The 71,142-nt window shown below is 48.6% G+C and overlaps 1 protein-coding gene across 3 annotated transcripts; it reads left to right on the plus strand.

Moving 5' to 3' along the window:
- The first annotated feature begins 29,278 nt into the window (after positions 1-29,278).
- On the plus strand, positions 29,279-53,754 carry Rhcg (Rh family C glycoprotein). 3 transcript variants are annotated; one of them, XM_021167695.3, is made up of 11 exons: positions 29,279-29,538; positions 39,587-39,773; positions 43,402-43,552; positions 45,675-45,822; positions 46,753-46,919; positions 47,609-47,746; positions 47,935-48,071; positions 48,320-48,444; positions 48,794-48,867; positions 52,287-52,482; positions 53,330-53,754. In XM_021167695.3, exons 1-10 carry the CDS (start codon positions 29,352-29,354, stop codon positions 52,467-52,469), a joined length of 1,497 nt encoding a protein of 498 aa, XP_021023354.1. In that variant the 5' UTR covers positions 29,279-29,351; the 3' UTR covers positions 52,470-52,482; positions 53,330-53,754. The 3 variants fall into 3 exon arrangements, with proteins under 3 accessions (XP_021023354.1, XP_021023355.1, XP_021023353.1); XM_021167696.3 differs by having other exon boundaries at positions 53,453-53,754; XM_021167694.3 differs by having other exon boundaries at positions 29,309-29,538; positions 52,287-52,493.
- The last annotated feature ends 17,388 nt before the right edge of the window (positions 53,755-71,142 follow it).

The raw sequence follows: 71,142 nt of genomic DNA on the forward strand, positions 1-71,142 counted from the left end.
AGTAATGGGATGAGGAACTGTCGGAGGGCCGACCAGGAGGGGGATAACAGCTGGACTATAAAAAAAGATAAAGAAGCGGGGCGTGGTGGTGCACGCCTTTAATCCCAGCACTTGGGAGGCAGAGGCAGGCAGATTTCTGAGTTCGAGGCCAGCCTGGTCTACAAAGTGAGTTCCAGGACAGCCAGGGCTACATAGAGAAACCCTGTCTTGAAAAAACCAAAAAAAAAAAAAAAAAAAAAAACCAAAAAAAAAAAAAAAAGATAAAGATAATAAAATGAAAGAAATATAAATGCACACTTTATCAGTCATAGACACATATGTATCTGTATAATTGACATTTCAAAAATGTGGTGCCCTGAGTATGATTCTCAGAATTTGGAAAGTAGGAGGGAGGAGGGGAGAAGGAGGTGGGAAGAGGATGGGTGAGGGAAGGGAAGGAGAGAGGGAGGGACAGCATTCAAGATACACAAACAATCTCATAGGGTTTAGAGACTGACAGTGTGGGTGGGGGCTGGTGGGGATCCTTGAAAACCTAGAAGAGGAAATGTGAAGGGGGCTGCTTCCAGCCGTAGGGAGGCTCAGAGCAGGCTGTGGGCTCTGGCCAGGCAGATGCATGCAGGCAGGGGAGTGGGGAGATTGTCTTCTCAAGTCCCTGGCTGGGCATCCAACTCCCCCTCTCCTTCTCTAGTTTGGACAGGTGAATCATATTTGGACAAGGTCCTTTCAGAAGTGCTCTCCATAACCAGAAAAACAAGGAGGCAAAATTTAGACAGGAACAAAGATCTCATTGATAAGGATTGGAGGTTCTAGCTGGACATGGTGGCACACACCTTTAATCCCAGCACTTGGGGGGCAGAGGCAGGCAGATTTCTGAGTTCGAGGCTAGCCTGGTCTACAAAGTTAGTTCCAGGACAGCCAGAGCTATACAAAGAAACCCTGTCTTGAAAAACAAACAAACAAACAAAAGAATTGGAGGTTCTTTTAATCACTCAGAGCATCTACATTAAACTTTTTAAACATTTTTATTTGGATCCAAAAAATACATGTTGTCTCTACTCTTGTCCAGCTGAAGGGTTCATGCCAAAACTAGTTTAAGTGATGTTTTATGAAAGGAAAGATATCTTAATGTCTGTTTGATGAATTTCAAAATGCCAATTATTTTATTTTATTTTTAGTGAGTGTGTGTGTTGTGTGTCCAGTCCCACAAATCATTTTTAAAACCATGAAGAAATAAATGAACTAAACACTGTTATTTAAAAGTTCAGATTTTAGTGTTATCAATGACTACAGTTCTGCCATTGACATGTTGATATGTGTATTTTTTTAAGACTTATTTATTTTATGTATGTGAGTACACTATAGCTGTCTTCAGACACACCAGAAGAGGGCGTCAGATCCCATTACAGATGGTTGTGAGTCAGCATGTGGTTGCTTGGGATTGAACTCAGGACCTCTAGAAGAGCAGCCAGTGCTCTTAACCACTGAGCCATCTTTCCAACCCGCATATCTGTTTATATAGCTTTTTTTTATTTAAAAGGCAGGGTGGGAGCTGAAAATATGATTAAGAGCACTGACTACTCTTCCAGAGATGCGGATTTGATTCCCAGCCCTCACATAGTGTCTCACAACCACCTGTAATTCCAGTTCCAGGGAATCCTGCACCCTTTTCTGGCCTCCACAGGCACCAGGCACACACATACATGCAGGCACAAACACCTAAACAAATAAAATGTAAAAATAAGTCATAATATATCTACTAATTTTATACCTTGGAATTTTAAATTTAAAAGCATTAGGGGCCAGGCACAGTGGCTCATTTATAGCTCATAATCCTAGCAATTAGGAAACAGAGTCAGGAAGATCAACACCAGTTTGAGATTGACACAGTAAGCTTCAGGATAGCCTAGGCTACCGAGTGAGACTTGCCCCCCCCCCAAAAAAAAAAACAATACCAACAACAAAAAAACCCAAAATTGTTATGATGAAACTGGGCTTTAAGGTTCATGTATGCAGCAGGCCAGTACTCAGAAGGCTGAGGCAAGACATTTGCCGTGAGTTACAGGTTGGATTATCTTAGACTGCAATGTGCTCTGTCTCACTTTAAATCTAAGCAAAACTTTAAAAGTTTTACCTACTCTACTGGCTGATTTTGGGTGTCAACTTGACACAGGCTGGAGTTATCACAGAGAAAGGAGCTTCAGTTGGGGAAATGCCTCCATGAGATACAACTGTAAGGCATTTTCTCAATTAGTGATCAAGGGGGAAAGGCCCCTTGTGGGTGGGACCATCTCTGGGCTGGTAGTCTTGGGTTCTATAAGAGAGCAGGCTGAGCAAGCCAGGGGAAGCAAGCCAGTAAGGAACATCCCTCCATGGCCTCTGCATCAGCTCCTGTTCCCTGACCTGCTTGAGTTCCAGTCCTGACTTCCTTGGTGATGAACAACAGTATGGAAGTGTAAGCCGAATAAACCCTTCCCCCCCCCCCAACTTGTTTCTGGATCATGATGTTTGTGCAGGAATAGAAACCCTGACTAAGACACCTACCAATAAACAATTCCTCTTCATGCTTTTTTAAAAAATGAAAAGGAAGCTGGATATGGGTGTGCATACCTTTAATCCCAGCATTCCAATGATAGAGGCAGGCTGATCTCTGTAAATTTGAGGCTAGACTGGTCTGCATAGCTAGTTCCAAAACAGCCAGGGCTACTTTAAGAGACCCTGTCTCATGAAAGAAAAAGATCAAGCTAGATGTAGACAGACAGACAGACAGATAGAAATAAACAGTCAGACTGGCAGACTGCTTGGAGATAAGTTCCTCCCGGGCAGCAGGCTCAGGTTCACCTCAGAGCTGCCTTCATCTTTAGCCCCAGCTTCTTCACCGTCTTTCCTTTCCACCCTGCCTTTCCCACCCAGCCAGCCTTTGTGCCCTTTTACTCACTCTGACTTGGGTAAGAATTCCCCTGCTTCTCTCCTCTCATAGTCTGGTTTGAGACCTTGTTTCAAAAATAGATAGGTCTATAACTCAGTGATAGAGTGTCACCTAGCATGCACCAGGCCTGCATTCCATCCTCAGCACTGCCCACAGGAAAAACATTGTTTCTTTTTTCAGTTTTCTTTTTTGTTGGTTTTATTTTCTTCCCTTTTTTTTTGGGGGGGGGAGATGTCTCAGTTACATGGACCCCAGGCTTCCTTCCAATTCCCTATTGAATAAAAAAAGAGAATGAAATAAAAGGAGGATGCCACGACTATTCCTAAAGTGTGGAGAAGGTTCTTATTGTAGGTATAAGAGAGAAATTTGGCAGAGGGAGGCGTCAAGGTTAAACATGGCTGGCAGACTAAACCTGACCATGAGAGGAGAGAGGAGGAGGGAGAGCAAGAATGGAGCTGACAACCAAGAGAGGTGGCCCTGGCCAAGAGATCTGCATAGTCCAAATGGCTGAGGTACATGGGTAAACCTAGGGGAAGGGAAGCAGAAGCCCAGTCCCTGGGAGGGAGAGGCCAGGGTAAGGAGCAGGGGCAAGAAGTGCTGGGAGGAGCCATGGGCACTGAGTGTGACTTGTCCTGAGTTTGAAACCTAACATTCCAGCCTTTTGTTGATGATAAGGGCTGATGTAAACTTTTCTGTAACTGCTTCCTACTGAAATTGGGGCAGCATTATAAGGGTCCAGAAAAGCTGGAATGATGGTCAAAAAAATGGGAATTGCGGTGGTTTGAATACGCTTGGCCCATGGCAAGTGGCACGTTAGGAGGTGTGGCCTTTTGGAATAGATGTGGCTTTGTTGGAGGAAGTGTACCACTGTGTAGGTGGAGGTGTCTTACTGCTCAAGCTCTGTGTAGAGCAGAAGAGAGGTCCCTTCTGGCTGCCTTCAGATCAAGATCTAGAAATGTTGGCTCCTTCAAAATCATGTCTGCCTGCACGTCCAGCCATGATGATAATGGACTGAAGCTCTGAAACTATAAGCCAGTCCCAATTAAATGTTGTCCTTTGTAAGAGTTGCCTTGGTCATGGTGTGTCTTCACAGCAATGGAACCCGAAGTGAGACGGGAAGCGAGTCAGGAACACAGGCTGGGGATATCTGCTTACTCACTGCTCAGCTTCTGCAGAGCCACCTAGGGCGAGTGAAGCACAGGCCGCTTTGGAGCAGCCTAGGATGCAGGAACACCTGTGGCTAGTTGCTGTGGAGGCATCTAGGATATAGATTCTGAAGCAACACCTGGTACTGGCATGTCCTAGGCAGCCATGAAGCAGTCTGCAGTTGACTTGAAACCTGGGACAGATAGACTAGGGAGAAAAGGTAAAGTTAACTAGTTTAGGTTAAAAAAAAAAAAAGAAAAAATTATCTTTGGTGCACATCTGAAACTTTTAGTCCCATGGTCCAATCGAGACCCAAAAGCAGGGAGAAAGATGCCACCCTCAGGAACAGACAGGTGGGGAAACTTCGGAGTACTTATCTGGAGTCCATTTAACCTGGGAGAGGTGGATCCAAGTTGACTCCCTGAAGTTACACAAAGTTTGTTTTTTTTTTTTGTTTTTTTTTTTTTTGGTTTTTTGAGACAGGGTTTCTCTGTATAGCTCTGGCTGTCCTGGAACTCACTTTGTAGACCAGGCTGGCCTCGAACTCAGAAATCCGCCTGCCTCTGCCTCCCGAGTGCTGGGATTAAAGGCGTGCGCCACCACGCCCGGCGCAAGTTTTTTTATTACACACTTTAAATGCCATATTCAGCAGATCTCTGAAGAGTTTGAGAAACATTATCTATTAAGTATACAAGATTGTAAACAAACCTTATTTGTTTTTAGTTACTTGCTTTAGGCTTAACCTTGAAAACATTAAGAAGGTTATCAAAGACAAAGAGGCTAGACATAGATCTTCAAGTCAGTTACTGTTAACCTGAGTAGACCTTAGGAATTTATAAACCTTTTGGTTTTAAATCAAATATATATTATTTATCAAACATACGTTGTTTCTTATCTAAAACTTCTTAAAGCCTGGTGTTGAGCACAGTTGGCATCAGCAGTGGTGGCAGCGTTCACAGCAAATGCTACGAATTAAGTCTTGGCTTCTTTGTTTCTTCATTGGCTGGGTTGAGTGACAGTCAAACAGTAATCATGCAAATCCAGTTTAAAGTTGTGCTGCTCTGTAGCAATAGCTTCGTGACCAGTCACACGGGATGGTCCAGTGTTCTTCCCATCAGAGGTCACTCTCTGATTCGGCAAAGGTGTGTCTTCCTTTTTAGCTAATGAAGCTCTAACCAGTCCAGTTGTCTCATTTCCTCTTTCCCCAAAACATAAAAGTGTCAATCAATGTTTGTGTGAGAATGAAGGTGAGTAACCAGGGGTTGGTCGCAGGTACAAGAGTTGGGCAATAAATAAATAAATAAATAATAATAAAAGTGTATTTGTAATAATCAGTTTTCCATATATTTTATTAGTATTATTTGCAAATGTCAAATGGCTTTATATCTATAAGATTGGTATGCACATAGGCACATACCCACCCAAGGCATTCATAAAAATACAAGTTCAAGGTCTCCAGCATTCTGTCAATTCCTTAGATGACTGGCTAGATTTAGGGCTCCTTTGCCCCAAATTATGAAATCAGTGGATGACACACTTCTGTGTCATTTAAAAATGTAGCTTTAGCTGGAGAGATGGCTCAGTGGTTAAGAGCACTGACTGCTCTTCCAGAGGTCCTGAGTTCAATTCCCACCAACCACATGGTGGCTCACAACCATCTGTAATGGGATCCGATGCTGTCTTCTGGAGTGTCTGAAGACAGCTACAGTGTACTCATTCATATACATAAATAAATTGTTAAAATGTAGATTTCCAGCTGGATGGGGTGGCACACACCTTATAGCACTGAGAGGGCAGAGGCAGGAGGATGTCTGTGAGTTCAAGGGCATTGTGGTCTACACAGAAAGTTCCAGGACAGCCAGGGCTACAAGACTAGAGAGATGGCTGGTACAGGGAGTTGGAGCTCTTTCTGCCATTCCGAAGGCCTGGGGTTCAGTTCCCAACACCCACGTGTAGTAACTCACAACCTGTCTGCAACTCAAGCTCTAGGGCACCTACACACGTGGCACACACACACACACACACACACACACACACACACACACACAAGAATCAGTATTAACATAGAACACACAGTTTTTTCAGGGTGGGAGAAATGGATCAGAGGTTAAGAGCACTTCCTGCTGTGCCAGAGGACCTGAGCTTGGTTCCTAGCACCTACAATGGGCTCTGTAACTCCAGCTTTAGAGGACCCAGCTTCTGGCCAACAAGGGCAACTGTACCCATATGGCATGTGTTCATGCACACACATTCATATGAAAAATTTAAAAATAAATCATACATATATATATATATATATATATATATATATACACACACACACACATACAATTTGCTTAATGTTTTATTTGTGCTGGGATTAAAGGAGTGTACCACCATGCCCAGCTCTCCAGACCCTTAATAGACTTTTCTTTAAAATTATGTATGTGAGTACATTGTAGCTATCTTTAGACACACCAGAAGAGGGCTTTGGAGCCCATTACAGATGGTTGTGGGACACCATGTGGTAGAATAGCCAGTGCTCTTAACTACTGAGCCATCTCTCCAGCCCCTAAATAAATAAACGTTTTATTGGAGAGAAATAGAACCACCATTTCTTATTGCACAGGAAAAAGAACACAGAACTTCAGCTGATATACAGTAACTAACATTCATAATTATTCAGAGTAGTTTGTCATGACTTTTTAGTTTCTTAATAAGCTTCTCTTCACAGTGTGGCTAATATTTTGGCTGAAACAGCATCAAGTTTTCAAAGAATTAAGACCCTTTAGGAAAGAGACCCTCTTTCAAGAGGAGGATGGTACCAAGAGCCTCCTAGTAGGAACAACTCTACCTAAAAATTCCTTGAGAGCAACTAGTGAGTGATGAAATAATCTCCATATCCCAGAGACCAAGAGGGATGGGCTAGAGCTGATGCTGATGGTCCAGTAAGCATGGCAGCCATGTTTCCTTCTCAGAAGAACTCCTATGAGGAAATCAGGGGGAGCTGGAAAAAATATCAAAAAACCACACAACTCTTACCATTACACTGCTTCATTTGGCCATGGAAAGCAGAAATGAAGTCAGATGAACTTCAACAAGTTAGATTTATCCACTGGCTATGGCATGTGACAACAGATGTTCCAGGGCCAATGGCTAACGTTCTCCGCAGTCACTGGTTTGTGTTTTCCTTATCTCTTTCCACGTAGCCTCAGTCAATTAGGGACCTGTTCTCTTCTTTAGATCTACCTGACTCTGCCTGCAGAGTGCTGGGACTAAAGGTGTGCACCACCACCACATGGCTGGTCAACTTTGTCTTTAAAATCCAACCACATTTGAGCCATGGTTTTATTTTTTTCAGGATTAATAGCAATAGACTTTACAAGACCTTGATAGAGTCAACCCACTGCTGCAAGAGAACCTGAACCCCCGCCCCCAAACTCTACTGAAGAGCTGACAGACAAGAGACAAAGCTTGGATTTTGTCTTGGTCAAGGTTATTTAACCCTTTCTAAAGAATTGCCGTTAAATGTCCACCTAAAAGTTGCTTTTCAGCAGAAGCTATTTGTGACTTCTGGGTGATCTGATCTAAGTAGGAAGTCTGCGTCTGCTTCTGCTAGGTGTGTATGAACATGTCGAAGCTACTCGGGATCCTCTTTCTTTCATTCACGGCTGACCTTAAGCTGCATAGATCCAGTTAGTTTCTTCCAAAAAAATCATTGTTCAAAAGACTCTTTGTAAGTCTGTAAATCAGGTGGTATGCTTAAAAGGCGTCAAAGCAAACTTCTATCAATTGCTTCGAAATTCTGGTCTCTCTGAATCAAGAGAAGGACGCCATGAATTTTCATCTTGACTTTTTGATCACTTAGAATATAAGCCCAAAGCTGGGCATGGTGGCGCACGCCTTTAATCCCAGCACTCAGGAGGCAGAGGCAGGCGAATTTCTGAGTTCGAGGCCAGCCTGGTCTACAAAGTGAGTTCCAGGACAGCCTGGAAAAAAAAAAAAAAAAAAAAGAATATGAGCCCTAAATTGTGGCCTCCCTTCCCCCAGCCTGGAACCTGCTTGCTCAAGGGTGGAGCTACCGGCTCATTCGTCCTGTCACGCCTACCTACTGCTGGAACCTGCCTTTGCTACCTGGAGGCACACACGTGTTCGTCCTGCTACTGGACCCTGAGTTACTTGGCGGGATATTGGGTTCCCTCCCCCTTCCTTTATAACTGAGTGTCTGGAATTAGTAAAATTGAGCCTTGAACAGAATGTATGTTGTCTTGGCTCCATTCTTTTCTTCTGCCCCGTCTAGATTCCTCTCTTTTCAGCGAACTGCCATTCTCAGTTGAACCGTTCGTGTTGTGGACTGCGGGCAGGCCACAACAGTTGGCGCCAGAATTGGGACCTGAAGAATGGCAGAGGGATGCTAAGAGAAACGACTGCTGTGTGGAGCTCCACAAGAAAGGAAAGGATCTTCGTATCGGAGGAGCATCGGAGCAACGGACAGGTACACATGCTAGCGCTAGCCTAAAAAATTTCAGTTTTGTAAAGTGTTGCTGAGGATGCGGTAGGATACGAATCAAGTTTGAATCAGTGCTGACCCAACACTGTTTCTGCTTGGGGTCAGTAGTTCGTTAATCGGAACTAGATACGGAGACAGGCGGTGTGCTGCAGCTTTTTAGAAAGCTGCTTAGGTGGAAGAAGGAAGGGTTCAAAGTCAGAAATTTTTTAGATAAGATAGATAGCTGTTGTCCATGGTTCAAAGAAGAAGAAACGATAGATTGTGGAACCTGGGAAAAAGTTGGTGAGGCCCTGAAGCGAGTTAGAGTTTGAGATTAAGCTTCAGAGGCTGAGTCTCTTAAGATATTTCTAGTTTAGATAATGATTAATGTGGTTCCTATCCTAAATAGTAAAATTTAAGGTAAGATATAAAGCAATGCCTCTTTATTAAAGCGTTAAAGCTTGCTTTAATAGGTATTCATAGGTATTAATTGATATCCAAACTTCGTAATATGATAGTAATGCTTCTAATATTGATTTTAACAGTGATAAATTGTTTTAAACATAGGTTTTGCTTTCCCAAAGTTGTAGGTATTATCCTAACCTTGCACAAAAACTCTAAAATTATGGTTAAAACTGCCATTGTTCCATTGACTGCAGCTTGCAGTTTGATTGCAAATTTAAGATTAATGCTCAGATTAAAAAGTATTTTACCTTTGAGTCAATACAGGGCTCTGGGCAGTCCCAGAGCGGCTTGTGGCCCTTTCTTTTGTTTTGCAAACAATGCCTAAAAAAGTTTTTCCCTGTGTTCAAGAAAATTTCTTTTTAACAGTGTTACAGATCTATTCAGATGTTTAAAATAATGCTTAAATTCAAAGATTTTTGCTTCTAGTAAACTGGTAATCACTAGAAAATTTTGCCTCTACGTATGGCTAATATAGCTTTACATTATGTAAGAAAAACGTTTATTGTTTCTGCTTCTTTACAAGAAGCCAAAAGTTTTAATCTTTCAGTATATATTGTTTCCTAAGTGGAAAGTATTTTATTAACTAATGCTTCTCAAGGGAAGTTTACCTTAAATCCTTGCTTGTCATTTTTCCAGTTTAGACTAGCTTCTAGCCTTTTAACTTTATGGCAATAGTACATCAGAGACTGTATATTCAGACTTAGTAAAATTAGTCATTTAATAGAGTCATAATGATTTTTCACTCTTCTTCAGTGTGACCAGCCATTCTAACTCAATCTTAGACTGGTCTAATATTCAGTTCAATTATTAGAGATTCCTATATTCTAAATTACCTAGCAAAGTTAATTCAGAGCATTTCCCCCAAGGTCACCAAAGGCTCATCTTGCCTTCACCTTATTTGTCCTAAACTTTTTGCAAACTGACATTAAAGGTCAGTCTGCAGCGAAACGCTGCTGGCACCCAGTTACTTCTAATTTGAAACTAACTTTAGTTTTACAATTTGCATCTAAATAAAGTACCTTGACTTCTCCAAACAGAAAATTTACATTGCTACACTCTCATTGTTTAGAATTCTTCCTTTTCTCAAGCAGGTCAATCTACATTCTCCGGTTCTCCGCCCCTAAGAGCAAACAGGTGGTACTGCTAATCTCCCTTCCAAGGACATCCCAGCATGTGGCTTTTCAGTCTAAGATAAGATTTAGATTTACCAGGAGAGCTAGGGAAGTAGAAATTTCATATATATTTACAGAGATTGGTTCTTATTTTGATAGAGATGGGCTTAGTCCCTTAGCTGGCCTCTGGCTTTTCACCCTTGCTGTTACTGCAAGGTGTCCTTAGTTCCTCAGGCTACTGGGAATAACAGAGATGAAGAGGAAAGACTTTCAGCTCCTATTTTAACCAAAATTAATGGTGTTAATACTGACATAATTCTTGTCTAGGCCTTGCTAAATCTGAGGTTGACAAGTCTCATATAGAGACCGCGCATAAACTCAGAACTGCGCTACTGATTCATAATCATATGAATACAGTATGGGTACCGCTTGGCGCAGGAGATTACTGTGGAGGGAAGGTCCAGCTTGACCGTTTCTGAGTTCCCTGTGCGACACACCTGATTTGTAAGAGGTTGGTATCTGACTCCAGCTAAAAACCAAAAATACTTAAGGCTCTGCCTCCCCTCCCCAAAAGATACCAAGAGCCACAGATGTGAGTTGTTATAATGCTCACGGGAGGAATCAGGTCAATGTCCACCCAAGTCAAGGTTAAAGGCCCACTCATCTATGGATGAAAAGAATCATTTGATCACCTCTGTTAAGCATTGCCTATTTAAACTTAATTAATGGGGGGAGAGAGGTTGGAGACCTTGCTGTCGTAAGGGCAAGCCCTTCACTGCCTCCCACCCAAAACATAAAAAAGCCAACTGGCCTTGTACTAGGAGCCAGCCAGTCTTACCCCCTTCTCCCTGTTCCCCTGCCTTTCACCCAAAATTGTGGATAATTATCAGCTCAGTGTTATTCTAAAATTGTTTAGTTAAACTCAGCCAGGGTTCCAACGCCCTACTTAAAATGCAAACAGGTAGCTACCTATTCAGCACTAATTAGCATTATAAAGTCAGAGCCTACAGCCCAGCGCTGCTATTCCGTCAGTGCTTTAAAGACAGTCTTAGCCAGATACAGTTTACCATTAGAAAAGTTAGGGAATCCCACGGAAACAGGTTTTTTCTTTAGCCCTAAAAAAAACTCAGGCAGAACTATTGAACATAGATAATTTTTCTGCCTCAGGCCACCCCCTTTTTTATTTTTGTTTTGTTAACTAATGGGAGGAAATGTGGCCTCCCTTCCCCCAGCCTGGAACCTGCTTGCTCAAGGGTGGAGCTACCGGCTCATTCGTCCTGTCACGCCTACCTACTGCTGGAACCTGCCTTTGCTACCTGGAGGCACACACGTGTTCGTCCTGCTACTGGACCCTGAGTTACTTGGCGGGATATTGGGTTCCCTCCCCCTTCCTTTATAACTGAGTGTCTGGAATTAGTAAAATTGAGCCTTGAACAGAATGTATGTTGTCTTGGCTCCATTCTTTTCTTCCGCCCCGTCTAGATTCCTCTCTTTTCAGCGAACTGCCATTCTCAGTTGAACCGTTCGTGTTGTGGACTGCGGGCAGGCCGCAACACTAAATAACTCCAATCTCATGTTCCAAATAGAGAGTAGCACTGAATTCTAAAGAACATAAGTTCTACCAGAAACAACCACAAAATGCTCCCAATTATTATCACTGACCTACAAGGATATTTTCCCAGCATCGGTTAATTGTTTTCAGAAAAAGAACCCCATCCAATGAATACCCCCGTAAACTGATAAAGCTATGCTTGGATGTGATCTTCACCGATCTGTCTCAGTTTCCTATATACATTTGCAGAAATCTTGTGGGAACAAAGATTTTCTACAGCCTGGTTGAGTTCTAAATTGTGCTTAGTTGAAGTACTATTCTGAACAGCTTCCTCTGCTTCTTTTGGTTGCTGATTTTTGTCATCAGCATAGTTGAAGGCTTGTCTTTAGGGTTCTGCATCACTGACTTTTAGCAGAGCCAGGTTTGCTGTCAAAACTGGAGACTATGGTAGAGGATTCAGCCAAGCCATTTGTATTACTTACTGAAGTCACAAAAGAAATTAATATTCTCTCCTCTCTTCTCTTCTCTTCTCTTCTCTTCTCTTCTCTTCTCTTCTCTTCTCTTCTCTTCTCTTCTCTTCTCTTCTCCTCTCCTCTCCTCTCCTCTCCTCTCCTCTCCTCTCCTCTCCTCTCCTCTCCTCTCCTCTCCTCTCCTCTCCTCTCCTCTCCTCTCCTCTTCTCCTTCTCCTCCTCCCTCTCCCCCTCCCCCTCCTCCTCCCTCCCCCTCCCCCCCCTCCTCCTCCTTCTCCTTCTCCGTCAGTGTTTCTATGTAGAACTTGCTTTGTAGACCAGGCTGTCCTCTAATTCAGAGATCTACCTGCTTCTGCCTCCCAAGTGCTGGGATTACACACTCAACTTCTGTGTTTTTTTTTAAAGATTTATGGGTATGGGTATTTTGCCTGCATGTATATACATGTGCACCAAGTACATACCTGGTGCCATGGACCCCCTAGAACTTGAGTTGTAAGCTGCCATGTGGGTGCTGGGAATTATATCCAGTGCTCCTAGCCACTTAGCCATTTCTTCAGCCCCAACATTCAGCTTTTCTATTAAGAGCCTTTCACATAGTCCTGTTTGCTATGGACCACCAGCTATGAGGGGCTTGACTAAGCCTTAGGGGCCAGGGATTCATAGACTAATTACACGTTCCCAAGGATGCAGCCTCACCAAGTTAGCAACAAGCTAGCGGACAGGTCCTGTTGTGCAACTCTCTTCTCATGAGAAGTGTTTAGACTGTGGGTGTGAGGTCTGGGGCGGCTCCATCATTCTAAGTATCTTTTATTGTGTTTTTGTTTTATTACTGTTGCCAGCAGCCTTGGCTACCGTGAGTGAAAGAAAAGCCATAAGAACTTTGATGGCAATAATGATGGCTTTTCTGGTTATCCCCTAGTCCTGACAGTTTGAGCAGATCAACAATCCACAGAAAGAGATTCGTTCATTTGGTCAGCATCTCTGGCCATTAAGCAGCTGGGTTTTGTCTCAGTCTCCTCTAGTGACCATAGTAAAATACTGCCTACTGGGTGGTTTAAGCCACACCCATGTATTCCTTATAGCTGGTGTCAGCCCGTCCAGTTCCTCCATGAGGGCTTTCCTCCTGACTTCCATTGTAGTAGTTGGTCTCCCACAATTGTGAGTGAGGCAGCCAGTTCTCTGGCATCTCCTCTTATAAAGACGCTGATTCTGTCAGATGAGAGCTTCATCCTTTGGGCCTCCTCTAACCTTAATGACTTCCTTACTCCAAATGCAGCCTCACTGGTTTTAAAGCTTTCATATATGGATGTGTTTAACATAGCAGGTCCTCTGTTTGAGCCAACAGACCCCATAACCCACTCCTCAGTACCCAGCCTGGCCTTCTTGCCCCATGTCTGGATGATGCTTGTGTGGGAAACCTTTGCCAGGCTAGTGACAGCCAGGAGTGGGTGGGTGGATCCAAGAGTTCAAGACTTTCCAACTTTCTTTCTTCCTTTCTTTCTTCCTTCCTTCCTTCCTTCCTTCCTTCCTTCCTTCCTTTCTTTCTTTCTTTCTTTCTTTCTTTCTTTCTTTCTTTCTTTCTTTCTTTCTTTCTTCCTTTCCTAGGTAGGGTCTCACTAGGTAGCCCTGACTGTGGACCTCCTTCTTGGCCCTGGCTCCTGACCTCAAGTGAAGTATGGCTACACATCCAATGTAGCCCAGAGAATTGGCCAGGTACCTGTATCCCACCTCAGGCAGCATATTCCCTAAAGGCAGGAAATTCTGTCCCATGTTTCAAGTGAAGACCCTTTTTCCTTTGGGGACCCTTAACAAGTTGAGTGTGGTCCAGAGATGCTCTAGGGAGTCTGGCTTGTTCTTACTTCAGGTAATGGGCACACTCTCTCTTTACCCATGGCTTTCTCATCTCTTTCTCTCGGTCCTCTGTGCAAAGTACCCATTTCATCTTTACAGGTTTTATCAGCACTTCTTTCTAAGTGGCAAATAAAGCAGGCAGTGTAGAGGAAAACTGTCCCCTTCAGTCACCAGCCAGTACAGCACCTTGCCGTACAACTGTGAGCCCATTTAGACCTGGTTGTGAGAGTGACTAAGAGGCCTGCTCAGAGCTGTACAATTTTAAGGATTTGTTGATTGATTGATTGATTGATTGATTGGGGCACCACTGCTCTCCCACTTAGATTTATTTTTATTATTATTTTTTTTTTTTTTGGTTTTTCGAGACAGGGTTTCTCTGTGTAGCCCTGGCTGTCCTGGAACTCACTTTGTAGACCAGGCTGGCCTCGAACTCAGAAATCTGCCTGCCTCTGCCTCCCAAGTGCTAGGATAGATTTATTTACTTTTATTTTATGTGTATGAATGCTTGCTTGCTTGTATAGATGTGCACCACATGTGTGCAGTGCCCATGGAGAACGGGAGAATGTGATGAATCTCTTATGCCAGAATGAAGGAGTAGTAAGTGAGGCAGTGGAGAGCTGGGATTAAATGCCAGTGGCTGACCTGTTGGTTCCCTGACCCTTCCATTTCTGAAGGGAAGCTGGCCCAGAGGCTCTGCTACTCCAGGTCACCCAGTTAAAATACAACTGTGCATTTCTTAACCCTACCCTGCCCCCCCCACCACACCTTCCCGTCGTACTCCCTCCCTCTCACCTCCCCACCTTTTCCTCTCTCTGCCCTGCTCTTGCTCAGGGCAGGAGAGAGCCCGCAGGCGACTTTACCGATGTGATAGTCTCAGATGACTGCTTCTGGGGCCCGCAGATCTTACCTTATCGCAAGCCATCAAAATCTTTCCTGCCACCTGAGCTCCCACTCAAGGTCACCTCCAGCAAGGATCCCTTCCCCACTGTATAGACTCCCTGCCACCTACCTGGAAGACAGAAGGGCGGGGGCGTTTAAAGAGCAGGATGCTAGCTTAGAGCCTCCACGCAAGCAGAGCCTGAGTGTAGCCAGGTGAGAGGCACAGAGAAGGTGCGTCTAGAAAAGCAAGCCTTTCCTCAAGGCTGTGGGATGAGCACCATAGGCCGGATGTGTCAGTTCCTCTCTTTGGGCCTCAGTTTCTCCAACTGGAAAGGCTGTGGTTAGAACAGTGCTTTCTAAGATCCTTTTAAGAGTGAATGACGCTGGGAGGCATTGACTAACGCTTTTAATCCTCCCACTCAGGAGACAGAGGCATGAAGCAGGCACGAGGATCTCCGGAGTTTGGTCTACAGAGCAGTTACAGGACAGCCAGGGCTACACAGAGAAACCCTGTCTCAAAAAAAACAAAACAAAACAAACAAACAAAAAGAGTGATATATATATATATATATATATATATATATATATATATATACACACACACATATATATTCAAGTTATATATAGTGATATATATAACTTAATAGAAAATATAAACATGTATATGTTATATATTGTTTATATATAATTATGCACAATTATATAGTCTACACATACATAACTATATATTATTTTTCTCTAGTTAGAATTTTTTATTTTATTTATTTTAAAAATGTAATTTATTTTATGTGTATGGATGTTTTGTTTGCATGTGTATCTGAGAACCATGTAGGTGCCTGGTACCCAAGGAAGCCAAAAGAGGGCATCAGATCTCCTGGGTTTGGAGTTAAACAGACAACTTGGCGCCATCATCCACGTGAGTGCTGGGAGTCAAACCCAAGTCCTCTGGAAGAGCAGAGGCTCTTAATGGCTGAGCCATCTCTCCAGCCCCAAATTTTATACATTTAATAAAGCTTATCTATATGTTTATATATTGCTGTGATGAATCATGACCAAAATCAAATACGGGAGGAAAGCGTTTATTTGGTATATACTTCCACACCATAGTCCATTACTGAAGGAAGTCTGGACAGAATGCAAACAGGGCTGGAGCCTGGTGGAGCCTGGAGGCAGGAGTTGATGCAGAGTCCATGGAGGGGTGCTGCTGACTGGCTTGTTCATCATATCTTGCTCAGCTTGCTTCTTATACAACTCAGGACCACCCACCTAGGGGTTTTCTCACCCACAATGGCCCTTCCCAGTCAGTCACTCACTAAGAAAATGCCCTACAGGCTTGCCCACAGCCCAACTTTATTGAGGCATTCTCTCAGTTGAGGCTCCTACCTTTCTGGACTCTACCTTGCTGCGTCAAGTTAATACAAAACCCGCCAGCACATTTACTGACGAATTAAATACAATTGCTTGTTTTGATTAGAAATACAGATCAGACCTGGTGGCACAGGTCAGCCATCCTACCTACTTGGGAGTTTCAGGCAGAAGGACTGAAAATTTAAGGCTACAGGGTGAGTTAGTTACAGGCTAGCAAGATCTTGTTTTAAAAATATGAAGAAAAAAAAAAGGCTGTGCATATTGCTCAAAAGTAGAGCATTTGCTGAGAGACCTTGGTTCAATTACCAGTATAAAGAAAAAGGACGGGCTGGGGTTAGGGGCCCTCAGCAGTTAAGAGCACTTGCTGCTCTTCTGGAGAGCCAGAGCTCAGTTTCCAGTACCACACCAGGCAGCTCAAAACCACCTGTAACTCCAGCTCCAAGGGCCTGACTTTCTTCCGACCCGTGTGATGAGAAAGGAGTCCCATGTTTCCCATGATGCACACACTACAATAGTCAATAGGCCTTGCAAATGGTGTCCTTAAGCCCTGCTGCAGAGCCTTTGAATTAGAACTTCTGGGTGTGGACCTGGTGGGTGTGCACTTTGGTGTTCTTGGGTTCAGAGAAGTCGGCTGTGCACAGAGGGTTGCGAACAGAGCCTGAGTCCCCTGGAGGGCTGGGTACTGGGTCCCATTGTGGACTTTCCCACTTACTAGGATGGTGCCTATATATTTCCCATGGCTCCTTTGATGACCTACTACCACCTTTGTGACACAACACAAATCTCTTCTACTCTCACAGTTCACGATAAACCTCACTGAGCTAACATCACAGAGTGGGGCTATGCTATAATCCGGACACCGCAGGGAAGAGCCTGGTTTCTTGCTCAGTGAAAATCCTAAGTGTCACACACTTATTCCTAACCCATCACTACTGACTAGACATCGTAGATTGGCCTAGACTGCATGCCATGTCCTAAGCCAGATCAGTGGACCCAGAATGAGCTTCTTGTCAGGGAAGAGGGTGGTGGGGCAGAAACCCTTAGGCTTCAGGAGTCACCCAGATCCAAATTCCTCATTCATGAATTCAAAGCACAAGCTCTAAAGTCTCTTTCAAACTTTGTCTCCACCCTAATGGAGTTATTAAACCAGCATTCCCCTTATCTCTTACAATAAAATTCCTAAAATTTAAAGACTTCAAATAAGTATGTAATGGGCTTACTGTAGTGTGGGCCTTCAATTTGTGTTGGGCTCTGCTTGCTGGCTCTTCTAGACTCATCTTCATTGGCTGTCAGCTTGTAGTGAAACAGGGCTAGATGGTAAGGTCCCTTACCCTAGGGATGCGGGAACTGTCTATGATGGGAGCTTCTAGCACACTGACTTGGGTTGCTTCTCTTAGCTGTAGTGATTCAAGAAAGGAATACGTGGGTAAAAGGAGGAGGAGTGGGATCAAGGCTTTCAGATTTGCTAATGTGCTATTGGCCCAAGCAAATCACATGGGTAGACCCAAAAACCTTATGGCCAGAAACATGTGGGTGTGAAAGACATGGTAACCCAAGGAACAATCCATTGGGACTACCCACCTCAACTCCCCTACCCCTCAAAGCACTCCACTTCTTTGGAGAATCCCCTACTGTGCAAGATGGTATTCCAGCTTCCCACCACCTCCCACCAGCTATGTGGCTCTTGGACTCAGAGCAAGGATGTGGGGAGGAAGGAAGCAGCAAAACTGACTCAGGCTATCCTGGATGTTTTTACAGTGACCTGTTTTCTGGACCAGGAGTGACAGGTTTTTCCCATACCTCTACCCTTGTTGCTTTTGGGGTCATAAAAGGCCTGATAGTCACACTCCATGGTGATGGCGGCTTTGGCTCAGTGGCTATTACTAGTGAGAGGCACCTGGAACTGGAGTTGTGTGGGGCCAAGGCAGAGCACCCTCTGCCTATTTGCCCTCGAATAGGCAGGAACAGGACAAGTGGGGACACCTTTGTTTATGTATACACAGTTACAGGTAGGGGAGAGAGGCCAGCTATGGGGTAGCCAGTTCTAGGCACCCTGAAGACCCTGGGAAGATGGGACCTTTAGGCTTCCTCCATACTCTGGCTCCTAACCTAGTGTAGGAGGTGATACCTAAGTCTCAGGTTTCTCTGGCCATAAGGTTCCAGATTGGCTTTCCTAGAGGTGGGTGTAAGTCACCTGTCATGCTAGGGTGACTGTGTGTCCCGTTTGCCTGGGGCAGTCTTGTTTGCACCTGCTGTTCTAGTGTAATTATTAATAGTGCCTTTTCTCTGTCTGATTTGGATGTTACAGGTCAGGAGTCCCCTGACCTGTAGTTAAAGCCCATGTCCATCCTAGACTTCGAGAAGATGACTGGAAAAGCTTGCACATGAGTCAGGGACAGGAGTGCTTGTCTTGCCCTGGTGCTGACAAACTGAGGGACTTAAAGCATGTCCATTTTTCTCTCTGGTGGCAGTGGCTTCTTGACTAACTTGAGGGATTAGCTCAGATACCCCATTCTAGCTGGGATGTATGTAAGAGACTACCCAGGGTTGGGGGCGCGACTCCACTCAACCCATAGGCTGATGAGCCTGTGACTCACTGTCTTCCGGAACTCACCACATTCGACCAATTCTCTCCCCAGCCCACCTCTCTGTGCTGCAGCTCATTCGTGTCTCCATGTTTCTGTCTGTCTCAGGGCTCCAGGCCAAATGGGACCTGGTGCCTGTCCACCCACCTCTCCTACCCTTCACTGTCCCAGACATCCCCTGCACTTCATAGCTAGGTGTAGGTTGGTACAAATAACTAAATCCCCAGAGATGTTCTCTATATATCATACAAGGTGACTGTGTCAAGCTTGCCAGATTAGGGATGTTACATCAAATGCCTGGCTCATGATGAGATTCACCAAGACATTGCGATATTTACTCTATCTTACTATTAACTATCTGAAGAGCCCAACCCAGGTCCTCACAGGGTCATTTGAGAACATGAAACTCTCAGGAGTTTCCTTTTCCTAGCTCTCCGTCACTGGCAGTTTCCGTGAAAGCTCAAAGCCTGCCTCAAACTCTGTATTTCACCATTCACAGGGCTAATGTACAGGATGACGCAATATGGACACTCTGAACCCTTTAAAATGATCACACAGCTGCTCATTTTATCCTAAGAGCTTTCTCCTAGCAAGGCCAAGCTGCTAAATTGGCCTTGAACTTCCTTGTCTAATTCCCAATCATTGAGTCCTGTTTTTAGGAGTTTTGCCTTGACCAGAATATCAGAAAACATCAGCTATATAGTCTGACAGTCAACTAAATGTAGCCATGTCCCTTCTGAACCAAGATGTCTCCCCCCAGCACACTCACACACGCTGTCTTTGAGGCAGGGACTGACCTGAAGCTCACATAGATCCGTTTGTCTCTTCCTCCTGAGTGCTGAGATTAAAGGTGTGTTCCACCATGTCTGGTCTGGCCTTCTCTATTTGACAAAGGGCTGTCTCTGATTCTCAGGACCTGAAGGGATTTGTGAAGTGGTATGTAGAACAGCTTGGTCCTGTGATAGGAGTCAAGAAATGTTGTTTCCCTGCCTTTTATCTTGTTCTCTTTCTGGCTGCTAAGAATATATAATTTTCTGTGCGGCAAGATAAGCAAGCAAGCAAACAAGCAAGCAAGCAAGAAAGAAGAGTTTTTCGTTTGTTTGTGTATAAATGACTGAAGCTGTGGTTTGATTGGTAGAGTGTTACCCTACTGTATCTGAAGCCCTGGATTCACTTCCTAGCATTGCATAAACTAAGCATGGTGGGACCTGTCTGTCATCCTGGCACTCATGGGATGGTAGAAATGGTTCAGTAGTTAAGAAGAGCACACTGTCTGCTCTCCAGGAGGACCTGGGTTCGATTCCCAGCATCCACATAGCAGCTCACAAGTGCCTGTAACTACAGTTCCAGGGGGAACCAATGCCATCTTCTGGTCTCCATAGGCACTGGGCATTCACACGGGTACACATGCAATCAGGGAAAATATACGTATGCATCAAATACAATTGAAACATTTTTTTTAAAGGTGATGGAGCAGGAGGACCAGGAGTTCAGTGTGGTTCTTGGCTACACAGTGAGTTTGAGGGTCACCTGGGTGACATGAAACCTTGCCTCAAAACAATAAAAACGCCTCCCAAACTTAGGTGGTTCAAGAAATCATGCTTTTGCTCATGCTTTCAGGGGTCAGAAGCTTGAAAAAGAACCCAGTGCTTGCCAGAGATCTCCGTGCAGTTTCAGGCAGATTTGGCTGTCACCACCTGAAGGTTTGCCTGTGCTGGGTGTACGCCATGACTCACGCACAGGGCTGGCAGCTGAAGCAGATTATTGTCTGAAGCTCCATCTGCGATTGTCTACCAGACTTCTATGTGGGCCTCTACAGGAGGATTGGCTCTGGGAGATTGGATTTTTTTTTTAAAAATTGGTTATTTTATTAATTTACATTTCAAATGTTATCCCCCTTCCTGGTCTCCCCTCTACAAACCTCCCATCCATTCCCCCTTCTCTTTGTCTCTAAGAGGGTGCTATTTCACCCACCCACGCCTCACCACTCTAGCATCCCCCTACACAGGGGCATCCAGCCTCCACAGGACCAAGGGCCTCCCCTCCCATAGATGTCAGATAAGGCCATCCTCCGTGGGTCCCTCCGTGTGTATTCTTTAGTTGGTGGTTTAGTCCCTGAGAACTCTGGGAACCTTTCTGGAACCTCTTAAAACTTCTGTTGGTCTACGATGGAGACTGTACATAGTGGAAACCTCTCCAAAGGAGAGATGAGGTGCTCTGAGGGGCCTAGAGAGGAAAACCACAGAGTTCCCCAGACATCCCCACCCCGACCCCAACCCTCGCAGAATATACTCATGAAGTGCTAAGGGCCTGGCGCTTCAAGGAGCGCCTTATGGGGAGTCAGACAGATTTTTTTTTTCTCAATACCAAAGGAACTATTTTTAAATTTTGTAATTATACTTTTAACGTTTGATTAGACAATACAGCCACCAAAAGCATATTAAGGGAACAGACTGAGACAGTCTGACTCCCACTCCCACTCTGTGCCCGGGCTACCTATGCCTTTGATCCTTGTCCTCCTCTTCCCAGACTGATCTTGGCGCTGTGGGCATGTTCCCTTTGATAATTTCCCTTTTGGGATTATTGATTGATTGATTGATTGATTGTCTTTCTCTGTAGCCCTGGCTATCCTGAATCTCCCTATGTAGACCAAACTGGCCTTCCGCTCAGAGATCCACCTGCCTCTGCCTTCCAAGGGCTGGGATTAAAGGTGCATCCCACACACTCACGCCCAACTGTAGCTTTTATTTTCAACTGGGATAATTTTTCTTCAACTTTATTTAAAATGTATAAAATCTGCTTTTCTTTTCCAAGGCTGGGGATGAAAGCCAAGGCCTCCTTGAACACACTAGGCAAAGTCTCTTTCCAGGAGCCGTGCTCCCCAGGCCCGTTCTATCCATTCAAAGGCTGCCAGGCAGCAAAGGCAGGACTGAGTTATGTCCATCGCTGCTTTTCTCTACCACCATCCAACTCCAGAGCTCTTTGATCTTGCAAAACTGAGGCTCTGCCTTTTCAAAACAACCACTCCCTACCTCCTCCTTCCCCAGCGCCTGGCAACTACCCTTCAGCTTCCTGGCTCCAAGCATCCTATGCCTCCACCTCCCTCCTAGGGTAGCACCATACTGTGCTTGACCTGCTTCATAGCTTCCTGCACGGAGCACAGTGTCTTCAAGGTTCATCCAGGCTGTAGCATGTTGGAATTCCTTTCTCTATTAAAGACTAGTACTCCATTATATGCAGAAACTACAGCTTGTTTGTCCATATACTGTTTACCCAAAGGTCAGTGGATGGCCGGCCCTTTGGCTAATGTGGATTTATAATGTACAGAAGCTCAAGGAGCCTCACACACCATCACCTAACAGTGTTCTGGCTTCTCTAGTTGTTCATTTTTATCATTTTTGTTCCCTTCTGGGGTTTGGATTGCTATTTTAAATGTACATTTATTTCTCTACTCATATGCATGCATGTGGCAGTCAGAGGACGACTCGAAGGAATTTGCTCTCTCCTTCTGCCATATGAATTATGCGCAGGGGGTGGGGGGATCAAATCAGTCGTCATGCTTTCCTGCTGAGTGGACGTATCTCAGCAAATCTAGCCTTCTGTTTTGATTCGGGACCCATCAGGGATTAATTGGGTATTTTACATACTTTTTGTTTAGCCTCAAATGGTTCCTTTTCCTTTTGGGCCAACCATGACATCTTTGTGTTGTTTTGTTTTTGAGACAGGGTCTCATTTGGCCCAGGCTCTCGGTTATCTTACTATGTAGCCAATGGTGATCCTTGAACTTCTGGTCCTCCTGCCCCACTTTCCAAGAGCTGGCATTATAGACCTGTGCCCCTATGCTTGGTTTATGTGGTACTGTAGGCCCAACCTAGGGCTTGCAGCGTTCTGGGTGGTGACCTCACTACCAAGACAACCACACTCGAGCCCACTCCTGCAGTGTTTTAAGAATCCAGGCCAGTTGTTCTACAGTGCTCCTCAGCCAGAGATTTGCTTCTTCCCAATGGCATTTAGGACACACACTTTGGCAGGATGAGTATAGAGCCAAGCTGTCCTCCTTGGAGCACTGGTCAGCAAACACATCGCAGCAGCTTCCTGGGGTTAGAATCTTTACCTTTGAGCCCCAGTAGCCATGAGAAGAGAGCATTTTGGAGTCCTGGGTTCTCACCGTACACTACAATGGAAAGTATGGGGAAGGGAGCACTCTCTGCTGCTCCAAGGGACTTTGGGGGAATGGGAACAGGGCCAGAGGTGCTTCCCAACTCCAGCCTCTGCCCCCTGGTACTGAGGCCATGAGCCTGGCTCTCCTAGACCCAATTACTTTTGATGATTCTTCAAGATTCCAAAGGAGAACACTGTTATCCCTCGCCACAAAAGCCACCCCTCATTGTGTCCAAGACACATCTCCATTTGCAAAGGACCTTCCCATTTATTTCTAGTATCGCACACAGGATGTACAAGCTTCTACCTCATCAAGTATGCAGAGTTAAAAACATCTCGTGCGCCAGCATAACCTCTGCTACTCCTGCCGTTCTCACTGTATAAACGGGTAAAGAGAAGTTCAGCCAGAGGTCACCCATCGAGAATGTGACAGGGCTCCCACCCTGGCCACTTTGAGTCTCTGAGTCAGAATGCCTAAGTGCCATGCTGCACAGCCTCCTTGGAGCTGTGCAAGGCAGACTGATGGAGCTGTTGAGCAGTCTGAGAATGTTAGACCTCTAACCCAGTGCTCTCAGACAACCTCAGGCTCTATGGGATCCCAGACCAAAAACGACAAACAAACAAACAAATGGAAAAGAGAGTGGCAATAATGACCCTCCAAGAGGGCAAGGTCACAGGGATGACCAGTCTTGCCTGTACCACTACTCCAGCACAGCCACACCTTTGGAAGAAGACAATGGAACTGCCCTTGCTCCCTAATGACATCTTCCCTGTGGTCTGCGGTACGGATCTCCACCCTGCTCCTCCCTGGCTGTGGAAAGAACCATCCGGTTCCCACGGTTCATCACTGCTCATCAAGCGCTGCCCACCTTCAGAGGAAGCTCTCCAGGGAAGCCCGACCTGCTTGACTGACCTGAGTAATAGATTCTTGAACCCTGGTATCTAAGGATGAGCCCAGGCAGTCAGTGGAAGTCCTAGGCTGGAGAGGAGTGTGGAGAAGGAGGTCTGGAATCCTCTGCCAAGGGTGCATGAGATGAGACAAATCAGTTGCCTGTCCTGAAAATACCACATGAAGTTCGCCTTTCCTGTGAAGCTCTCCCTGAGCACCCGAGGGCTCACCAAAGCTCTCTGGACCTGAAGGAGAAAAGCTTGTTCTGCTTTGTCCGATGGGACAGACCTGTGCTTCCTCTTTGGAGTGGTTATAAGAGGCGCCATCTTTGTTAAAGATGTTTAGGCCATGTACTGACCCGAGTATGCAGTGGTTGCTCAGGCAGACACACTGAGATCATACTCTCATTTACTCAGAAATCATTTATAAACAACTACGTATGATTAGGCCCTCTCTCGTTCTCTTTCTTCCCTCCAGGCTCTCTCCTTCCCTCCCTCGCTCCTTCCCCCTTCTCTTCTGTGATATATGTATGTATCCATGTTCACGTATGTGATCACACATGTGAATGTACCCGTGTAGGCAAGAGGGCGATACTAATCCACCTTCTTCAATTATTCTCCATCTTAGTTTTTTTTTTTTTAAAGATTTATTTATTCATTATATGTAAGTACACTGTAGCTGTCTTCAGACACTCCAGAAGAGGGAGTCAGATCTCATTACGGATGGTTGTTAGCCACCATGTGGTTGCTAGAATTTGAACTCAGGACCTTCGGAAGAGCAGTCGGGTGCTCTTACCTGCTGAGCCATCTCACCAGCCACCCATCTTAGTTTTTGAGACAGAGTCTCTCACAGAACCTGAAGCTCACTGGTTTTGGCAAGACCAGCCTGGCTAGCAAGCCCCAGACAGGCTTCCATCTCCACCTCCCATCTCTGCACTGAGATTACAGGTACACACCATTCCCCCTGGCTCTTTATGCATGCACGGGTGATCAAAATGCAGGTTTTCATGCTTGTACAGAAAACACTTCACCAACTGAGCCTCCTTCCCAGGACCTTCCACTCCTTCCACACTCTCATGCATCCCAGGCTTGTCCAGGAGAAACTAAGGGTTTGGCTCACCAAAAAGTAGAGGCCAGACAAGGAAAGAGACACGACTGTTGGGGTATTTGGAGAAGGGTGATAGCTTAGAAATGCCATAGGTAGCACTGGGTACTGGCAGCCAAGCCTGGGGACATCAGGGATAACACCTTAGAAAAAAACCAATCTTTTCTCCCAGCCACCCTGTTCACAGTACACTCAGTCTTCTCTTCTACTTCCCTTCCTGCTCTGTGGAGCCAACCTTGTATACTCCTCGCCATGAACCTGCTAATTCAGTGTCCTCCTGACCTAGTCACTCCTCTGAGAGGCAGCCCCTGGTCCCAAGTATTGATGCTTCACAGCAGGGACTAAACAACATCAACACCAAGTTTGGGTGAGCGTTCAGACAGTAATAGAGGGATGCTGGAGGAAAAGTTAAGGAATCAGAAGCAGGAGGCTGCCAACACTACCTAGGGCGTGACCCATGGAGTCGCATGAAGTCGTCCCATGGTTGAGGGTAACTTAGGTCAGGGCAAGGCTGCAGACAAGTGTGGAGTAATGGCCAACCAAAGGGAAGACTTTGTGTGAATAGAGAAGCAGGGACAGGCGCTGAGCGGCTTCACATGAGCAAGGCATCCTTTGCTCCAACAAATGTCTTTGGAGATGCCCATTCCTCATATTCTTTTTACTGTTGAGTCCTCAAGCCCAGCGGGATTAAGAATTTTCTCCAGTTCACCCAGCAAGGGGAAGCAGTCACCAGCTCCAAATGCAAGCCCAAGCATCTTTCTACCATTACACACTGACGGACCTTGAGTCTTTAAAACCAGGTCATGGGCTGGAGAGATGACTCAGTGGTTAAGAGCACTGACTACTCTGAGTTCAAATCCCAACAACCACATGGTGGCTCACAACTATCCATGATGAGATATGATGCCCTCTTTTGAGGTATCTGAAGACAGCTACAGTGTACTTACGTATAATAATAAATAAATCTTTTTTTTTTTTTTTTTTTTTTTTGGTTTTTCAAGACAGGGTTTCTCTGTGTAGCCCTGGCTGTCCTGGAACTCACTCTGTAGACCAGACTGGCCTCGAACTCAGAAATCTGCCTGCCTCTGCCTCCCAAGTGCTGAGATTAAAGGCATGTGCCACCATGCCCGGCTATAAATAAATAAATCTTAAAAAATAAAATAAAATAAAATAAAATAAAACCAGGTCATTATTGCTCCCATTTCACAGATGAGTAGGATGGGGGGCATAATACTTGGCTTGGGGGCACTCAGGTGCTTAAGTTGAAGTAAGGGTTTTAACTGCAGCTCAGTGGTGGAACACGTGCCTGTGTGCATGAAGCCCTAAGATCAATCCCCAGTACTGCCAAAAAAGAAAGGGAGGAAGTTTGTGTTTTAAATAGGGTTTTACCATGAAGCATTGGTCGGCCTGGAATGTGCTGGCCTCGACCTCACAGAGATCCCATTGCCTGTCTCTTGAGCCCTGAGATTAAAGGTGTACACCACTGTGTCCAGCTTAGTAGTTCTGGGAATAAAAAACTGAGGCAGGAAAGATAACTCAGGGATAGAGTGCTTACTTACTATGTCCAAAGTCCTGAATCCACCTCTAGGACCGAAAAAAAAATGCTTGAGCACTGTTATATATTGACATCTTAAATAAATGAATGTTTTTGGTATCCGGAAAGTTAGTGCAGCAGAACCATGCTTGCTTTCTGCAAAGTGACACGATTTTTTTTTTTATATAATATTAATTCATGGTGACCTATGAGTTGAATGGCCCAGAAATGTGACCAAGGCAGGAGTGTGGGTAGGGAAACCATCTGATAACAGTGTCTTCCTTCAGCCTTGAGTTCCTTGTGCTCTGAATACACTCACTGCCCAGCCTGTCAAATCCAGGCCCTCTGTGAAGGGCAATGTCAAAGGGCTCCCTTATGCTACTCGTGAGGAACCAGGCTGGCCTGTGACTCCAGGGCTGACCCACAGAGGTTCTCTAGGGCTCTTCAGTCAGCATCCTGGACCTGGGTCACACTATTCTGGGTCCAGTAAGCAGTCCCTAAAGGAGAGTTCAGGTTCCAACCATATAGGGATGCCAGGGGGCTCTGTTAGAGGCATGGGCCAACCAGTGAATGGGGATAGCCCTTGGCATGAGTGTGCCACCTCTGCTTCCTTATCTAGCCCTAAGGTAGTCGTTCTGCTGAGCAGGCCTCGTACGTATCCTTGCCAGGCCTGTTCTCAGAGACAGTGCCACCCGCTGGCTCTTCTCAGTCAGTGTCTGTTCCTTCGTGGAACCAAGAGGCCTGGGGATCTGGCTGCATGGGACAACTGTCTCTGCACCCCACTTCTCTCCATTGTCATGGGTCTAGATGTCACCCCCATTAAGGATGTGCTTGCCTGACATCAAGCCTCTTCCTACCTCTGGCCATGGAGGACCAACAGCATGGTGGGTCTCAGCCTTTGAAAGCAGATGGCCTAGGGTATGAATCTCTCTGGGGGAAGGTCTTCAGCCTACCAGAGAACTCAATTTCACTTCCAACATGTGGCTACAACATCTACCTTATGAACTGCTGCAAATTTAAAGGTACATAGGAGAATTTTCCCACAACAGGCTCTTACTAAATGTTCCTTCTTGCTGGCAAGGCTCCTTTGGTGTTTGGTTGTTTCCAAACATGACAATGCTCTGCTGAGGATTAGGACCTTGTGTGGAGAGATGGCTCAGTGGTTAAGAGCACTGACTGCTCTTCCAGAGGTCCTGAGTTCAATTCTCAGCACTTACAATTCCCAGCAACCACATGGTGGCTCACAACCATCCGTAATGAGATCTGATGCCCTCTTCTAGGGTGTCTGAAGACAACTACAGTGTACTCATGTATACAAAATAAATAAATCTTAAAAACCATACACTGCTCTTACAGAGGACCCAAATTCAGTTCCCAGCACACACATGCAGTGTCTCACAGCTCCCTGTAACTCCTGCTCCTTTGGCTTCCACAGGTGTCTGCACGCACGTGGACACATGCCTCCAGGGAGCAACTTGTGGGAGTTGGTTCTCTCTTCCCATCGTGTGGGTCTGAGGGCTCTAACTCAAGACTTGATGGCAGGCATCTTTACCAGCTGAGTCATCTTGCCAGGTCCAGCATCCTTCTTAAAAGCAAGATGAGCCAGGCAGTGGTGGTGCACGCCTTTAATCCCAGCACTCAGGAGGCAGAGGCAGGCAGATTTCTGAGTTTGAGGCCAGCCTGGTCTACAGAATGAGTTCCAGGACAGCTAGGGCTACACAGAGAAACCCTGTCTGGGAAAAAAAAATAAAAAAACAACAAAAAAAGCAAGATAACTGATGCTTGTGATCTAGCCAGTTCCCCTGTTGGACAGTGTCTGGAATCAGTGGCACAAGCGTAGGGATTCTTAGGTTTTTCCATGTGTCCACGAATTCCTTCCCACGTACTTCCATTGGCGCCAGATTTACAGCCTTACTTGCCAATAGGTAATACATGTGGCCGAGCATTGATCATTGTGTGGGGAACTCTGCAGACTCCACTATGCCAGCATGGGGTACCACTGTCTTGTGGAAGGAAGGAAGGAAGGAAGGAAGGAAGGAAGGAAGGAAGGAAGGAAGGAAGGAAGAAGGAAGGAAGACATAAATAAGATAAAATAAAATAAAATAAAGATGTAAAGAGTTGGGGGGATGTCTATTTATGTTGAGTAGCACAAGCTATATGTGAATAATATTCCAACGGTCGTTCCTGTGCCCTCTCGGACAGGCTTGAAAGACTAAATGCATATAGATGGCATAGAACTGATGGTTTTCATTTTCTTCCTCATGCTTTTCTGTACCGCCCCCACGCTTCTCTGGTCTGGGGCGGTCTCTCCTTTTTCCTTTACTTTCCGTTCATTCATCTCCTTTTAAGTTCGTGATCTGAAAAAGGAAAGGATCTCAAGTGGTGGGTAGTTCAAGTCAGAGGCTGAGGCAGGATTGCCAAGTGTTTGAAACCAGTCTAGATTACCGAGGGTGTGTCCTAAAAAGGATGGGGGTGGGAGTGGCGATGGGGGTAGTGGTTCCAGTCTGGGAATTCTTTGTTCTAATCTGGATGAGTGATGAGCATCCTCTCTCCCAATTCACCAGAACAGGGCGGGAAAGGCCAGGCATCGACGGGACGCGCAGAAGCTGGGGCGTTCTACATCTTCCTTCTGCCCTGCTCCCATCACCTGGAGCTTCCCTTCTAGGGGCGCTGGGCTCGGGGAGGCCCCGCGGAACTCTTGCCGGTTGGGTAGAGCCCTGGGCGCGTGGGCGGCACCATGGTCAGCTGTTCCGCGTCCGCCCCGCCCAGTGTCCCGGTCCTATAAGCGTCTCCCTGGTCTCGGAGCCCAGCGTTCAGAGCAAGCGGCCAGCAGTGCGGAGCATGGCCTGGAACACCAACCTGCGGGGGCGGCTGCCCATCACCTGCCTGATCCTGCAAGTGACCATGGTGGTTCTCTTTGGCGTGTTCGTGCGCTACGACATCCAGGCCGATGCTCACTGGTGGTTGGAGAAGAAGCGCAAGAACATCTCCAGCGATGTGGAGAACGAGTTTTACTATCGCTACCCGAGTAAGTCCTATGGCCTGCAGGCTCACCTAAAGAGTCTCCGGATAGTCCCTAGCTAGTTGGGCGGGCGCCTGACTGGGCTCCGCATTAGGTCCGCCCCTGGCTCTGACAGGCTGGAGATGGAGGGGGCCAATGATGCCCCACAGTTCCCAGCTGGTCCCAGGGTAGAGTCTGCACCAGGGTACTGCCTGAGCCAGTCACTGGAGAAATGGTCAGATGTGCTCACACTTTGAAAGGCTGGTAGAGGCAGTCACCTGAAACAAGTGGGCCGATTTTGTGATTGTTGTTTGGGTTTGTTTTTTTTTTTGTTTTTTTTTTTTTTTGGTTTTTCGAGACAGGGTTTCTCTGTATAGCCCTGGCTGTCCTGGAACTCACTTTGTAGACCAGGCTGGCCTCGAACTCAGAAATCCGCCTGCCTCTGCCTCCCAAGTGCTGGGATTAAAGGCGTGCGCCACCACGCCCGGCTGTGATTGTTGTTTGGTTAGTTTGATTTTTTTTTTTCTTTTTATTTAACCTTCATCTCTCTCCCAGCCATCAGATGCCTCCTGTGTCCCTGACCTACTTGGTGTCATCAAAAGCCAGAATTCCACCTTTACCACCCAAGTAGCAGGTGATCTGGCTTGCACATACCTCAAATATAGATAGATGTCAGGGATCACAATGATGGCGTGATAGCCCTCCACTTCTGATACCGAGACTGGTGTGTGGGACCAGAGGTGGTGCTGGGCCACGAGGTCCCAGGGTTTGGAAAAAAAAAAAAAAAAGCCAGTGGCCATCCTTCCTTTTCCTGGGATTTTTCTGCATCCGTGATGCTATGGCTAAGAATATGGCTGTAGGGGCTGGAGAGATGGCTCAAGAGTTAAGAGCATTGGCTACTTTTCCAGAAGACCAGGGGTTTGATTCTTAGCCCTTAAATGGTTGCTCGCAACCATCTATAACTCCAGTTCCAGGGAATCTGATGACCTCTTTTGCCCTCCCTGGGCACCAGGCACACATGTCAAGCATTCAGGAAAAACACTCTAACAGATTTTTTAAAAGACGATGAAGAAGAATATGGCCCTTAAATGACAAACCTCTCTTCTATCGTGGCTCTGCTGGTTCAGGGTGGGTGGTCTCAGGCTGGTGTCAATCAAAATGAACCTTAACTTCCTTCTCTATGGGGTGATGGTGGGACCCACCCCACAGGAGGGGTGTGAGGGACAGGACTGGGAGCAATCCTCACTTTACAACAAAGCAATCAATAACAAGAGCACTACACACAGGCACCTTAGGACTTAAGGCATCTCTGGGAGCTTATGAGCAGCCCAAGGTCACTGCAGGCAGCCTAACCTTGGACTCCCAGCCCAGGACCCAGTCATTGCCCTTGTGCTTTCTGAGAGTTTCCACTTTGTCCACTAGCAGCCAATGACAATTCCTCTACCAGTTGGTGCTCATGCAGTCATAGGCCATTGGTTTTTTGAGGGAACTCTGAAGGTTTTCTCTCCAGCAGCTGCCTATATCAACCTTTGTTCCCTCTGTGGCTTGTATGCTCAGCAGCGGAGCATCCTCTGTTTCTGGAAATAAAGGGGCTTGATTCAGGGCTGAGTGTTTCAAAAGAGGTCTCGGCATCTGTAATTTCAGAATCCACAGTGCAAACCCGCTTTTCATGTTGCCAAACTTTCCCCTTCTGGGTGAGGACCTAGCAAGCGAGTGGGGAAGCAGGCGAGCTTAGGATTCTTTTTCTTTCTTTCTTTTTTTTTTTTTTTTTTTTTTTTTTGGTTTTCCGAGACAGGGTTTCTCTGTGTAGCCCGTGTAGCCCTGGCTGTCCTGGAACTCACTTTGTAGACCAGGCTGGCCTCGAACTCAGAAATTCGACTGCCTCTGCCTCCCAAGTGCTGGGATTAAAGGCGTGTGCCACCATGCCCCGCAGGATTCATTCTTGACTCTCCAGCTGTTTTGCTCACATCTGGGCACCAGAGTCAGCCCCTCAGAAAAGGGCAAGGCTTCCGTAGCTGTTTGTAGTTCTTTTATCTTTTTTGGTAGATAGTCATCAAGACCCCACAATGGAAAGCTATAAAACCTAATGTCCCTTAAGAAGTGATGTGGTCTTCAGTCTCCCCAGCTCCTATCCTGTCCCTCCATCATAGCCACTTGTCTTCTTTTCTGTCCCTCCATTAGTATTTATCAACATGACCAAGGGATGCTGGCAGCAATGAGTCAGGACCAAGACATAAACCCTGACCGTCCCCGTGAATTAGGGTTTCTGGTCCCTCTGAACTAACAAGTTGTACACCCTGGGTCTCTGGTCTTCAAGGACTCCTAGATTTATTGGGAACACAGCTCTGCTTCTCATACCACCCAAGACCAGTGGTGCTGATGCTGGTGCTCTGAGCAGACAGCCAGTCTCTGACAATGGGGAGTTCTGGTTGCTGCAGAGGGGGCAGGGCAGCCAAGGGACTTCTGAAAGGGAAGCCCGGGAAGTGGGGTAAGAGGCTCAGAATGGCCTGAGAGAAGGGTTCTAAGAGAGAAGGAGGAGCATGCTCTCGTCTCTGAGAGCCCTAACCACCAAGGATGCATCCCCCCAGTTGCCCTTGTCACTAATTCCTACAGATATGGGGGAGCACTTGCATGCAAGCAGGAAGTGGGAAGTAACTTTGGCCTCGGTGTTCCTTGGCAAGGACAAGAAGGACTGAAGTACCTGTAACCAAGCATGGGCTCTCTCCTTGATCATCTCTACCATCCCTAAGGGGAGACATTGCTACTCCCCATGCCCATTTCACAGATGAGAAAACTAAACCCATGTACCCGACATGTCTCACACAAGTCACTCAATAGGAGAGGAAGCTCATCCTGGGGTCTGAGCCCATCCTCTTGAGTGACCTCCCACCCCATATCCTATCCTTCCCCTCTCCCCAGCACCACTCTTTGAACCCCCTTGATCATGGTGACTGTAGTTAGGAGAGTGAAACTTCCTGATCAGGGGGGTCTCCAGGCCCTGGTTTCTGCATGATCCGGTAATTCCCAAGGGTGTAGGACAGGGCAGGCCCCTGTGGCACTTCTAGTTCTTGGCTTGCAGCCATCAGCACCTATGCAGAGTGAGCTGTGGGGCCTCATTCCTACCCAGGGGATTCGTGGAGCCTGCTGGGCATCTCTGGTTTCCAGAGCAGGCCAGCACAAGGACTCAAGAGGGCCTGTGGTTAGCACCCCGGCCGGCCACAGCTCTTCACAGACAGCAGACCCAGAGCTACCTCAGGATGTACCCTGATGCCCTTGGAGAACCACAGTGCCAGGTCAGCTGCTGGATGGAAAACTTCCTTCTAGCTGGCGTAACAGTCTCAGTGACCATGGGCTATGGCTGCAGAAGCTGGCCCAAGGAGGGCCACCAAGTCCTGACCCTAGAAGCTACCAAGCACACCAAGAGCGGGTGCAGACTTGTTTTAGGAGAGAGGCTGGAGCAGAGAATGCTCAGATTCCAAACAATTAAGGGTCTGTTTCCTGAGGCCAGAGCCTCCAGGGTTGCCTGGTCCTCTAGTGGCTAGTACCTCAGACTCAGTCCCATCCCATCAGGACTGGTTTAACTAGAACAAGTAGAGAGCATAGCCTGGTAGTGAGCCTTGCAGTGAAGTATCTGGGTTAGATCTATCACTCGATGCCCTAACCCATAGCCTCAGTCTGCCCTTCTGTAGAGTGGGACTATGCTGCATAGAGTGTCTAAGAGGATTCATGGTTTTTAGGATGAGGGCTCTTAGTAAATACTGTCATGGGCCTCCAGAAGGGAGTCAACACACTGTGGTGTTTAAATGGAGGCCCAGCATCAGGCTAGAGACGTGGCTGGGAAGTATGTCCCTGGGACTGGCTAGAGCTAGCGTAAGCTTTACGCTCCTTCATGCTGCCTGCCTGCTGTCAGGCAGGAAATGTATTCTCTTCATTTTCCAGTGGAAGAAAATGTGGATGAGGGAGCCCAGTGCTGTGGCACTGGTCACTGTCCCTAGGACGGACAGTTGGCAGGGATGACGCCAAACCCTTCGACTGCACAGCCTGCCTGCTTTCTGGAGTTGACTGTGGCATTGCTGCCCCCACCAGGACACTGTGCAGTGCAGGTGTAGGGCGAAGTAGGCAGCTGCCAACCGGCGTTTAAGAAAGCAAGCAAGGGGTAGGCGAAATGGTTCAGCTGGGGCACAGGGCCAAGAACTTGAGTTTGATCCCTGTGGCCCACGATGGAAGGAGAGAACCAATTCCAAATGTTGTCGTCTGACCTCGGCACTTATCCACAATTGCCACCATCATTGTTATTGTCGTTGTTGTTGTCATTCCACAAAACTAGAGAGGCTTGGCTGCCCTCTGGGACATGGAAGGAGAGGTCCAATCCCTACAGGGCACCACCCTTAGTGTGCTGATACAGTAGAAGTGGGGACAGGGGCTTCGTCAAATCTCCCGAGTGGGAAACTTTACTGTGAACTTTGGTTGAACACCTTGTGGCTGGGGGATGGGGCACCACACAGAAAAGACGGTCGGTCGGAAGGGGGTCAGGGGTACTGGGGTTCTCATCTGAGGAGTTACAAAGGAGCAGGGAGGGGGAGAATGGGAACAGCTATGTAGTGGCGCCCTCTGGTGGAAGTTAACATAGTTGGCCACTAGTGTGCAGAGCTGCCTCATTAGACCTTGGGAGAGTTGCCCTACTCTGGGAAGAGCAGCAGAGGGCCAACTAACACTTCCCTGTATGTAGCAAGTCACCTGCTCCTGGTCACTCCTGACAGAGAACAAGAGAAACACCTGCTCACTTTTGAGCAACAGCCCGTGCCAGGTCTTTGATGGGTTCCCTCATTAGAAGCGCCCCACAGAACCTCCTGGGCTAGCTGCCTGTAGGACATGCCTTTGGTGAAGTCATACAGACCAAATTCCCGCATAATGACTGCCTGAACCTCTCCAGTTAGCACAGAGCCTTAGGAAACAGGACTTGATGGGTGGATGGTTTCAGTGTTGATTCAGGACCAATTTGGAAGAGAAAGGGGAAGAGAATGTGTCCAATGAGGGGAAGCTACATCTCTAGAGAGGGACAGAGAAGGCCAGGTCACCCAAGGGAGTAGGGTAAGGGGGACAGATGGGGCAGAAAGACAGGAAAAGACAGGGTTTCTCATGCCTGGGACGCAGCGACACCAAAGGCAGCTTCAATGTGTGTTGTGTGCCCTGGTGCCCCTCTCCTCCTCTTCATCTGCATGACTCCTTTGTGGCATTCGGATCTCGACCCCCTTCTTGAAAGGCGCTCATTCTGACAGGACGTTTTTTCCCGAGGGGGCCTCCCCCAGTGTTCCCTTTCTTCCCCTTCGCTGCAAGGCACACTCATGTTTGATCTGTTTCTCTCTTCATTCCCACACTCCGGCTTGAGGGCCTGTGTGCTGCAGGGCAGTTGGTAGTTGGTCCTCTCAGGCTTCAGGGCCTGCCTCCTCCTCCATGGTCAGTTGTTTTAGGCTCACCACAGCCAAGGCTGGCACCCAGCACGTAACCTCACACAGCCTGCCACTTCAGTCCCTTTGCTCCGGGTTCGTTACACAGCCTGCCGCTTCCAGTCCCTTTGCTTCAGGTATGTCCCTGGCCCTGTCTTCATGCCACACGGAGCTCTCCGCCCTGCTTGGGAGACTGTCTGTCATCTGAACATGCCGCCTCTCCTCACAGAACAATTCTGGTCTGTCACTTGTCTGTTCTTCCCAGAATAACCACAAGCTCTCCCAAGCTCTCCTGTAGCACTGGCCTGTCACATACATTGGCTCCATTTTCTCCAGAACAGCTGGCAACTTGATTAGGCATGGCACACGGTAATATACGGAATCCCCATACATTTAGAAACCCCAGCCGGGATGATGTGTCTGCTCTGCTGAACTCAACAGAGCCTAAAACCTTGAAGCAGATGCAGAGTGCCACCCTGAGGTACATGGGGCAGAAAGGGTGAGCTTTCTTCTAGCCATTTGTGCTCCTGCCCTTTGAGGAGCTGGGAGGCCTGTTACTTTTGTTCAGCTTCTGCTGGCCCAGAGGCCTGTGGCCATGGCTTGGGCCTCAGGGGAGCCTGAGGCAGGGTGGGTTGGGGAGACAGAGTAGGACAGGTCGCTGTTCGCCAAACTCCAGCGGCTCCAGGGCTGGTCAGCCCTGTGTGTGGTATTAGAAGGAGAGAGGCCTCAGGCTAGCCACACTGTAAAATCACCCTGATGCTCTTTAACTGTGCCCAACTAACTGCAAGATAAAAGTAGTAAGGCTATACTCTTGTTGGTTTGTTTGTTTTTTTAAATACAAACACAATGTAATTTGCATGTGTGGGGAGTGGGGCAGGGTTGACTCACGAATGTCTATGCATCACTTGCATGCATGCTGTCTACAGAGGCCAGAGGGTGTTAGACCCCTGCAAGAGCAGCCAGTATGCTGTACTCTTGTTGAGGGGGAAGGGAGGGGAGAGTATTGAGACAGGCTTTCTCTGTATAGTCCTGGCTGTTCTGGAACTCTGTAGACCAGGCTAGCCCCAGTCTCAAGAGATCTGCCTGACTCTGCCTCCCAAGTGCTAGGATTAAAGGCATGTACCACCACTGCCCCCCAAGAGGTTTCTTTGGTAGGAGGAGGGGATGGGGGTAAGCTTCAAGACAGGGTTTCTATGTGTAGCCCTGCTGTCCCAGAACTCATGTTGTAGACCAGGCTAGCCTCAAACTCCAAGATCCGCCTGCTTCATGCACATGCTGAGATTATGTGTGCCACCACAGCCCTGCTGTGTTGTACTCGTGCAAATATCACGGAGTGCCCACCTTGGCACTCTCCCAGATGCTAAGAATACCCTGGTGGCCAACACAGGTACGGCCCATGTTCCCAGAGCTGTATAGTCTAGTAGGTTAGACAAACAAGCAGACATACAACTTCGAGTTGTAATGAAACTGGGAAGGACATGAGGGGACACCCGGCCTTAAAGTAGGTAGGTGGTCAAAGCTGGGTCTAGTGGTATTAACCTTTAATCTCAGCACTCGGGAGGCAGAAGCAGGTAGATCTCTGTGAGCAGGAGGCCAGCCTGATCTACACAGTGAGTTCCATGACAGCCAGAGCCAGGGCTACACACTGAGACCTTGGTGGTCAGCAGGCTTCTCCGTGAGGAGGTATTGGGCTGAGATATGTACGGAGACATTTGCTGGCCACTCTGCAATGGCCTTTCCATAAAGGGAGCTCCACCAGAGCAATGCCTCTGCAGTAGGACTGAGAATGAAAGGGGGAGGGGAGGGGAGTGCAGGAGGCACACAGAAGGGAGGGTGGAAATGGACACAGTGAAAGAAGGCTGGTGGCCTTGCAGCCCCCTAGAGCTGCCTGGTCTTTCTCTTTTTTAGCTTTCTCTTTGGAAATAATTTCAAATTTACAAAAGCTGCTAAAAATAGAGAGACTACAGTGAGACACAGTAGGCTGTGTACACTTTAACTCGGGTGTGGGCATTGTTCTTTCTGTCCCTAGCTACACACACACACACACACACACACACACACACATGCACACGCACACTTTACCCCACGAATCACTTGGAGGGTGAGTTACATTCTTCGTCACCTGCCTGCCTTCCTTCCTTCCTTCCTTCCTTCCTTCCTTCCTTCCTTCCTTCCTTCCTTCCTTCCTTCCTTCCTCCCTTCCTCCCTCCCTCCCTCCCTCCCTCCCTCCCTCCCTCCCTCCCTCTATCTCCTTCCTTCCTTCCTTCCTTCCTTCCTTCCTTCCTCCCTCCCTCCCTCCCTCCCTCCCTCCCTCCCTCCCTCCATTTCCTTCCTTCCTCCCTCCCTTCCTTCCTTCCTTGAACAGCCCAGCGTATTTCCTAAGATGGAGAGTACTCACTTCTATAACAACAGCATTCAGCTTCATACACCCACCTGGGTACCTTAATCCACCCAATTCTCTCAGCTGACCCAATAACCTTTTTAGTTCTTCTCTGTACTCTCTCCTCCCAATCCAGTGCAGACATGAGTTTATGTAATTGGCATATTGATTGATCTAAAAGATTAAAAAACAAAAACAAAAACCAAAGCTCTTCTTGAACAATTTTCAAGAGTACAGCTTAACCCCAATTGTTCTGTTTTGCTTTTGATACAAGGTCTCACGATGCAGCACAAGCCAGCCTCAGATCTACAATCCCCCTGCCTCAGTCTCCCAAGTGCTGGGCTAACAGTTTTGTGCCATTGTGCCTTGCCTCAGCCTCAACCCCTTTAACAATAGGCCTCTCGTTTTGTGTCCAATTGTTCTTTCCTTATTAAATTTGGGCCTGCAGTCTCCCTATGGGGGATATTAGGTGACACATCTTTCATAGGCTGTCCCATCTGGAGGCACACACCGCCCTTCTGCCACCGATGGACATGTTAATTTTTATTCCCCCAGTCAATATGTAACCTAATTTTTCCTCTGTGCAATTACAATTGTTTGTTCCTCCCTGGAGACCAATGAGTCATTTATTGGCAGGATCTTTAAGACAGTGCAGAAAGCCCTGCTCTTGTCGGAATTTCCCTCCACCCTTTGCATCGCTCATTGAACTCGGGCTGCTGAGAAAGCCCTGACTTTTCGAATCCTAACAGACCGTAAGCAGCCCCTCAGCCTCATAAGCAAGACCCCTAGCATGCTTCTGAAGCCAAGAATCCTCTTTGCTCCCCTGTCCATCTTTACATATTTATTGCCAGTGTGGACCCATGAATTCCTGTATCTAAATGACTGTAACTTATAATGAGAAACCATTATTTTGGTGCTTAAATTGCCCAGATGAGGCCAAGGGGAGCCCTTCTGCCTGGCTCTTTGTGTCCCATGCTGTCCACAGTTCCTTTGTGTCTTATATTTCTGTTGGGTTTTTACTTGTCTGGGTTTTTTGTTTCTGTTCATTTTTTTTTTGTTTTTGTTTTTAGATTTATCTTATTTCCTTTATGTATCTGAGTACACTGTCGCTGTCTTCAAACACACCGGAAGAGGGCATCAGATCCCATTATAGATGGTCGTGAGCCACCATGTGGTTGCCGGGAATTGAACTCAAGACCTCTGGAAGAGCAGTCAGTGTTCTTAACTTCGAAGGCATCTCTCCAGCCCTTGTTTTTTGGCTTTTAAAACAGGGCCTCCCTGTGTAGCTCTGGCTGTCCTGGAACTCACTCTGTAGACCAAGCTGGCCTCTAACCTACAGAGACCTGCCTGCCCTCTGCCTCCTGAGTGATGGGATTAAAGGTGTGTGCCAGGACATTCTCTTGTTTTTCTTGGGCTCTAAGAGCAAGCAACGTTAGTGCTGGCAGAGCAGTTTAGATCATCCTAGTCCATCTCAAGTCTTCTACCCGATCCCTTTAGTTTTATTAGAAACCTGAGGCTCACAGAGGGATGTGACTTGTTCAGACTTGGAAATAGAATCAGTGCTTTAATAATAATGAATAAAGACAGCTACCCAGTAGGATCACCTATTATAGGCACACATACATCTGTATTTAACCTCTGCAACATCTGTGAGGTGGCCTCAGACAAGGCATTGAGCCCCAAGTCTGTTTGGTAACAGCCGTTCCGACCAGAAGATAAAACATTGGTGTTCCAGTTTTTCCTACTGCATGGTTGGAGGAAGTGGACTTGGTGGAGGTGTGTGTGTGGCCGCGAGGAGCTAGGTGTGCAACCTTGCTTGGCTAAGCATTGATTCTTCTCCCCTGAGGAAAAAGTCTTGCCCCGGAGAGGGCAAGACTACATTGCCTATCCATGTGGACCAGCAGTGCTATCTGGATGAAGGGTGGAACAAGAATACTCTCTTCTCAAAAGGGTACTCTTAGACATCTTGACCCTACAACCCAGTAGTCTAACCTGGAGACCCACCTCAAGGCTCCCCTCCCCAGAACCTTAAGATGGAGGTAGTGGCTGTTTTGCCAGTGAAGAGGCCTTTTATTACTGCCACCCAGCTGTAGCCTGGCTATAGGAAAGAGGGGACAGGGTGTCAGGACTCTAGCTTCTGTTAGTGGCTGGAAATATAGGCGCCGCCCTAGGCCGCGCTGGCTTGTCAGACTTAAAAGCCGACCTTCTCTGCAGCAGAGACAGATCTTCAACTGCACTCTCCCGGCAGGCTTCCAGGATGTACACGCCATGGTCTTCGTGGGCTTCGGCTTCCTCATGACCTTCCTGCAGCGCTACGGCTTCAGCGCTGTAGGCTTCAACTTCCTGCTGGCAGCTTTCGGCATCCAGTGGGCACTGCTCATGCAGGGATGGTTCCATTACTTTGAAGAAGGCCACATTGTCCTGAGCGTCGAGAAGTGAGCCCCGGGAGCAGTCAAGGGGCGGCGGGGCGGGGTGGACTGGGCGGGGGCCCAGGGCGGGGCCTGGTGATGGTGAGGCGGAACCTGGAGGGGGCCGTGCAGGAGCTGGGGTTTGGCTGGGGGCGGGGCCAACATGATGGGAGTGAGCCCTGGAAGGGTGGGAGTGGCTCACGCAGGGGAGGGGTCTGGGCTGGGGCGGAGCCTGTAATAGAAATGGCTCTATGGTTGGGTGGGCAAGAAAAACTGGATAAGGCTCAGAAGGCGGGACTCGCAGAGTGGTAGTGGGGGTGCAGCGAGGAGAGGGAAGGGGAGGAAAGGGAGTGGGCGGGGAGGGGGGGTGATGGAGACAGAGGTGGGCTCAAAGTGTTTAGAACAAGGTGGCTTGTCCAGGACACGTTGGTCCGGTGATGGACACCTGCTGTTTTGCTCGACAGCAACTCTTCAGGATGGAGGTTGTAGTGTTATCCAGATACTGTGGGAGACTCTCTCTCCCCATGATGGAGGATAATCTTTTCCACAAAAGAGGAAGGAAGGGCTCAAGCCCTTCTTCACAGCTCTGAGACAATCCAACCTCAGGAACTCAGGAGGCAGGGCCAGCTTCCTGAGCCAGTATCAGAAGGTTCCTTGCCGGGAGGACACAGAAATGGGGAACTCAACCAAACGGAGCCTGTGTCTCCTTGCACACCGCTTTCTCTGGAGGCAGACTGAGCACTGAAAAGAGCTGGAAAGCTGGTGTGTGTGTGTTGGGGGAAGGGGGGAAGCTCCCAGTTAAAGCCTTCTGGATTGGCCTCAGGTCCCAGGGTGAGGCGCCAACCTCTACTCCCACCTCCAGCTCTAAATAACATCTGCGGTAACTTCTCAGTTTGGTGACTGTCACCAGCCTTTTCCCACCAGGCCCCTCACTCTCCTCTTTGATGGAGCTGCCTCCTCTGAGCCTCCCCAACCCACCACAGCACCAATAACAGGTTGGAAAATAAATCTCCCCAAACCAGCTTGTCAAAAAAACCTTAACAGGCCAAGCTGTTCTGTCACACTATGGACCCTGGATTCGCGGCTGTTGGTGTTGCATGGCACCGAATAGTGGAGGGCATCTCCCCATTGGGGCCAGGTTTTAGGCTAAGGCAGGCTCTTCCCTGTATGAGTTCAGCCTTCCACTCATGCACACGTAAGGGAAGTTTGGTTAAAGGTGGGCGAAGCTCCTAGTTTGAGAAAGCCGCCAGGGGCAGTGAAAATTCCTGTCTGCTCATCGAGTGCACAGAGGTAGGAGCAAATTGATACACGGGTACTTGCAGAGGGCAAAGCTCTGCTGTATTAGTTACTGTTGCTGTGATAAAACACCTTGACCCAAAGCAACCTGTGGGAGGAAGCATGTATTTGGGATTTTGATTCCAGGAACCCATTATGACAGAGAGGCATGGCATCAGAATCAGGAGACAGAGGTCACAGCATCAACTGCAAGCATAGAAATAGGGTGAAGACTAAATACACTCAAAGCCCGCCCCATCTTCCTCCATTAGGCCACACCTCCTAACTTTCCCAAGCACCACCACCGACTGAGGGCCAATTGTCCAAATGAACGAGTGGGGGGAGGGGCATTTCTCACTCAACCCACCTCATTTGCTGTCACAAGTGGAGTCCCAGCCAAGTATTATCTATCATCCAGATGTTTGAAAGGTAAAACATGTGTAAAAGATCAGTCACTCAAGCCAGTGAATGACACACAAAAGAAACAGGCAAGACAATCAAATAAAACCTGTGACATACCTCCCTGAAGTTCAAAGTGCACAAGATATATCCTCAATACCATAGGACCAAAGTAAAAATACACCTGTTATATATCTAATTAGCCTCTGTGGTAGAACCGCTATGACACATGGAAAAGTATACCATTAAAAAAAAATTTTTTTTTTTCAAAAGAGTGGTTAGAGACTCTGAGTTGGGAAGTTTGGCATGAACTATTTATTCAGCAAGCTGGTCACTTGATAAATGGAATTTGGGCAAATTGGCTTTGTGGAATTAGATTCCAGCTACTGCCCTGGAGTCATTGTCTGGAGTCCAAGGTGAGGTGAATATGTCCCCAGATGTCACCTTGTAGGTCGGGAGGTGCATATCTATGTCTTACATCTGCCCAGGCAGTTTTCCTCTGTGGGCTCCCAGACCCACCTCCCAGGTACTAATGGAAGAAGCCCAGGCTTTTCCGTTCTCATCCGTTCTCCCTCTTAAAGGGTGCTTCCATCAGATGGCTCTTTGGGACAGAGCTGGGCAAGTCCCTGGTCCTCCCTGAGCCTTCCCGTCACAGCTGTGAATGAGGAACGTACCCCCACCGTGTACTTGGGGGGATGGCACAAGAGGGCATGTGACTAACACTCAGTGTCCCGTCACCTGTCCTGCCAGACCCTGTGGACACAGTGATGAACAGGGCTAACAGCGGGGGCGCAGTCTATGATCACCCCCCTCCCCCGGAGAGGTCCTGCCTTCGTTCACAGACTGGCCCTCAGTTAGACAGTCTCACTGCCATTCTGTGTTTTACACTGAAGACCCCTCTAAGCCAACCTTCCTTCCTTATTCCCACCCTACTGACAGTTTCCGTCTGAAGACCCACACTGGAAGTCTGCTTGAGAATGCCAGCTAACCTCGCTGCTGACAGGGGACAATCATGCAGGCAGAGCAGGCGGCAGACAGAGCAGGGTGTCCTGCAGGTGGAATTGAATTTTTAGGACCTCTGCTCACTCTGACTCTCCCTGTTTGCTCGGGCCCAAAGATTTATTTATTATTATAAATAGGTATACTGAGGCTGGCTTCAGACACAGGAGAAGAGGGCGTCAGATCTCATTACAGATGGTTGTGAGCCACCATGAGGTTGCTGGGATTTGATCTCAGGACCTTCAGAAGAGCAGCCAGTGCTCTTAACCACCGAGCCATCTCTCCAGCCTGGGTGGAAGCTTTGTGTGGCTGCAGTAGATGTCTGCCTCTCTGTGATCTCTCTGCTGGGGTGGCTGGATCTGTTCCATTAGAATCAAGGGGAGCCTACGTGCCTCCTTTCCTCTTGGCCCTTCTATGGGCCCTCCTTATGCCCAGGACTGATACAGATTTTCACTTCCAGTGGGAAGGTCCCTCTGTCTCTTCTATGGACACTGACCCTTCCTTATGGGTAAGAGTGACAGGAAGGACTCAGTAACCAAGTCCCAGAAGGCCATGCATGGTAGTAGGGGCAGGTGAGTCTGGAGTGAGCACTCAAGATCTGGACCAGAGGCCGCGTTGGAGAGCCTGGGAAAGACTTTTGGCAAGCAGAGGCAATAAGAAGAAATTCTGGGAAACAAGCAGAAGACAGAGGGCAGGGTTGTACTCAAATTCAGGGCTTGTTCAACAACACTGGCTTAGACCACTTGGTTTCTGAGCATAGTCTGTCTACCAGGCACAGAGCTGTCAAGGGAAGGCGTAGCTCCCACTGCCACTGTGCTGGGTACTCTACACGCCTGGCTCTAACTATGACGAGCCCATTATCACAGACAGTGAAACAGGCTCAGAAAGGTTAAGCCACCAGGCGTGGTCCACAGAGGACCAAAGGCTTGGTGTGTCACTTCTGGTTATAGCTGCAGCTCTTCCCTGGTCTGTCTGTCTACAGCATCATCCAAGCTGACTTCTGTGTGGCATCTTCCTGTGTGGCCTTCGGGGCAGTTCTTGGCAAGGTCAGCCCGATGCAGCTGCTCATTATGACCTTCTTCCAAGTGACTCTCTTCACAGTGAATGAGTACATCCTCCTGAACCTGATAGAGGTGAGCAGAGCTCAGAAGGTGGAGGGGGCGGGGGGGGGGGGGAGACAGAGAGGGAGACAGGGAGAGAGGTCTGTGGTTATGAACAACCTAACAAGCCAGTAAGCTTCCTGCATCACGGCTTCTTCATCTACAACTTAGGAATCAGGATGCCTCCCAAGGGAAATCACTGTCTACCCAAATCTGCCTAGCATCTGGGCAGAACAGACTCTCTTCATCTCCACACTTGCCTCTGTTCTCCTCTAAGTCAGGCCAGTCTGCACCAGAAGCCAGAACAGGCTTTCACCAGTCAGAGAAGGCCACCTCCTTGCTTTTTGTTTTAAAGATATATTTATTTATTTTTATGTATATGAGTATACTATATACAGGTTGAGCCCATTATCACAGACAGTGAAACAGGCTCAGAAAGGTTAATATATAACCTTTCTGAAAGGTATATATACAGCAGGTTGTGAGCCATCATGTGGTTGCTGGGAATTGAACTCAGGACCTCTGCTCACTTCAGCCCCGCTCGCTCCAGCCCAAAGATTTATTATTATATGTAAGTACACTGTAGCTGTACTTCAGACACACCAGAAGAGGGTGTCAGATCTCATTGTGAACCACCATGTGGTTGCTGGTATTTGAACTCAGGACCTTCGGAAGAGCAGTCATTGCTCTAAACCCCCGAGCCATCTCTCCAGCCCAATCACACCCTTGATTAAAGACTACAAGTAGTTTTCATTTCACTTAAAGTAAAATCTCACTTGCATGAAGGCTCTGCAGATTCTGGTCCCAGTCTTTCCTCCTCCCCCCCCCCCCTCCCCCGCAGCTCAGTCTCTGCTCTGTCACCACTGCATGTGCTATATGTCCCCAACTGCATGGAGCTTGATCCTGTCTTCTCAGCCCGGAGTAGACATCTTTATTCACTTCATGATCCACGTTTTAATTTGAATGTCACTCCAGAAAGGCCCTGCCGGCTTTCCCGCATGTTGTCCCTCCTTGGCCCTAGCTTTCAAATTGCCTTGCACAGCTCCCCCATGGCTTTTGTCTGTCTTCTCCACAGCACTTGGGAGTCCTGTTGATAGGAGTAGGACTTATGGATGGATGCTTCCTGTCCACACACCTGGCCAGCATATCACACAAACTCAGATTTCAGAGCCTGCTTCTTGCTGAGCTGTGCTGCAGGATATAGGCAGAGGGGAGCAGGCTTCGCTGAGACAGCAGTTCACAAATCAGAGAGGGGTCCCAGCATCAGACACCAAGCCTGCCCTGTGTGAAGGACTGTCCCCAGGGCTGGGCAACCCAGCCAGTAGAGAGCGCCATAGCTTCCCACAGAGGGACACTTAAAGCCAGGAGCCCACCAGGAGAGCTAACCAAGCCAAGAGAAGTACAAGTGGGAGGGGCCCTGGTATTTTGTTGACTGGCCAGCAGCCTGGGTACAGGATTCCCTACCTCTCTCTGCTCAATTGACTGCTGTGGGAAGCAGCTTAGTTAGGGTTTCTGTCGCTGTGATGAAACACTATGAGGAAAAGCAACGTAGGGGGAGGAAAAGGTTTGTTTTGCTTACACTTCCACTGGACAATCCATTATCTACGCAAGTCCTGGCAGGGACCTGGAGGCAGGAACTGAAGCAGAGGCCACAGAGGAGCCCTGCTCACTGGCTTGTTCCTCCTGGCTTGCTTCTTACACAACTCAAAACCACTTACCCAAGGTTGGCACCACCACAGTGAGCTGGGCCCTCCTACATCAAGAAAACGCCCTTCAGAGTTGCCTACAGATCAACTAGATGGAGGTATTTTCTCAGTTGAAGGACCCTCTTTCCAGATGACTCTAGCTTATGTCAAATTGACAAAACAAACAAAAACTGGCCCACCAGACACACACACACACACACACACACACCCACACACACACACACACACAGAGAGGGAGAGAGAGAGAGAGAGAGAGAGAGAGAGAGAGAGAGAGAGAGAGAGAGAAATAGAGACAGAGAGAGGTGGGGGTGGGGGATAGGTCAGGGAACTAGGCTCTGCTCTGAAGAGTCAGAGAGAGCTAAGCTTGTGTGCCTACGTGTGGGGTGGGAAGTACTATGAGGATTGAGGGAGAAAGGGCGCCTGGTCCTGACAGGCCCCTTGCACTCCAGGCAAAGGATGCAGGGGGCTCTATGACCATCCACACATTTGGCGCCTACTTTGGGCTCACAGTGACCTGGATCCTCTACCGAAAAAACCTGGATCAGAGCAAGCAGAGACAGAGCTCAGTGTACCACTCGGACCTTTTCGCCATGATTGGTGAGAGCTAACAGCTGTCACGGTGGTAAGGGCAGCCATGACGGGTGAGATGTTCCATGCTGGTGAGGGCCACCGTAGAGGGCTGCCATATTGGTTGAGGGCTGTCACCTGTAGATGGGAGCTGCTATGAATGGTTAAGGACAGCTATGAATAGTTGATAGATTGCCATCATGAGTGGGAGAAGAACACCCACCAAGAGTTAGAACCACCAGATGGGTGAGGACCACTATAAGTAGATGAGGACAACCATGCATGTCCGAAGGTCTGCCGCGATGGGCAAGGATTGTCGTGACCATCCCTGAGCTCCACAGAATCAGTGGGTGACTGTTGGTTGGTTCTTGGGGAGGAAGGGCAGAGTGAAGGAGCCTGTGGAGACTTTAGAGTCCTAGGTGTCCGATGCTCTCCATTGTGGAATTGGAAGAAGTTGGTCACATATCCTGTATGTTCCCTAGACTGCCCCAAGGCAGATGGAGTGGAAGCCAGGAACTGACCTACTTAGTCCCTGTGCTGGGGCAAGCTGTGCATTCCAATTCCTTATGTCCCTTCATTTCAGAGAACATATAAAGTCGTTCAGAGCCAGCCCTTCCTTCCATTACCCCGTAGACTGAGAGATGCTAGTGCCACCAGCTAATCTGTCGACAGAGGGGAGAGACTCTCCCCCAGGATGCTAGAAGTGTAGGGAGCGTGTAACCAGCCCCAGTGGTTAGGGAGACAGGGGGAGCTTGGTGAAGTGGTATGGGAGGCTAAGTGGGAGCTAGGTGAGTTAGGCCAGGAGAGCCTTCTAGGAGGAGCATCAGTGAGAGGGATGCTAAGAGGTCAGGAGCAGATAGAGTTCTCTGGAGCTGAAAGGTGGCACCTCTGTTGAGGGTGTGTGAGCCTGGCCTAACACCGCCTCTCCTGGCCCTGCCCTGTGTATATTCTCTGACCCAGGCACCCTCTTCCTGTGGATATACTGGCCCAGTTTCAATTCAGCCAGTTCCTTCCATGGAGACGCCCAGCACCGAGCAGCCCTCAATACCTACCTCTCCTTGGCGGCGAGTGTGCTAACCACAGCGACAGTGTCCAGTATCGTACACAAGAAGGGCAAGTTAGATATGGTGAGCAAAAGCCTTCGCGGGGAGGAATTTGTCCTACAGCCATGCCCTGCTCACACCTCACTGTGGCAGGCAGCTTCTAGATTGGCACACCCAAACCTGGATGCTCAGAGTGGGCCATCCCTGCCAAATGTTGCTGTCCTTCCCACAGCCTGAAATGCTATGAGCCAGCGCCAGCTGAGAGTCACACCAGGCCTGCCTAGCAGAGTTGCCGGTGGGTGGCGGGGGTTGGGGGCTGTCCCCTCTGCCAGGTCTTCATCCTCCTGACACCACTGGCCTTCTTGGGCTTTATAAAGCTGTCTCAGCCCACACACTTAGAGGAGCCAGCAGCGCAGTGCCTGCCACAGCTGACAAAGGAAATTGGTAGCAGCTGGGCACGCATGTGGCCCACACATACCTTCTATAGACACATGATTCACCCAGATATGCACTGGCCTCTAGGTATATGTGGAGAAAAAGGGGAGCATGCAGGGCCCATGGGTATGTCCAGCAGAGCGAGCACTGACATGTTCAGACCTACCGGATGTTGTGGCTCCTTTGCAAAGCTGGGACGGAGGCTAACCCGCCTCTGCCTGCTCCTGGCTTGCTGAATCTGAGTTGTTCCCAGCTTCCAACTTTGCACAGGGTGTGAGCCACAGGCCACGCTCTTTGCATGGACCTGAGAGTTTGTACACGTTGCCTACCCTGCCCAGGTGCACATCCAGAATGCCACGCTGGCAGGTGGGGTGGGTGTGGGCACAGCTGCGGAGATGATGCTCACACCTTACGGCGCTCTCATCGTGGGGTTCTTCTGTGGCATTTTCTCCACCCTAGGATTTGCATACCTATCGGTGAGGACCCTCGGGCGGTTGCTAGGGATGCTGTGGGGAGGGTGCGTGGGGGGTGGGGGAGGGTTATGTTTCTGATAGGGAGACACAGAGGGAGGGGGTGAGGCTTAGGGAACCCTTTGTCTTTGATGGCCTCCCCATGCCCGACTCAGCCACAGCCTGAGCAGTGCCATCCTCCCTCCTCCCTCTAGCCCTTCCTGGAGTCCCGCCTTCGCATCCAGGACACATGTGGCATTCACAACCTGCACGGCATTCCTGGCATCATAGGTGGCATTGTGGGTGCTGTGACAGCGGCCTACTCCTCCCCTGATGTGTACGGAGCGCCAGGGTAAGTGTGGAGGAGGTGTGAGGGTGGGCTTCCCTCCTTCCTTCTCTATTCCTTCTTCCTGTGGGACCAAAGGCATCTTCCAAGCTAGACCATTCCCGGGCCTCTCTCCCCACCCTCAGACCCGCCCCAAGAATGCAGGGAAAGAGCCATCTGGCAGGAAGGCTTAGGGTTTCAAGAGCACACCTGCTGGGTTGCAGGAATCATGGCCTCTCCATGGGGCCCTCACTTGCTTCCTGTCTGTACCCTAGGATAGTCCATTCCTTCGGCTTCGGGAGTTATAAGGTGGACTGGAACAAGAGCATGCAGGGCAGGTCCCAGATATTTGGCCTCCTCCTGAGCCTGGCCATGGCCCTGGTGGGCGGCATCATTGTGGGTGAGTGACAACGGCTAGACCAGAAAAGGCGGGGGTCTTGGTGGGAGACTAAGTGTGTGTGTGGGGAGGGGACCCAAGAGCATGTCCTTTTTTTTTGGTTTTTTGAGACAGGGTTTCTCTGTGTAGCCCTGGCTGTCCTGGAACTCACTCTGTAGACCAGGCCAGCCTTGAACTCAGAAATCTACCTGCCTCTGCCTCCCAAGTGCTGGGATTAAAGGCGAATGCTACCACCACCCAGCCCAAGAGCATGTCTTAAGGGTGGGCCTGGGAAGGAGGGGGTCCAGCTGAGGGGAAAAGTTGGGGTAAGCTAAGGGTGTTTTCTGACCACCGTGTCCTCCAATCTCTTTAGGATTCATTTTGAAATTGCCGTTCTGGGGACAAGCCGCGGATGAGAACTGTTTTGAGGACTCCGTCTACTGGGAGGTAAGCGCTAGAGACCTGTCTCTCTGCACATGGTAGCGGGTAGCCTCGTCCCCACCTACTGTGACATCGATGTAGGGCATGGTGTCACCTGTGAATTGAAGACTCTTTTCCCTGCCCTCCCTCCTTTCCCCTCTGGTCCCCAAAGGGGCTTTGTATACATTTCTTTCTACATGTTCTGGGAGGGGAGTCACAGGAGCAGCCTGCCATGGGGCTGGAACCTGGAGTGTCAGCCAGCTGTGTTCTAGTAAACTTCCACAGTCAACTCTGTCCCCAACTCTAGCTGCATCAGTGTCACCTTGTAATCCTAGTCTAGGGAGAAGACGGAGGCAAAAGGACCAGACGTTCAAAGTCATTCTTAGATACGCAGTGAATTTGGTGTGATATATGTAACCCTATCCTTAAAACAAACAAACAAACAAACAAACATACAAACAAAGTTGTCCTACCCAGAAGTGAAACTGATGGCAGCCCCGTCTGAGAGCCTCTCTGTTAGGCTGGTGGCTTTTTATGCTTCCTGGCCTCTGAGAGTCACTTGGGAAGCCTCTAGAGCAGTGGTTCTCTCTACCTGTGCGTGTGGATCACAACTCCTTTGGGGGTCGAATGACCCCTTGACAGGGGTCGCACATCAGGTATCCTCCTTATCAGGTATTTATGTTATAACTCGTAACAGTTGCAGAATTACATTGATGAAGTAGCAACAAAAATAATTTTGTGGTTGGGGTCACCACAATTCTGAGGAGCTGTATTAAAGGGCCACACAGCATTAGGAAGGCTGAGAGCCACTTCTTAGAGCTCCCATTCAGTAGCTTGGGTTCCACTGGTCTGGTGGCTTGGACTTTGGACATGAGACTATTTCGTAAAACTTCGAAGGTGATTCCGAAACTCATCTTTGTGAGAGAATCAGTGTGGTGTCCAACCCCAGACTCCATAGTGATTACTTTAAAAATTGTCACTTGATGCCCACCAATGGGGCTTCATTCGGAAGGTCTGGGAATCTACAGATGAACAAGCTCCCAGAGGAGTCCGCCTCAGCAGCGAAATTCCAGCACATTCCACCACTGTTAGCCCATCAGTACAAAAGCCAACCTGAGCCGTGTTCCAGGAAATAAAACATCAGAATACAGCAGAACTCTCTCTCACTGTTCTCTAGGTCTCTATATTTTTTGTCTGTCTGTCTGTCTGTCTCTCTGTCTCACTCATTCACTTTTCTCTCTCACTGTCTCATGTGTGCACACATGCCACAGCACATATGTGGAAGCCAGAAGACTTCAGTAGGAGTCAGTTCTCTCCCACCATGTACGTGCCAGGAACTGAACTCAGATAATCAGGCTTGACTACAAATGACTTTACCCACTGGGCCATCCTGTCAGCTGAGAACTCATTTTTTTTTTAATGCCCTGATTGGGGCCTCCTGTGGTATCAGGATCTCTTGACCCACAATCCACTGTGGCAGGCGTTTACCTGTTCCTTTCATTGTGAGAAAGAGGGAGAAAGGGAGGGAGAGAGAGAGGGAGAGAGAGGGAGAGAGAGGGAGAGGGAGAGGGAGAGGGAAGGGAGAGGGAGAGGGAAGGGAGAGGGAGAGGGAGAGGGAGAGGGAGAGGGAGAGGGAGAGAGAGAGAGAGAGAGAGAGAATGACTTATGGCAGTCAGCTCTCTTCTTCCATCATATGGGTTCTGGGTCACCAGCCTGGTAGCAAGAGCCTTTACCCACTGAGACATCTCACTGGCCCTAATTTGCTTATTTTAAATTACAAAATTGCTAAAAGCTCTTTACAGAAACTCTGGAATTAGAGAAACCTGTCTAGAAATATATAATTACAGGAACAAAGAGTGTAGCTCAGTGGTAGAGCATAAGTCACAAAGCATAGGGTTCAATCTCACAACACATACACAAACTCACACACACTGTCACACATACTCGCTCACACAGTCACACACACACAGTCACACACACATTCACTCACACACACACACAAGTCGCACACACATTCACTCACACAGTCACACACAGTCACACACAGACATACACACTCATACACATAGACACACACTCACACAGACATACTCAGTCACACACACTGTCAAACACATTCACTCACACAGTCACACACACTCACACAGACACACTCTCACACAGTCACACACACACTCACACACATGGACACACAGACACACACTCTCACAGTCAAACACACACACAGACACACACTCACTCACACAGTCACACACACATACTCACACACATGGACACACAGACACACACACTCACACAGTCACACACACAGTCACACACACAGTCACACACACTCACACTGACACACACTCATGCACATAGACACACACACTCACACATAGACACACACACACCCTCCTTGAAGCATCACTAATACTTTTAGTGTGTTTCCTCTCGTTCTTCCTTCTCTGTAGGTTTTCCATACGCAGTTGAGATTTGCTTATCCACCCTGCTCTTTCTCTCTTCCTGCCTGGCATACAGATTGCCCTGGACATGTTAAATAGACTTTTCTTTCTTGAGCATAACTGTTTTCATCTTATCTTTAAAGGCCACAGAAACATAATCTGAGACACCACAATCAGAAACACTTGGACATAATACTAATAAAATGGACCCAAAATCTCCAAGCATAAGAGTTGACTCAGTCTACCTACCTACCTACCTACCTACCTACCTACCATCTACCCACACCTTTTGGAACTGGGGTTGCTGGCCCGTGACAGATACCTGGCTTGTTACATGGTACTGGGACGGAACTCTAATTCCTCATGATTATACAGACATCCCTCCAGCCCATCCTGATTTGTTCTGACCTTCCTAATTAATGTCAAGTCCATACCTTCTCCCAGCTACGTACCTCAGCAGTACTCTGTTAGGGGGAAATATCTAAATGGCTGGAAGTGAAAAGCTGTCCCCACACCCCTGAGTTGTCTACCTGGGCAGTGAGATGGCTTCCCAGAGGAAGGGGTCCACAGCTGTGAGAAGGTGGGCCAAGCTGTCTCACCATGTTTCACCTCCCAGATGCATTTCCGGTCTTTGCATTTCCCTGGTCTACTTTTGGATATGACTGAAGTTCTGACATACCAGACTGCTCAGTTTTCAAGAATGGGTGCCACCTCCCTGACCCTTCAAGCTGCTTCTCTGAGTCCAGAATGCAATCTGAACGCTTGTGTCATCCCATGTTTACCCAGCTGCTGTCCTTATGGCAAGGTTCTTGCTGTGCCCCAGCATCCCAGTGCCAATCATGACAGCACCAAGAGTGAAGGGAAGTTCACACCATGCAGTCTTCATGATGCCCACAAGGTGGCACTCGCCACACAGCATTTGCAGCCTTTGGTCCGCCCCAACACTAGTCTGGCATTCCACTAGGCATCCGGGACCCTGGGAGTAGCTTTCTCTCTCCACAGGTTCATGAAGAGGTGAACACTGTCTACATTCCCGAGGACCTTGCTCACAAGCATTCTACTTCTCTGGTACCTGCAATGCCCTTGGTACTTCCAACAACTTCAGCATCCATAGTTCCTCCAGTCCCTCCGACACCTCCAGTATCCTTAGCCACTTCAGCACCTTCAGCAGCCTTAGTACACTAAACTCCCAGGGCAGGTGAGAAGCAGGTAAGCCTTATCTGTGGGGTATAGAGATCTGCTTCTCTCAACAGAGGCCCAGGTCTCAAAGCCAGATGCCATAGGAAAGAGACAAACAGTAGGCATGAAGAAATGAAGGTGTGAGCTGAGATGGACTAGGCAGGCTAGACTGCAGGAACATATAGAAAGAGACTCAGGGACACACTTGGCTTTGTAACTGCTGCTGCTTGACTTGGAGAGTCTCTTTAGCCTAGAGGTCAGCTTCAGTTTCCCCATCTATGACCTGGCTTTATTTGGTTAGATCAGGCTAGACCTTCCCTCCTCCTCCCCCTTTGTAATGCACAAAATAATTGATGGGGTGCTGTAATATCTATATCCAAACCTTGAGAAACTTCCAGGAAGCAAGGTAGTTGTTTACCTCTTGTTCATACCCCAGGCTAGCCTGGAACTAATTATCCCCCTGCCTCAGCCAAGTGCTGGAATTACAGGTGTGTACCACCAAATCCAGTTTATAAAATGTTGGTTTTCAAACTCAGGCTTTTGTGCATGCTAGGCAAGCAATCTGAGCTACATCCCAGGCGGCTTTCTTTCTTTTTAAAAGATGAAGAAATTAACAGACAGGATAGTCAAGCCACACAGCTACCAAGTGAGGGGAAGGGAGCCTTTCAAGGTTATTAACATTGATCATATCAGCGTTTGATGCCCTTGGAGACCAGAGCTTGGAAGTAGCTGGGTCTAGGGTAAAAAGCAGGAGAGAAGGTCTCTGGGAGGACCAAAGCCAGACTGTGGCCACTGATCAGACAAGGTGCCAGGAGGCTGCACAGCTGTGGTGGGGACATACCAGCTGCTCCCCCTCTCTCCTGCAGGCCCTACAGATTGCCCCCAAGCTCTGGGGAGAGCTGGGGCTGACATATCTGGGAACTCAGGGACAGGGCAACGGAAAGGCCCACTGGCCTGACTCCAGCACCTCTACACCCCCTTCATCCCAGGGGGCTTGCCTGCCTGAGAATGGAGGAGATTCCGACAAAGTGAGCTCCAAGCCAGGGTCAGCTGCAGAAGGTCTGCCCCTGCCTGCGGTCATGATGCTCATAGCCTGTGAGAAGTAGCATGAAGGGAAGCCGAGGCTGGGGGTTGGGAAGGGGGTGTGGAATGGGAGGGCGAGCTTGCCCCACCCCACCCGGGATCCCCCTTCTTGGACTCTTCAAGCCTCTGCCTGCTCCCCAACAACGTACTTCCCATGTTCCCAGACCTCCAAGATCACTCTATTTTGTGTAGTAAATAAATGTTGTTGATGCTCTTTGTAGACTGGGGAGTGGGTGTTCTGGTGGGACCACTGTGAGGTCTATACGGACCCAGAGGACATGGCCTCCTGCCTGGTCCTGACCCTTGCCCAAAGGGCCACTCTCTCTACAAGAGTCCACGCAGCCCGGGAGGGTCAGGAGCTAAGCCCTAGACTGCATTCTTTCCCCCAACTACCCCTCTTCCTGTAGGGTCCACACTGGTGAGAAAGCCACCGGTGTACTAGCTTTCTCTGAGTCCATTCCAGCGGGCTGGGAGTAAGGAGGGAGGAGCCCCCTCCCAGTTGGCTTTCTCTAACCCTCCCTCCCCTTCCTCTGCCAGTCCCGGCCCCACTCCTGCTCTACAATGGGGAAAGCTTCAGGTCCTTACATTTCCAGGTGTGGAATGGACAGGTGAACTATGACAGGGCTGTGACAAGGTGGTGACCTGGTGGGGTTACCAGAAGGAGGACAAGGGGACAGCACAGGTACTCTCATGGACAGGAATCGTGATAAGGAGTTTGCCTTTAACTAGCTGAAGGGAGGGAAAAGCGTTCAGGCTAAAGAGCAAGGAAACCAAGATCTTTTGTGGGGCCAAGGTTCGTGAGAAGGAAGGAGTAAAGAGAGGAAGGGGATGGTCTCTCCTGCCTCCCGGCTCGCTCTCCCCGCCTCCCTGGCAATCCACACACTCACACACATACACGCGCATGCACGCACACTCGGGGCTTCGCTCCCCTTTGCAGAGCAAGGGGGAGGGGGAGGAGAGAAGGAGGAAGCTGAAGTGCCACCTATTCATGTTCCGCGATGTAACACCCCTTATTTTCCATGCTGGGTAAAGACAAAAACCCTTTACAACCTGTTTCTGGAACTTGTCAGCAGCTGCCAAGAGGAGCATGTTAATTAAACGTCGGCAAAGATGGAAGCCGGAGGCCCCGGCTCTAATTGGACAGTTTGCTTCACCGGATTGAAAAACATTGTGACAAAGGAGGAGGTGCGCGGCGGCTCGGCAGGGGGACAGGGTGGCGGGGGAGGGGACGGCGGCTTTGATTCCAGCTGATCAGCCGGGCCCCTCCCCCACGGCCGCGCGGTTCCGCCCAGCGGGTCCCTGCAGGGCCAGGGCGGGGTTGCAGGGGCGGGGTGTGGGAGGGGCGCAGGTGGTGAGGTACAGAGGCGGAGTCTGGGAGGGGACAAAATAGGGTGCAGGTGGTGGGGGTGCAGGAGTGAGGTGTGAGAGGGGCTCAAGGGACAGATTTGGGGATCTGGGAGGGGCAGTGCAGATGGAGCGGTGCAGGGGGCGGGGAAGAGTATCTGCGAAGAATACAGGGGCAGGATCCGCCAGGGCTTCGAGAGGCGAGGTGCCTTTGGAATGGAGGCTGCAGGATCCTCCAGAAGGTCACACCTGGGGTCTCTGTGAACCGCCTCTCAAACTGGTAAACCAATAGTGGGCCAGACTTTGAGGGAGCTGTAGTGTGTCACTTGATCCCCGATCACAGGACTTGGGCACCTGGAACAGCGACTGACAGCCTTTTGCCCGTGGGCAACATGGAGGCTGCCTTGGAAGCCGAGCTGGGCAGAGGTCGCCTAACGTGCTGTGAACAGGAATGAAGTATCAGAACGCTGGGGGCTAGGGCATTGTACTAGAAAACTGGACTGTAAAGGTTCCCAGGTAGCTTTCAGGTACCAGGGCTGGGGATCACATTGCCCTGACAATGTCTGTCCTGTGGATATGCTTCAAGTTCCCTCCCCTGTGTGCTTTGCGGGCTAAGCTTGCTGAAGACGTCCCTCACCCACCCAGTCACCTAACTTTCCAGCAACCCTGAGAGAGAGGCTGTAGTCTTCCAGACTTGCTGGTGGGGAAACTTGGGTCCCAGAGACTGGAACACCATACTCAAGATCACTGTGGTGGAGTAGGGAGAGGAGGTCTCACTATGGAAGCTCAGATTAGCCTGGAATTTCATATCTAGCCTACCTCTGTCTCCTAAGAATGAACGTTCATAAAGACAGCCTAGGGTGAGACATGGGTCTCTGATTCCAGTGCCTGCCCCTGGCCACTTGTGTTCCAGGCTCTCTGACTCCTGACCCAGCCTTCAGTTCACACCTTTTCCAGGATGGTGTGAGCTGTGTGGAGTTCCTATATGGCACCTGCTGTTCTTCTTGGGCTTCTGGGCTGGGGTTCCCCAAGGATGGTTTGCATCAAGCTGGAGGTCACCCTGGAGAGTCAGTCTCACACACATATACAAGCCCTATGTCCTGGAGAAGGGGTACTTAGCTGTGGTAGGGACACACTTGGGTAGGAGCCAGGCTGAGGCTGGTGACAGGCAGGGAGCAAGGATGGGAAAAGGCACCATTCATTGTCCCTGGGCCAAGGGAATTAAGAGCTCCCACTTGGATATGGAGTGCTGCGACCATTCACGGCTGAGTCCCCAGGCCAGGGGCTGGAGAAGCCTGCTCTGTGTCCAGATTGCCTGCTGAGCCTAATCCCCTGGGAGCCAGGCCCTGGAGCCCAGACAAAGCTACTGGGGAGACAGTCTGCCCTTGATGGGGTCCTGCAGCCTGGTCTTGGGTGCTAAAGAGGACACCTGGAGGAGGGCTGGGTGGGTGATGAGTAGTGAAGGGGTATGCACAGCTGCTCTGTCTGGCCTGGGGGTAGTATGTACGTAGGATGCTTTAAAAATAGGCAGCCTAATATATCAGCGTGTGTGTGTGTGTGTGTGTGTGTGTGTGTGTGTGTGTGTGTGTGTGTACTTGAGGGCTGATCGAGCAGGGTGCTCAAGAGCAACCCTTCAGAGCCGGCTGGAGGGGCTCTGCAAATTGTAATCAGATTAAGGGGACCAATCACTTAGGGCTCTTGAAAAGGCCACAAGGTCCCTAATCAGCCCCAAGCGCCCGAGCCCACAAAGCCCCAGAGGAACTCCGCAGGAGCCACCCTCTGGGGGGCCAAGGGGTGGGGGCTTCTTTCTTCCCAGTCTTTAGTAATTATGTCAATTTGCTAGCCAAATTGTTTGTTCAAGTGGACAGGGGGGCTTGTGCCCCATTCATGTGGTAATGTGGGAACCAGCAGGACTCTTGGCTGGGTAAATAGGAGGGACTGGGACCTTTCTCCAGGGAGCAGGCAGGGCAGGGGTGCCAAGGCTTCTGGAGCCCCCCTCTCTGATATGGGGCTTCCCCCCTCACTCTCATACTGCTGACTATGGAACCCAGGGCCCACATTAAAGAATCCACCGAGCCATTAGTGCGGGAGCCTTTACTTAACACAGTCCAGAAACTTAAGCCTAGCTTGTCCTCTGGGGAGCACTGAATTAAAGGGTGATACTGACGATGCAGGGAGACTGGAGAGAGGACCGGACAGGAGAGGCATCCTTAGGAGATCTCCATAATACTGGGCAGTGGGCTGGCTGGCTCGATAGTAGGGCAGGAAAGTTCAGGCTTGAGCAAATCTGTGAGTGACAAGGGACCTGGGAGATGGAGGTTTTAAAGGCTGAGTCCCCCTTGATGGGATTACTGGGGCTGGTTCAGAGATGGATGGATTCTTGGAAAGAGTTCTTGCCAGTGAACTGAGCCTTTATGCCTGCAAGAGATCCCAGTTCACAATCAAGAATAGAGAAGCTCAGAGAAGCTCAGTGATTTCTTCAAAGCCACACAGCTTCTAGTTGAGCGGCAGAGATTTGAGTCCTCCTCTGTCACTGTGCCTCATCCTACTACATGAAGTCGTTCTTCCCCTCAACCAGCAATCAGAAACTGTGTCCCTCATTTGTATGAGGCACTGAGACCATTGAGGACTAAGTTGATTCAGGTAAGAAATGGTCACAAGGACCCCAAACACTAGCACATCATCCCCTGCTACCAGTATGTTACTCAGCATGGGGCACAACAGCCAAGCATTAGACGTGGCATTTAGGGACAGTTCTCATCGTGAACAGTAGTGTCATTAGTCCAGACACAGAGCAGGCACCACCTGCTTTCTCTTGCCTTATGGAATCCCACAATCCCCCCTCAGTACATGAGGACCTTTCTCATCTACATCAACGCAGCATCATTGCTTGGCCCCTGCTCCAGTACCTCCTAGTTTTCCCTTCTGGGGCTGTTAGGATCTGCCCTGCAAGAGGCTCCCTTCAGGAGGCTGGGTTACAGGGAGGGGGTTGGGTGAGAAAGAGACCTCTGGAGAGTCACTAGTCACAGCAAAGCATTTCTTATGCCTAGGGAAGGGGCCAGGGTTTGTTTATTTGTTACTGTGTGATGTCCAGAAGTCCTGTCTTCTTAGAGCAGACCTGACTGGTGATAAAATAACCTCAGGGTCTCAGTTGAGCCAGGTGCTGTGAGGTTCAGATGCTCTGACCACCCAGCCTTCCCAACCCCGCTCAGGGGAACTGAAATCCAGAACATAGTAACTGCTCTGGACAGAAAACACTCCCAGCAGCCAACATGGGAGTGTTACTTAGTGTCAAGCTGTGCTAGGCATGTGCTATACAGTAATTTGACAGGTCTCCACAACCTATGAGGTAGGGGCAGTCGTTACATACCCTTCTCACAACATAGAGAAACTGAAGAGAGGTTGAATGAGTGCCCCAAGACCCTAAAACTGCTGAGTAGCACACCTCTGACCTCCCTGCCACCCATTCCTCCTGACAAAGCCACCAGAAACCCATGGAACTGAGCATGCAAACAGAAGAATATCCAACCACACATCTGGCCTCCTTGAAAGCCACATAGTGATGTGATTAAGAATAGAATAGCACTATCCATTCGTGGCTATGAAGTATGCCAGCCTCAGCTCCATTCAGTCCAAGACTCATTATTACCCTGGCCGACTGATAGAATACTGGTTGTCCTGCCTTGTGGGTACATGGTCGTTCAGTATAAAACTACATTTCCCAGCCTCCCCCAGAGCTCTTGTAATCACATGGCTAGGCTCTGACCAATGAGAGGTAGGCACATGTCTGGCTTCAGGAAGGAAGTTCCTTTCCTCTTCCAAGGCAGAGCAACAAGATGGAAAGAGTTAGGGTTAGTGAGGTGGCTCAGTTGGTAAAGGCATTTGCCACTAAGCCTGACGACCTGAGTTTGATCTCCAAGATCCACACTGTGGAAGGAGAACACACACTGCTGCAAGCTGTCCTCTGACTTCTATGTGTCCCCACCCATACACGGATGCATAAATAAATCGTTCTGTTTTTATTTCAAAGATGGAGAGTCTGGGTCCTTGATAACTACTCAAGCTACCATTCCAATACTATTATGTAAAAATACCCAGATTTTTACCTAAGAGAAATATGCTTTTAATTATTTATGACCTAATTCTTTTGTCACTCCACCCTGTTACCCAGCTGCTATTCTGAGAAATTCTCATCAACTTCTGGTGGGGAGTAACAGGGAACCCTAGTCAGGGGGGCTGTGGGCTGTAAAGACCACTCGGAGTTGTGAGCATTGATGGATCCTAGTTCCCAGATTCAAATGTCTAAGAAACAACACACAGTGATCGTGTCATCCTCTCTTTTCTCCACACTCAAGAGACTTCTATTCCATGGGTCATGGGATAAGAGAACACCTCTGTCCCTTCCAAATTTGAAGGCTCCATGCCTTTGCAAGTTAATCTTCTGAACTTTCCTGGAGTTCTAGGAGGTGGAAGGCGGGAAGGCGGGAAGGCAGGAAGGGTGTGTTTGCTTTGCAGGAAGCCTGTTAGAGCAGCATGGTCATGGTCAGAACAGACTACCCTCTGAACAAGGACAGAAGATGTTGGGAGCTGAAACTTTACTTGGACTGGTCAACACAAGTGCCATGAGGAACAGCCCAGGGTGACAGAGAGCAGAGGTACCAAGTCAAGGAGAGCCTGGAGACAGCTGGTTTCACTAGACTACGTATAAGATGCTCATTCTTTTTTTGTGTGTTCCCATCTCAGTGTGAGGAAAAGGGTGAGTATGCCAGGTAGATTTAAGTTCAAATGCATCTTGCCCCCTTCACTTGCCATTTTGATCTTGGGCAGGTTATCGCCGAGCTTCCGTGTCCTCATCCACAACATGTGGGAAACGAAGTCTACCTTGGATTCAGTCACGAGTGTTAAAGGGATAGTTGGCATATGACAGCTGGATGACAAATGTCAACAGCGCTGATGGACATCACACTGAAGCTGCACTTCTGATTGTGCACAGCATCAGGATTACACGAGGAGATGGCTCAGCACTTAAGAAGGCTTACTGCTTTTTCAGAGGATGGGAGTTTAGTTCCCAGAACCATGTCAGGCAGCTCACAGCTGCCTGTAGCTCCAGCTACATAGCATCCAATACCCACCTCTGACCACTGAAGGCACTGTACTCTTGTGTGCATACCACCCCCCCCCATATACAAATGCACACAGTTAAAAACAAAATAAATCTTTAAAAAAAACTATTCTATGAAGTGTTTAATAAACATGTGTATATAAAGGTTTGTTTGGTTGGTTTTCACTTTCTGATCATATGAAAAGTGAAACCTGCTGGGCAGTGGTAGCACATGTCTTTAATCCCAGCACTTGGGAGGCAGAGGCAGGCGGATTTCTGAGTTCGAGGCCAGCCTGGTCTACAGAGTGAGTTCCAGGACAGCCAGGACTGCACAGAGAAACCCTGTCTCAAAAAAAAAAAAAGTGAAACCCTCTGAGTAGACACTATACTCCTCCACCCCCCACCCCCCACAGTACGCTCTTTGGATGCTGAGCAGGGACAGTGAGTGACAAACTCACAGAGAAGCAGTGGACCATTCACAACACTGCTTTGCCTTTCGCTTCCCCGATCTACAAAATCAGAACTCGGAGCATGGAGATGGCCAATTTGGGCTTAATCAGATTGCCACTGATGGTGAAGCATTGCAGGTTAAAGAACTTTGCCCTAATTTACTTAGACTATTTCCCATTGAGAAGCATGCAAGTTGTCTCCAATTTCTTCTATTATATTATGACCCTTTCTGTCTGGTTTTACATCCTGTGAGAACATTTCTCAAACAAGATAATTTTGCATTTATGGCCCCTTCCCCCCTTTCTCCTTCCCTCTCCCCCTCTCCCTTCTTCCCTTCCTCCTTTGGGCCCCAGCAGTTGGACTTTGCACATGCTTGCTAGGCCAGCTCTCTCCCACTGAGCCACATTTCCGGATCTGTTTCTAAGTTCCAATCACAGTGGCCCTGTGTTGAATGTGTCTTACTTTGGGAAGGATTGACATCTTAATATTGAGTTTTCCCCCAAATACTGAAATTCTGGAAATGTTAAGTATGTCACATAATTATAAGTCATCTGGCCATGTCTGCCACCCTCCTGCGTATGACAGCTGTAGGGGATAGGTCACGGCTCCTTCTTCCTAGTGAAATCTATGCAAGCGAGAGCATTCTGAGTCAGACATGGCCCTCCGGGGCCTAGCTTGTCTCTCATGTTGGCCTCAGGGTTGTGACTCCGTTAAGTTTACAGCTCCCTTTAAGAGCAAATGTGCCTTTCCCAGGGATCTCCCACCCAGCCCATCTCTCTCCACCTCATTGGCTACGAAACAATTAAACCACAGCCTCTACATTCTTTGCCATGCCTCCCTTTGATGGTGTCTTTTGAGTTGGAGTGAGGTGACCACCTGGCCCATAGGGTAAGAGAAAAGTGACACTGGATTAGTTTTTCAAGCTCCTAGCTTAAGAGACTGACAGGGGCTGGAGAGATAGCTCAGCAGTTAAGAGCACTGGTCCTGAGTTCAAATCCCAGCAACCACATGGTGACTCACAACCATCTGTAATGGGATCCAATGCCCTCTTCTGGTATGTCTGAAGACAGTGACAGTGTACTCACATAAAATAAATAAGGAGGGAGGGAGGGAGGGAGGGAGAGAGAAGGAGAGAGAGAAGGAGAGAGAGAGAGAGAGAGAGAGAGAGAGAGAGAGAGAGAGAGAGAGAGAGAGAGAGAGCTTCTACCTATTTCTTGGATCCCAGCCCCTACATTAGTCAGCCACATTCCTAGGTTCTGCCATGAGGGCAGGTCCTGGGAAATGGGTCCTTTGGTCAAGTTCTGCCTGAACAGATGTGCTGGATAAATTACTTTGCTGCCATCACTTTCAGTTTGGGGGTGGTGAGACCACCATAAACAGTGCTGTGGGCAAGTGTCATTTTGTACCCTAAGTCAGTCATTGGCATGGGAATTGGGACCCCAATGATTTAGACCTTCTTGAACCTTCTTCTGAGGCTAGTAGGGCTACAGCAAGATTCTCCTTCCCTGGAACAGGGACAAAAGCAGGCTCTGCCATCAAGGACAACAGAGAAGTGGCTGCTGTGGGTCTTCAGTAATATCTGCAGAAGATGTCAGGTTCAGAGAGTGAGGCAAGTGGCCCAGAGTCATTTCTTCAGTCACTTATGTACCAGTCTCCCCCAAATCGGTGAGAGCAATGAGGAACTGGCTTCCACCCATACCCACTCTTCCTCCTCCGCAGAGAGCCTACTCCAGTGTCTCCCTCCCCACAGCTATCCAGAAGCTGTTGTGTATGGTGGTGTGGCAGCAGCAGCCTGGGTGTCTCCCCAGTAGATAATATCTCCGCTACTCCTGAAGGGCTCAGTGGAGTCCCTGGCACAGAGTTGGGTTGAGGTGCTGTGGAGTCTTTACCTTGTGTGTGGATTAGAGTCAGTACACAAAGCAGACTTCCAGAACAGCTAGCCGGCGGGATCCACAGGTTCCACAGGAAGATCCAGTCAATTCCTATAGGTAGGAAATTGTCTATACTGAATACACAATGGTTTTTTCCTGGTCAGCATTCCCTAAGCAATGGAACAATTTGCTCCCTTAGCGTGTACATTGTGTTAGATAAGTCATCTAGAGAGACCATTTAAAATACACAGGAGATCCTGAGTGGGTTCTATACAAATATGACACCAATTTATAGAAGGGATCAGATCTTCCACAGCTGTGAATATCTATGAAGGCCTCCTGAATCTGTCCCTCAGGATCCCAAGGGACAACTTTATTGTCTGAATTAATTTTAAATTGCCCAGTAAGCTAAGATACATGACTCATATGTTTAAGTCTCAGTGGCAGTGTATGATAGATTCATGCAATATACAAGAAAGAATGTTTTAGTATGAACTTGTACAGTAGTTTTTGTTGGGGGGGGCACACGTGTGCCACAATGAGTGTGTGGAGGTCAGAGGACAACTTTCAGGAGTTGCTTCTCAGGCTGGCCATGGTGGTGCACACCTTTAAACAGCACTAGGGAGGCAGAGGCAGAAAGATCTCTGAGTTCAAGGCCAGCTTGGTCTATCTAGTGAGTTCCAGGACAGCCAGGGCAATGTAGAGAAGAGAAAAGACCGAGTTAGTTCCCTCCTCCCACTCGGTGATTGAGGAATTGAATTAAGATCCTCAGGCTCGCACAGCAAGCCCTTTTACCCACTGAGCCCTCTTGTGAGACCAGTGCCTGACTAAAACAAGCCATTTTTAAAATGTGAAATCCACTGGGCTTGAAGTAGGTTGTTTGTTTGTTTGTTTTGTGTTCTGAAGTGCTGGGATCAGGAGCACACTCGATTAGGTACTGCTGAATTCAGACTTTGGCTATGTGTTGGCTGAGGTCCTCATCCCTGTCTCACAGGCAAAGAAAGCTTGCCTGTGACCTCAGCCTCCCTTCTCTCCTCACCTCCTTGCCCAGAGATCAAAAGAGAACAGTTACCAGACCCCATCCTGTCCCATGATTCCCCCATGCAGTTCTGCCCGCACAGCTTCTGCCATCACCTGTCATGGCAGAACTGCTCCATCCCTGTAACTGCAATTCCTGCCTTTCCTGACCCTAGGTTTTCCCAGCTGGAGGCAGCAGTGACAGGCTAATGGCAGTCTGTGCTGTTACCCGCATGACATGATCCCATAGCACCTCCTAGAGAGACTGGGTGGGGAGCAGGGGAGGGAAGCAAGGAAAGAGGCCCAAAATGATCAAATGAGAAGGCACAGGGAGCTACAGGGCATGCACAAGGAACAGTGCCAGCTCGGAGGAGGCAGATTGCAACCCTGGGCCAGCCTGCCTGATAGGACTCTAACTCTGCCACTTACCAGCTGTGAGACTTTATAGCCAGCCAACAAGTTTCTCTGTGCCTCAGTTTCCAGACTTGCCAGCAAAATAAAAGACATATCCTGGAACACATCTGGCTTACTGGAAAGTAGGCGGGGCTGGGATCCGATGCAGATGGCCGGCTCTCTGAGTTTACCAAGTCCCCAGGAATGTGGAGCCACATTGCCTACTTGAGACCAGTACTGTGATATGGCATAGCCTGTCCTCTGTGCCCAGGTCCTTTTTCTTAACCATAGCTGAGATGTCTGTGATATGTGGAATGGGCCAGCCAAAGCCTGAGATAGATAGATGAATGGATGGATGGATGTAGATAGATAGATAGATAGATAGATAGATAGATAGATAGATAGATAGACAGATAGACAGAGAGTACTGTACATGGAAAGTGCATCTCATACATAAATATGTGTTCATCAGAATGGATAGATAGCTCAGCAGTTAAGAGCACTGACTGCTCTTCCTGAGGTTCTGAGCTCAACTCCCAGCAACCACATGGTGGCTCACAACCATCTATAATGAGGATCTGATGCCCTCTTCTGGTGTATCTGAAGACCTTGACAGTGTACTCACATACATGAAATAAATAAAATTTTTTTAAAGAAGAAGAATGTGTCCATTTATGTGTGTAACTGTACATATGCATATATCACAACCATGTATGGCTGGCGGGAAAGCCTTGCACTTGTCTGGCATTCTGAAGGTGCAAGAGAATGGTCAGTGAGCTGGCATTGATTTGAATGAGCCTATGAGACTATGTTAGAGACCAAGGAGGCCGGGACATCTCTGCAGAAGAGGAGAGGATAGCTCACACATAGCTGGTGACAGTCACAGCCAGGCCACAGATCACCATTGGTCCTACCTGGAGAAATAACTTTCTATACCTGTACCCATGGAGGGGGTGAGTGCATTCAGGAAGAATGGGGACCGTTATCTGGAGGGAGGTGATATGGATGGAAACCTGTGAGTGTATAGGAGATTTTGCAACTGCTGCCAGCTCCCTAGTGGTGGGGATATAGGCGTTTATTACCATGGTGGATCCAATGTGATGCTTATATATTCTTTGTGTTTCTCCCACCACTCCTCCTCCTCCTCCTCCTCCTCCTCCTTCTCTTCATGGCCAAGGGTTCTGGAACTCCTTGAGGCATCTGCCCACAGAGCAGAGGGCCCATCCTCCCTTCTCAGCTTCCTGGTCTGACACTGATCTCTCTCTCTCTTGTTCATGATTTATTTATTTATTTATACAACAACAAATAGTTCTGCACTTGATTCAGTTGATTCCCAGTGTAGAGTAAACACACTACACTGGATGATTGATAGATAGATAGATAGATAGATAGATAGATAGATAGATAGATAGACAGATAGCCAGAAGTAAGCTGGCTACTTCAAAGAAGATTCCCCTTGGCCATGTGTTGGCTACTCCTATTTCCCTGCCCAAGCCCAGGTCCACACTAATCTCTGCACACATCTCAATTTGGTTTTCAAGGAGGCACAGGCTTTGTAGCCCTTTAGCCTTTAGCATCCCAACAGAGATAGATTTGCACAACCAGTATTCATGAAGTCTGTTCTAACATCCTCTCTCTCTCTTCCTCTCTCTCTCTCTCTCTCTCTCTCTCTCTCTCTCTCTCTCTGAGCGTGCATGCGTGTTTCCCTGGAAAAGCGTGCCAGCGGAGTCTAAGCAGCAGTTCTCAACTCAACCTCCTGGGGAATCACATATCAGATACCTTGCATATTGGATATTTACATTACAATCCATAACTGTGGCAAAATTACAGTCATGAAGTAGCAGTGAAAATAATTTTATGGTTGGGGGTCACCACAGCATGGGGAACTGTGTTAAAGGGGCACGCGAAATTAGAAAGGTTGACAAGTACTGGGAAGGAAGAACTGTGACTACTGTAAGCGTCTCTGATGATTGACAGACATCCTGACCATGGCAACTGAGATGCTGCGGAGGAGAGGCAAGCGTGAGCCTTCTTAGATCCTTTTAGTGGCCGCTTGCTACCAACGTCAACACCCGACAGAATTTATTTGCTTACTTACTTACTTACTTACTTTGGAGACAGAATCTTACTGTACAGCTCAGGCTGACTTCAAACTTGTGATATAAGCCAGGCTGGCTTTGAACTTTTGAGATCTCTGCCTCTTGAGAACTAGACTTACAAACATGCACCACAAAGCTCAGCAGTTGACCTCGTAGCCTTGTGACTATTAAGGAAGACTTTTGGAGCACACTGCTAAACCCAGCAGCTGTCCATCCTCTGCTGACGCTAAGTGATGCCAGACATGGTGATCATCCAGTTCTACGGCTCAGTTATTGAGAGCTTGGCTTGCATTAAGAAGTCCTGGGTTTGATTTCCAACACTGTACAAACTGAAGTTCCTGGGGTGGGGGAGGCCTCAAACTTTCTCAAACTTCATTTCAAACATGCTACAAGGCTGAGTAGAACTTCCATGTTTGTGAAGAGTTGGAATGTTGCTGGTCTCAAATAGCAAAGAGTTGCCTACGTCTGTATTTGACCTAATGCCTTGTAACTACTAGGTAGATCCTTTGGAGATGTACAATCAGACCCAAAGCTTCCAGGTTTACAATAGAGATTTCTTGCTTTTTTTGTGAACTGCCTAATATTTCCACCAATATATATATTTTTCTTTGTGTGTGTGTATGAAGGTTTGGCCCGTGTATATGCATATGTACTATGGGCCTGCCTGGTTCCCATGGACATCAGAAGAAGGTGTCAGATCCCTAGAATTGGAGTTACAGATGGTTGTGAGCCACCGTGTGGATGCTGGGAGCTGACCCTGGGTCCTCCGTAAGAGCAGCAAGTGCCCGTTGAGCCATCTCTCCAGCCCTTCCGCCAATATAATTTTAAAGTGTCTTGGTTTATGACTTTCTAGGTTCTGTTACTATTGAAACTTCATGAAACTATTACCACATTGGAACATGGAATTTGGGGAGCCCAAACCTGCTTTTCCTGGGCTATACTTATTCACATCTGTGCATCCAAAATGCACTATTGTGCCTTTTGAAGTGAAAAGTGTGTGGTTTTGTTTTGCTTTGTTTTCTGCTGACAACTGCAGAAACTGGGCACAGTGGTGCACACCTGAAATCTGCAGAGATGGGGGCAGGAGGATTAAAAGTTCAATATCCTTCTCAGCTACTTACAGAATTGAAGACCAGCATGGGCTAACAGGCCTCTGTCTAAAAGGGTGAGTGATGCCCTGGACTCTGCACATAGAGTTCCCTTGATGCACTCGCTGATGCCAGTAAGCACGCCGCTTTCCAACATCCCTTTGTTCTGTGACTATAAACCCTATCCACAATGGAGCACGGTATCCAAAACAACCTACATACAGACATGGTCCCTAGTCATGGTCATTCGTATCTGTTCCCGAATAAAGTCATGAGCTCATGTGCCTATCAAAGGAAGAAGAAAGCTTAGCTAACGCATGATGGATTCTGTTTGCAAGGTTGGCCAGAAGAGCTCAGTCCAGATAGCCTTTGTAAGCAGGTAAGGAATTGCATAGGTTTTTTTCTGCTCACGTTCCCATGAGGTGTGCCCTTGGCTCGAAGAGTAAACTGGGCTTGAGTTTTGAATCCACTAGAGCTTGTTTAAGGCCCTGCTCTGACCACCCACCAACCGTGTGAATCTGTGTGCTCTCTGTCCTCCCCTTGCGGAACCCAGGCTCCTCCTCTCGACTGTTGGTGGAAACCCAATGAAGTCTGACTCCCCCAAGTGCCTCAGTAAGGCTTCCGCAGAGGTCGCCTGTTTTCCTAGCAGTTCCCACGAGCCAGACCCAGGCTGCCACGCAGGGGCAGGGGTCAGGCGTGGAGGCAGACTGTCCCGATGCCCCCAGCCAGGCCGCTGGCGAGTCTGGCGCCGCCGCCGGGGAGCAGGGGCCCTGAGCTCTCTCCTCAGCGTCTGGACAGGCCGAGGAGGCAGACGAGGCACAAGTGACAGCTGGGAAGGTTTAATTGCTCCTCAGTGGCTTGGGAGCACCTCCCTCCTTTGCCAGCGATCTGCATTTCAATGTAGGAAGAGTGGAAAGTAAAGTAGGATTGCCGCTCAAAGGGGTTACAATGATTAATCATTTAAAAAGCAAGATCTTAATTACAGGCCGCAATTTTTGCTATTTAAGGAGTCCATTAGTTGCCAGAAAGAAGAAGAAAAAAATTATCACAGGTTATTCTCCCAAAGTAGAGTGGAGGAGGGAGGGGCAGCGGGGGAGGGACTCAGCTGCTGCTTCAGATGGGGGCGGGAGGCGGGGGGGGGGGGGGCAGAAGATCCACCCCTGCAAGAGGCCTAGCCCCAGACAGGCAGGGCCCCCGGCTCTGTAGCAGAGACTGGGAATGGCCGGCCAGGCCAAGGCTGGAATTCCACCTGTGGGTGCCCCTGGAGACCTCCTCAGGCCAAAGGCTGAGATCTACTCCTCCCCTCACTCCCACTGACCCCTGACTCCCTGCTTAGGATGTTGGGTTAATTACCAGGCCTTCCCCTCTGACCTCTCTGTTAGTATAAGTCTTGTCCGGGGCTCTCGTGTCCCTAGGGTGTATGTATAAAGGGGACTTGGTGGGGGAGGGGGTACTGCCGTGAATGTCAGATAAAAACAACCGAGTTCCTCTAGTAGGCTGATGTCCTGATCCTCGGGCGACTAAAGCGTCGGAAGATCCCGGTTCCTCGAGCTCTCCGCACCCTTCACAGTGAGCACACCTCTGTCCTTGGCACCAGCCCAGGAGGTCCAGCCCTGCACTCCACGTGATGGACAGCACCTTTATCCCAGAAGCCCCGGCAGGCAACAAAGGGGCCATCCAGTGCAGAAGTTGATCTGGGGGTGTCAGATCCCACCCCAGCCCTGAACTGCAACTTGCGGGGGACACTACCAGAGCAACCGTTAACCTCAGTGACTGTAAAGTGTAAGCTGCACCCGGGCTTTGTGCTCTCCCTGTCCCTAGGACAGCCTGGCTTGAGAACAAGTTTACCAGTCTACCAGGAGGGAAGGGTTTGTTCATCCCAGGCCTGCTCAGACTGGGGATAAAAGACATGGAATCACGCCCATGAACAGCCACTCCTGCCAGACTGATTAAATGCCTCTGAGCATGTGTGTGAGCCTGGTGGGAGTTTCCTTCATCTGTTCTAACACGAAGTCCCCCAGAGGGCAGGATACGAAATTGGATTCAATGATAATCCGAAGGGCTTGAGGGGGGATGGGAGAAGAGACTCCAGCCACAGACCAAAAATATAGGTTTGAGTCCAAAATACCCAAACTGATTTCCGGATGACTCTGCCCTGTTCTCTTTTGCCAGCTTCTGATCCACCCACCAACCCCCTGTTGGGGGACAGTGTCTGTCCCTTTAATTGTCAGGCTCCTACCTCCTGGGGTAGGAGCTGGATAAGCCTCCTCTTCTCTTCCACGCTGACTAATTGTAGGGTTAGGTACCCAAAACAAGCTGGCCCACATTATCTCTGACGCTGGCTCTTTTCGCTGGTCCCTGATTTGAGCCCCAGTAATCAGCAGCTTTTAGCTCATCACTATCGTGACACCTCTTTACTTGGACCAGGAAACAGCAGCAATGTCATGGAAATACGTTTATTTTCTGTGTCACCAAACCCAAAAAGCAGGGGAAACAAGCAGAGAGGATCCTGTGGGCAGAAACTGGGACAGGAGGATGGTGGGAAGATCAGGCATCCTGAAGGTGCTGTTTGTTGGAGACAGTTCTGCAGGTGGAAAACTGGCAGGCCCCTGGCTCAGAACATCAAAGACTCATCATGGGTCTATGTAGAAGCTATAGACTCAGGTTTCTGGCCCTCTAGGTTTGCATGTCCTGTTCTTCCTGCCACTGAGAACTGGCTAGGTCTGAAGGGTGCAATGATTTCAGAGACTACTGGAGGATTTCAGGGTACCAGTTCTCTCTCCTGACAAGCGGGAGTCCGGTCAGCCCGCAGGTCAAGTCTTTTTGCGAAAATTAGAAAAGAGCGACCCCTCGAGGCAGGTGTGGTCTTTGCAGGCACAGAGCTTCCAATCAAGACTAGGCACTTTCATGGCTGGTGGAAAGATCAAAACTCCCACATCGGAGGGTCTTCACCCCTCCCCAAATCAGATCTTTCCATTCCTGGTCTGAGGAGCACTAAGGGGTTGGATGTCTCTGGGTGGGGGTGGGGTTGTTTGTTTTTGAAACCCACCGTGTCCCTCAGCTGCACATGGAGGTTCCTTCCTTTAGTCTTCGTGATGACCTCTAAACAGGTCAGTTGTTACCTTTTTATGGGAATACAGTTGCTGTCGGTTCAATGATCCTCCCAAGGTTTAAAACCCAATGACATCTCCCACCAAACAACCTCACAAAACCCAGCCACGAAGAACAAGTGATTCCTGGTCAGCCCCGCTCCTGACCACAGCTGGCGCAGAGTGACACTGGGGATTGTGGGAGGCAACGAGGTCCCAGAGCTCCTGCCCCATTCTCACAAAACACTACTTCCCTGCAGAGCCAGATCTCATCACTACAGCCTGTTCTACCGTTCTCTGGGGTATCACCTCAGTGCCACAGGACCTGAAGAATGGTGACATGGGCCAGGTATAACTAGCACCCCCAAATCCTGGGCTCCAGCTCCTGCTCTCCCCCCATAAGCCTTCTGGCTGCTGGGTGCTATCCCAAGAGTGTGGGGGTAGGGCTTTTTCTTAGGAGGAGGTCTGGACCTGAGTGCTAGTGGCTGCCAAAGGTTTGCCTTAGGCTTTTAATTGTATTTTATGTGTGAGTGTGAAGTTCAGAGGGCTGCTTATCGGAGTCACTTCTCTCCTTCCACCACGCACATCCTGGAGGTTGGACTCGGATCACCAGGCTTCTGAGAAAGTGCCTTTATTGCTGAACCAAGTCACCAGCCCATGCCATCGTCCATTCGAATCTTTCTCAGTCCCCAGATGTCTGTGGGATGGAGCTCCAGGCACTGGTTAGCAGTCCTTGGGCTGCGTTCCTGACTCATAGCGTTAGTCTTTCCTCTTGGAGCTTATATCCTAGCTGGATGGAAAAAAACTAATGGTAGATGGTCGTAGTGACTGCCATTAGATCTTTGTTCTAGAGTCTTCTTTTTTGATGAAGACGACTCTGGTGTCCTTGTTTAATATGGCAGCCCCAGCACACGCTGTTTACTGGTTCCACTTATCTACCCAGCTTCTAAACATTGGCTATACTGTACTTCATTTTAGGTTTTGGTGGTGGTGGTGGTGGCTTCATTGTTGTTGTTGTTTTGTTGGCAAGATCTCACTTTGTAGCTTTGGCTGTCCTAGAGCTGTCTCTGTAGATCAGATTGGCCTTGAACTCACTGAGATACACCTGCCTCTGCTTCCCCAGAGTGCTGGGATCAAAGCCTGG

Source organism: Mus caroli, unplaced genomic scaffold (assembly GCF_978045245.1).
Source record: "Mus caroli unplaced genomic scaffold, Mus_caroli_1 scaffold_8, whole genome shotgun sequence".
NCBI lineage: Eukaryota > Metazoa > Chordata > Mammalia > Rodentia > Muridae > Mus > Mus caroli.

Coding starts and splice junctions, on each gene's coding strand:
- Rhcg (XM_021167695.3), top strand. CDS start 29,352: ATGGCCTGGAACACCAACCTGCGGGGGCGGCTGCCCATCACCTGCCTG. Junction 29,539..39,586: donor GTTTTACTATCGCTACCCGA/GTAAGTCCTATG, acceptor CTCTCCCGGCAG/GCTTCCAGGATGTACACGCC. Junction 46,920..47,608: donor AGAAGGGCAAGTTAGATATG/GTGAGCAAAAGC, acceptor TACCCTGCCCAG/GTGCACATCCAGAATGCCAC.